General features: G+C 45.8%; 4 protein-coding genes, 1 long non-coding RNA gene and 1 pseudogene across 6 annotated transcripts; 4 read left to right on the forward strand and 2 right to left on the reverse strand.

The window, feature by feature from the left end:
* Positions 1–17,623: 17,623 nt before the first annotated feature.
* Positions 17,624–21,548, forward strand: LOC136475599 (metal transporter NRAT1-like). The gene is made up of 13 exons (XM_066473117.1): positions 17,624–17,735; positions 17,829–17,904; positions 18,028–18,068; positions 18,749–18,827; positions 18,933–19,037; positions 19,123–19,232; positions 19,624–19,805; positions 19,930–19,999; positions 20,135–20,308; positions 20,403–20,507; positions 20,652–20,783; positions 20,903–20,998; positions 21,085–21,548. The coding sequence occupies exons 1-13, from the start codon at positions 17,655–17,657 to the stop codon at positions 21,415–21,417; spliced, it is 1,584 nt and encodes a 527-aa protein (XP_066329214.1). The 5' UTR covers positions 17,624–17,654; the 3' UTR covers positions 21,418–21,548.
* Positions 21,549–22,762: 1,214 nt separating this feature from the next.
* On the reverse strand, positions 22,763–27,186 carry LOC136475600 (probable ATP synthase 24 kDa subunit, mitochondrial). The gene is made up of 7 exons (XM_066473119.1): positions 27,027–27,186; positions 26,191–26,293; positions 25,210–25,354; positions 24,648–24,758; positions 24,182–24,328; positions 23,347–23,469; positions 22,763–23,208 (listed from the first exon to the last, which is right to left on the reverse strand). Exons 1-7 carry the CDS (start codon positions 27,063–27,065, stop codon positions 23,145–23,147), a joined length of 732 nt encoding a protein of 243 aa, XP_066329216.1. The 5' UTR covers positions 27,066–27,186; the 3' UTR covers positions 22,763–23,144.
* Positions 27,168–32,125, forward strand: LOC136475598 (uncharacterized). The gene is made up of 10 exons (XM_066473116.1): positions 27,168–27,845; positions 28,172–28,648; positions 28,737–28,894; positions 29,035–29,118; positions 29,217–29,269; positions 29,492–29,573; positions 30,362–30,469; positions 30,706–30,829; positions 31,377–31,462; positions 31,592–32,125. The coding sequence occupies exons 1-10, from the start codon at positions 27,473–27,475 to the stop codon at positions 31,811–31,813; spliced, it is 1,767 nt and encodes a 588-aa protein (XP_066329213.1). The 5' UTR covers positions 27,168–27,472; the 3' UTR covers positions 31,814–32,125.
* Positions 32,126–33,592: 1,467 nt separating this feature from the next.
* On the reverse strand, positions 33,593–49,165 carry LOC136475601 (uncharacterized). Of its 2 annotated transcripts, XM_066473120.1 has the most exons (8): positions 48,975–49,165; positions 39,454–47,049; positions 38,159–38,785; positions 37,814–38,065; positions 37,235–37,309; positions 36,401–36,736; positions 36,024–36,284; positions 33,593–35,946 (listed from the first exon to the last, which is right to left on the reverse strand). In XM_066473120.1, exons 1-8 carry the CDS (start codon positions 49,014–49,016, stop codon positions 33,886–33,888), a joined length of 11,250 nt encoding a protein of 3,749 aa, XP_066329217.1. In that variant the 5' UTR covers positions 49,017–49,165; the 3' UTR covers positions 33,593–33,885. The 2 variants fall into 2 exon arrangements, with proteins under 2 accessions (XP_066329217.1, XP_066329218.1); XM_066473121.1 differs by lacking the exon at positions 37,235–37,309.
* A 576-nt stretch (positions 49,166–49,741) lies between these two features.
* LOC136475602 (uncharacterized) lies at positions 49,742–51,330 on the forward strand. Its single transcript, XR_010763223.1, has 3 exons — positions 49,742–49,842; positions 49,997–50,460; positions 50,792–51,330. It is a non-coding gene; the product is annotated as an uncharacterized lncRNA (long non-coding RNA).
* Positions 51,331–54,913: 3,583 nt separating this feature from the next.
* LOC136468495 (cyclin-dependent protein kinase inhibitor SMR6-like) lies at positions 54,914–56,034 on the forward strand (annotated as a pseudogene).
* The last annotated feature ends 14,214 nt before the right edge of the window (positions 56,035–70,248 follow it).

Consider the following 70,248-nt stretch of genomic DNA (forward strand, 5'->3'; position numbering starts at 1 on the left):
CTGGAACGAACTGCGAGCCCCTGATCCACAAGCTTGGCTGCCTGAAACCCTGTACCACTCGTGACATGCTCGACGTCACCACTAACCACGCCTCTAGTGAGGAGGTGGTCGGAGCGGTCTTCAACGGAGGCCGGGACAAAGGCAAGGCCAAGCGCGTGGACCAAGACGAGGGCCCCTCCACATAGAGGGGCAAGAAGAACAAAAAGGATCGGCGCCGATCGGACAACACCACGATGGTCGCCATGGTTGATCGCATAGGCAAGCAGCCCCAACAGGGGCTTCCTAACCACTTCAACAAACTCATGGACAGTCTATGCACCAACCACGCCTACCCCGTCAAACACCTCTACAAGGACTGCGAGCTCCTCAAATGTTTCCTCCGACAGGCCGGCGGGCCAAAGGAGGGAGACGACAAAGAGGCGGCAGCCAAGAAAGGAGGCACGGTAGGCAAGGACGGAGACGGTTTCCCCGATGCTGATGAATGCATCATGATCTTCGGTGGATCTAACGCCATCTGGTCCAAGCGATAGCACAAGGTTCGCTATAGAGACGGCCATCCCCTCCTTCCTCAGCTGGTTGGAATCTCTGATCACCTTCAATCAGAGGGACCATCCCTCCCATGTCATGAGACCAGGACGCTACCCGCTCGTCATCAACCCCATCGTCCACAAGAAGCGCCTTACCAAGGTGCTGATGGACGGAGGCAGCGGCCTCAACATCCTATACATCGACACCCTTGATGCCATGTGCATCCCCCTATCGCAGCTCTGCCTGGCGGGCTCCCCCTTCCACGAGGTAATCCTAGGAGCACAAGCATACCCGCTCGGACAGATTGATCTGCCCATCACGTTCGGCAGCCGGGCCAACTTCCGCTCGAAGGTCCTCACCTTCGAGGTGGTGGACTTTCTAGGGTCCTACCACATCATCTTGGGGCGGCCATGCTATGCAAGATTCATGGCAATCCCCAACTACACCTACCTCAAGCTGAAGATGTCGGGACCGAACGGCGTCATCACCGTGAGTAGCGCCTTTTTGCATGCCTTCGCGTGTGACCACGAGCACTACGAGCTCGCTACTGCGATCGTCAACTCGTTCGAGCTCCCGTGGCTCGGGGAATCCTTGGCCCCGGCAGTCCTAGACTGCAACAAACCAACCTCCTCGGTGGCCTTCCATCCGCTTGAGGAAACCAAGGAGGTGGGAATCGACCCCGCCAACCCAACCAAGATGGTTTGGATCGGGACACAGCTCCTGGCCAAATAGGAATACGAGCTCGTTGACTTCCTACGCGACAATCATGATGTCTTCGCATGGCAGCCTTCTAACATGTCGGGCATACCACGAGAGGTCACCGAGCACGCACTGCGCCTTATCCTGGGCTCAAAGCCCACCAAGCAGCGCCTGTGTTGCTTTGACGATGAGAGGCATAGGGCCATAGGCGAAGAGATCGCCAAACTCCTGGCAGCCGAATTCATCAGAGAGGTATTCCACTCTGACTGGCTTGCCAATCCCGTTCTTGTCAAAAAGAAGACCGAGAAGTGGAGAATGTGCGTTGATTATACTGGACTCAACAAAGCGTGTCCAAAGGATCACTTTCCTTTGCCGCACATAGACCAGATAGTCGACTCCACCTCGGGTTGTGAGATTCTCTCCTTTCTGGATGCCTACTCAGGCTATCACCAGATCACGATGAAAGAATCCGATCAGCTCGTAACCTCATTCATCACCCCATATGGTTCGTACTGCTACGTGACCATGCCTTTTGCCCTGAAGAACACTGGCGCCACCTACCAAAGGTGCATGCAGCAATGCTTCACCGACCAAATCAACCCGCTCGATCAGCCTGATCAAGCCGAGCGGCCGAAACCAACAATCGCCATCTATGTTGATGATATAGTGGTCAAAACAGCTCAAGCTTGCGACCTAATCGCAAACTTGGCCGCGACATTCGTGAACCTCCAAAGGTTCAACATCAAGCTGAATCCCAAAAAATGTGTTTTTGGGGTTCCGAAGGGGAAGCTGCTTGGATACATCATGTCCGAGCGCGGCATCGAGGCCAACCCCGAAAAGATCACGGCCATCTCCAATATGGGCCCCATACGCAACATCAAGGGCGTACAAAGGCTCACCAACTGTCTGGCTGCCCTAAGCCACTTCATCTCCTGGCTCGGCGAATGGGAGATGCCACTCTACAAGCTCCTCAAAAGGACGGACGCCTTCATCTAGACTAAGGAAGCCTAGTAGGCTCTAGAAAGCCTTAAAGCGTCCCTGATGTCAGCCCCAATCCTCGTCGCTCCCGAACGTGGAGAACCCCTCCTCCTTTACGTCGTGGCAAGCAACCATGTGGTGAGTGCCGCCCTGGTCGTCGAAAGGGAAGAGCCGAGACACCAGCTCAAGGTACAATGACCCATATACTTCGTCGGAGAGGTACTTACCGACCCCAAGGTCTGGTACCCCTAGGTGCAGAAACTCCTATATGCCATGCTAGTTGTGGTCGTCACTTCATACCCACTCAGAGACATCATCCGCAACTGCGACGCCGCAGGGTGAATCTCCAAGTGGGCACTCGAACTCATGGGCCATGACATTAGGTATACCCCTCGCACCGCTATTAAGTCTCAGGCTCTTGCGGATTTTGTCACCGAATGGATGGAGGTCCAGCTACCGACCCCAGATGTTACCCACGAGTACTGGACAATGTACTTCGATGGGTCCGTAATGGCGCCCGGCTCGGGGGCTGGAGTAGTTCTGATCTCCCTAGATGGAAGTAGGCTCCGCTACGCTATCCGCCTCCACTTTTTAGCTTCAAACAACACCGCGGAATACGAGGCCCTTATTAACGGACTACGCAACGCCATTTAGCTCAGTGCTACGTGACTCTACGTTCACGACGACTCAGAACTAGTCGTTGATCAGGTCATGAAAGAGTCCTCCTACAAAAGCCCCCTCATGATAGCATGCTGCCAAGAGGTGTGCAAGCTCAAGGACAAATTCTAGGGTATCGAGCTACATCACCTCCCTCAAAGGGACAACGATGCTGCCAATTTCCTTGCAAAATTGGCCGCCAGGCGGGATCCATCCCCGAGCGGGGTCTTCATCAACGACGTCCATGAGCCGTCCGCCCACATCCTGGAAAGTCTGATCCAAACACACCCCGACACCCAGCCGACGCTTGGGGGCTCCGGCCCCAACGCCAAGCCAGCGCTCGGGGGCTCCGATCCTAGTACCTCTATGACGATGTCACCCATGAACGTCGCCGTATTGGCACTCGATCAAACCGATTGGCGAGTACCGCTACTCGCCTACCTCCTCGAGGAGTATCTCCTACCCAAAAGGACCGAAGCCCGATAGATCGCTCGATGCGCCAAGACTTTCATCGTGCTCAGTGATGAGCTCTACAAATAGAGTCCATCAAGGGTACTCATGAAGTGTATCCCCACCAACCAGGGGAGGTAGCTCCTCCTCGAGGTCCACACTAGGATTTGCGGGCATCATGCGGCCCTAAGGTCGCTGGTCAGAAAAGCCTTTCGCCAAGGTTTTTACTGGCCCACCGCGCTACAAGATGCAGAGGATGTCATTCGTAGGTGTAAAGGATGCCAGTTCTACGCTCGGTAAACCCATTTGCCGGCATAAGAGCTCCAAACCATCCCCATCACTTGGCCATTCACGGTCTAGGGCCTCAACATGGTGGGACCCTCAAAAAGGGCCTAGGCGGTTTCACTCACCTACTCATAGCAGTCGACAAGTTCACCAAGTGGATAGAGGCCAAGCCCATCACCAACATCTGCTCGGAGGAGGCAGTCAAATTCTTCCTCGACATCATCTATCGGTTCAACATTCCTAACCATATCATCACTGACCATGGGTGTAACTTCACCAAAAAGAAATTCCTAGACTTCAGCAATGGATATGGCATCAGGAATGACTGGGCTTCGGTCGGACATCCACGAACTAACGGTCAGGTCGAACGTGCCAATGGCATGGTCCTCCAAGGACTTAAGTCACGCATCTTCGACCGACTCAACAAGTACGCCCGGCGATGGGTTGTAGAGGTCCCAGCGATCCTCTGGAGCCTAAGAACGACCCCAAACCGATCGACAGGGTTCACACCCTTCTTCTTGGCCTACGGAGCTAAGGCAGTATTGCCTTCTGACCTCGACCATGGCACCCCAAGAGTGAAGGCTTTCGACCGTGATCGAGCCACGGAGGCTCAACAAGACGCAGTCGACCTGCTCAAAGAGGCCCGCGAGACGACCATCATCCGCTCCGCTCACTACCAACAAACCCTCCGTAGGTACCACGAAAGGAAGATCAGAGGGAGGATACTCGAAGTCGGTGATCTCGCACTCCGGAGGACCCAATCGACGAAGGAAAAATACAAGCTCTCTCCACCATGGGAAGGGCCCTATACGGTGACCGAAGTAATCCAACCGGGTGCCTACCGACTGGAGGACAACAACGGCAATGTTCTCACCAACACTTGGAACATTGAACAGCTATGTCATTTTTCTTCCCCTAAGTTTCAGTCTTACCATTATTTACTTAGCGTATGCTCCTATAAAAGCACCCTGACCTGAACACTTTTCGGCCTGGGGTGCTCGGGGGGCTCCACTAGGGTACACTACTACCTCTCTGTTTTGTTTACCATCATATGGTGAAATTCCTTCCTACCCAACCAAAAGGGTAGTTTGTTCCTTTAAATTGCCTTACATAACTTTGCTTTAAAAACATTCAGGCCGATCGCACCCCGCCTTTCCCAATGGTTACGAGCAGCCGAGCCTCACGAGCCATGCCCCGGGCTCCTAAGGTCGCAACCTACAGGACAAACGGGCAGATACGAGAGGGAAGAAATAAAAAACAAAATTATGCTAAGGAAAAACTAAGGAACAAAAGGGGAACAAGCTTCCCCGAACGGAGTGACTCCATCATAGAAAATGAAACCAACCGTAGTCATTAAGCACACAGAATCGTTTACACAGGGGCTCCCCCATGAACTCAAACTATTACTTTTTCTACTACTACAAATACTACTGCAGCCGCTCAATGACATCGCCTGAACGCCAAAGGAGAAACCACGGCACACGACATCGGACATAACCACAACCGCTGGTGCCCCATCCGGTTCCGCTCCCTCGACTTCGGCGAGCGCAACAGGTACCTCAAGGGACCCGCTCGGTTTTGCTCCCTCGACTTTAGCAAGCGCAACGGGTACCTCAAGGGCGTCGCACCCTTAGATGCTCAGTAGAAGAGCATGGAGCTCCTGACCTTCTCATGCAGTCGTGGCAGCTCCTGGGTAGGGGCGCTGCTACCGAGGTATGGCTACCATGGCTGGAAGAAATCTCATCAAACTTTATGAACTGGCCAACCTGAGCAGCTGTAGGCACGGAACCCTCCACTGGCATGATCCGGAGCAACTTCCCCTCCGACAAAGCTCGCCCGATGAAGATCCACCGGAGAAAATCCACACACGGCTCCATCCCAAGAAGGCCTCACAGATTAATCTAGCATCGCCCGTGGCAGTCTCTAGTTCGACATCATGCTCCGGGTTCACGAAAGGATCTGTAAGTCCTCCCCCTAGCTCACCCTCTCTCTCACTTAGGAACCACCGTGGCATACAGGCACTCTCGGTGAGAAAGAAGAAGGAGGAGAGACAATAGTTGGAGAATAGGCAAAGGACTGCGACAAAGAGCCCTCTCCCTCCCCCTATTTAAGAAAGAAACGCGGTAGCCAAAGAAGGGCAAAAGATCAGAGTGCAAAACTCTCCCCCTTCCCCCATTCAATGTGGATGGGAAATGATGGGACACACCCTGACCGAAGGGACGCGCACTGATCGATGGAATGACGCCGGGTCAAACGAAATGCTGCCTGGCGAGACAAAACATGGCATGGGTATGATCCACCACTATTGCACGATCGGGCATGAAAACCAAAGCGTCACCACACGCACGTAGCTCACCGCATCCCCAGGCGGGACTTGGAAAAACCCAAAACAGGATCTCCGCTGGGAGAGACCATCGGGCTTCCTAAGTTGATCGAATGGCTCAAAGAGACACACCAAGACACAGGTAGGAAGCGAAGGGATGCCCCATGTAGGCCATGCTGACTCTGTCACGAACGACGAGCATGGGTCCCGATCGGACATTTCTGACTGAAGCTCTCCAAAACCCCATCACTCAAGACATCAAGGTGAACACTACCAACCCCCTCTATTTCTTTATAATCATTTCATACATCCATACGCGCATTCATTCCATACGCCTGTGCCTCCCGGAGGATTCAGGCCCTGAACCGCCCGGGGGCTCAGGAACTAAGCATAGCACATGCAGCGAAATGCACCACAACGCTCTGTTTTGCATCACGAAACGGTAGTTGCCTCATTCGACATGAGCAACAACATAGCCAGGGGAGAAAAACATAGATGAGCCCCGTGCGGCCCTCTCCCAGTCTAGCAGACTAGGTCATCTCAACCTTCTCGTTCGATCCTAAACCTCTCACCCAGCCCACAGAATCTCCATTGAGGGGAGGCCATTAGGCCACCCGGGTCGGTCTCTGAAACGACCCAGGCATCTACCAGGTTGTAGGTAAAGGAGCAGTGGAATGTCATAAGAGGGCTATGCCGACCCGGTCATGAACGACGGACCTAGATTCCGCTCGATCATACCCGTTAGCGAACTCACCGAGCGCGCCACTCGAGCCCGAGCGATCGGGACAAGCGACAAAACTCAGCCCCTCCGGTTGTGAGGAACCAAGGATGGGGTAACGCACACAACTCACACCGACCCCTACTAAGGCCTAGCAAGGCTCGGGGGCTCAAGACATAAAAAGCCTGGGTCTACGACCCCGATCTTGCCCCATCCGACTATGCTCCGACTGCACCTGGGTCTATGACCTCGATCTCGCCCCATCCGGCTACGCTCCGACTATGCTCCAAACACCTGGGTCTGTGACCCCGATCTCGCCCCATCCAGCTACGCTCCGACTGCGCTCCAAACACCTAGATCTGCGACCCTGATCTTGCCCCATCCGGCTACGCTCCGACTGCGCTCCAAACACCCGGGTCTGTGACCCCGATCTCGCCCCATCTGGCTACGCTCTAACTGCGCTCCAAAAAGTACCTGGGTCTATGACCCTAATCTTGCCCCATTAGGATCCACGAGCACCGCCCTGTCGCCTCGCCTGATCCCAAAACTAACAAACTAACTGCCTTGACTTCATGGGCTGCACCGAGGCCAGGGTCCACAAGCACTGCCTTGTCGCTTTGCCTAAAACTAATGAACTAACTGCCTCGCTAGATCCCACGGCGCACACCGACGCCAGGATCTATGAGCTTCGTCTCATCCGATCCCCAACCAACTAAATGCCTCGGCTGCACAACGATGCCTTGGTTAAACAAACTCTGTCCCAACTAAAAACGTGCACACACGCCCGCTATCGAACACCCCCCAGACGGTTCTGCCCGAACCGCCTGGGGGCTTGGGGGCTACACCCACGGGTGCGCTCGTGCGCACCCGTTGACAAAATAGAAACCTCCCCCACTGACAATACAGAAAACCCCCTAGACGGTTCTGCCCGAACCACCCGGGGGCTCGAGGGCTACACCCGCGGGTGCGCTCGCGTGCACCCGCCATCAAGATAAAAATCCCCCGGATGATTCTGCCTGAATCGCCCAGGGGCTCGGGGGCTCCTGTCGGGTTCATAAACCCGGGGTCCCTCGGGGACCGGCTTCCGTGCCAAGGCTCAGCCCAAACAAACAGCACGCAACTCATGGGCCGGCCTAAGAATCTAAAACAACAGGCCGAAAGGGCGGTCCAGTCACCGACCGGAAGGTCTGGCCGAAGAGGAACAGCGCCCGCTCGGCGACTACTTCGGCCCACCTCTCTGACCGGAGCGCTAACTTCGAACTCCAGACACCTCCGGACAGCCTCTCCGATCGGAAGGCCTGGCCCCAAGCACTGCTTCTGACTCTGACCTGCATCTCCGACCGGGGTTCACAAAAACCCTGCTCACCGCTCTTCTCTGACTGGCGCAACTAGAGCCGACTGGGGCCATCCGACCGGAGACGCCCGCTCAGAAAGGACCAGGGGACAGACGGAGAAAGTAAGCCAGGGCGCACAAGTCAAACCACGATACTAGGGACCATACCCTGTACGCCTATAGGAACAGTACTCTACAACCACCCTGACACATAGTATTGTAGGCGCCGACTTTTCCCACTACAGTATTGTGGGCGCCATTAACTCCCATACGGTAAGGCCCCCACATGCCTCTAGGCATCAATAGTGTTGTGGGCGCCTGGATTTACCATACTAGGTGAACGTGGTGAGACTCCTCACATGCCTCTAGGCATCAACAGTATTTGTAGGTGCCGACATCTGCCATTCCTGAAGAAGGCAACGCAACCTCCAACATGCATCTAACATTCTACAGTGACATCAACAGTGTTCTAGGCGCCTACCATTATCTTGTACCCGCTGGCATGGGCAACTGAAAGGTCCTAATATGGCTAGAGGGGGGGTGAATAGCCTATTTAAAATTCTACAAATCAACTAGAGCAATTTGATTAGTAAGACAAATAGCGAAATGCAAACTTGCTCTAGCTCTACGAGGGTTGCAAGCCACCTATCCAATAATTCTAGTTGCAATGATTACTAGACACACAACTTGCTATGATACTACTCACTAAGAGCTCTCAATCTTGCTACACTAAAGAGCTCCACTAGATGAACTTAAATAACAAATCAAGCTCTCAATTCTAATTACACTAAAGAGCTTGCCACAACTAGTTTGCAAGAATATAAAAGAGTGAGTAGGGTGATTATACCGCCGTATAGAGGGATGAACCAATCACAAGATGAAGATGAAATCAATCACCGAGAGAATACCAAAGGGCAAGAGACAACCAATTTTCTCCCGAGGTTCACGTGCTTGCCAACACGCTACGTCCCCATTGTGTCGACCAACACTTGGTGGTTCGGTGGCTAAGAGGTGTTGCACAAACCTTGTCCACACAATTGGACACCACAAGAACCTACCCTCAAGTGAGGTAACTCAATGACACGAGCAATTTACTAGAGTTACCTTTCGGCACTCCGCCGGGGAAGGTACAACTCCCCTCACAATCACCGGAGACAGCCACGAACAATCACCAACTCATGCCGATCCTCCACTGCTACACCGAGCCGTCTAGGTGGTGGCAACCACCAAGAGTAACAAGCGAAATCCGCAGCGCAACACGAATACCAAGTGCCTCTAGATGCAATCACTCAAGCAATGCACTTGGATTCTCTCCCAATCTCATAAAGATGATGAATCAATGATGGAGATGAGTGGGAGGACTTTGGCTAAGCTCACAAGGTTGCTATGTTAATGAAAATGTGCAAGAGAATGAGCTTGAGCCGGCCATGGGGCTTAAATAGAAGCCCCCACGAAATAGAGCCATTGGGCTCCTCACTGCACTGAACACGGGCTGACCGGACGCTCCGGTCATATTGACCGGACGCTGGACCTCAACGTCCGGTCGTGCGATGTGCGCCACGTGTCATCGGCTTCAAACGCCGATCGCCCGATTTCAACGGTCAAGTGATGACCGAACGCGTCAGTTAGAAAGTGACCAGACGCTAGAGCTCAGCGTCCGGTCGTTTCTAGTAAGGTTCCAAACGCGAATTTTCACGACCGGACGCGTCTGGTCATGCCCGACCGAACGCACCCAGCGTCCGGTCACTCAATGTCTCCTCAGTGCGCCTAACGTCAGCGTACGTTAGCACTGACCGGACGCACCCTGCCAGCGTCCGGTCGCAGAGCGACCCAGTGTCCGGTCGTTTGACCGACGCCAGCGTCTTCGCTGTAACACCTGACCGGATGCTCTGGTCCAACCGAGTCTAGCGTCCGGTCACTCTCACTAACCTTCGTCTTTTCTGTCTAGGGCGTCGGTGGCACCATCGGACTATCCGCACTCTACGGGCGGACACTCCACCGGTGGAGTTTCTTACCCTTGCACCCAAACTTCACCACCCTTGATTAAATGTGCCAACCACCAAGTGTATCACCTTGTGCACATGTGTTAGCATATTTTCACAAATATTTCCAAGGGTGTTAGCACTCCACTAGATCCTAAATGCATATGTAATGAGTTAGAGCATCTAGTGGCACTTTGATAACTGCATTCCGATACAAGTTTCACTCCTCTTAATAGTACGGCTATCGATCCTAAATGCGATCACACTCACTAAGTGTCTTGATCACCAAAACAAAATGGCTCCTACAATTTATACCTTTGCCTTGAGCCTTTTGTTTTTCTCTTTCTTCTTTTCCAAGTTTAAGCATTTGATCATCACCGTGCCATCACCATTATCATGATCTTTGCCATTGCTTCATCACTTGGAGTAGTGCTACCTATCTCATAATTACTTTGATAAACTAGGTTAGCACTTAGGGTTTCATCAATTAACCAAAACCAAACTAGAGCTTTCATCAACAAAGCTCAGTAGCGTGCGTACCCTCACCCTCTCACTTGTAAAGCCATCCCCTTTATCTATAAAAGGGGATGCGCTCCCTCCAACGTAAAAAAGAGGCCCCTTAGTTAATCAACATCGATCAAGTTCACTAGCTCACAACCATAGAACCACTGGGTCCAGACCTCAAGCACACGCTTGAACACTTAGCTCATATCATAGCTCCTATCGCTCTCGGCCCTTCCGACCAGAGCCGACCGGACCTCTTGTACACCCCATCTTTCTCCTTCTTGTTTGTAACCCCACTGCAAACTTCGAGCACCTGGGCTCAGGAATAAAGTCACTGACCAACTCAAACTGGACGTAGGGCACATTGCCTGAACCAGTATAAACCTTATGTCATTGAGTGCTAGGCCACCTCCGATCACAATGTACGGCAAAACTACAAATATTTACTAGTTGATCACTTTCTGTACCGACATTTATTCTCTATAGAAACTACTATAGGAAACTATGCATTGGGATGGTTGGGTCTAAGTTGCACCTATTGGGTTGTCCATCCACATGGAGAATGATTTTGAGCCCAACAAAGCAACCCAAATATAGGTCACATGCCCAGTTCTTGTGAGTCGTTGATTTCGGTTGGAATCTACGGTGGAGACACTACCAGAAACCTCCAATTTGCCGAGTGTTTTTATGTTTGCTGAGTGTATTCTCTCGGGAACTCGGCAAACAAATTCTTTGCCGAGTGCTATCCTAAAAACACTTGGCAAAAAAAACACTCGGCAAAGAGGGGAGTTTGCCGAGTGTCAAACAAAAAACACGCAGCAAATAGGGGGTTTACCAAGTGTCACAAAAAACACTCGGCAAAAAGGGAGGTTTGCCGAGTCTCCAAAAACAACACTCGGCAAAGCAAAAAAATTAGAAAAAAACCCATCGGCGAGATAAAATCCTGCCCCTCCCCTCCCCAGCCCCACTCCACCTGCACCCACCCCTCCCCTCCCCAGCCCCCCGCACACGCCCTCCTCCTCCCGCACCCTCCCCTCCCCTCCTCCCACACCCGGCCCCTCCATCCCTCCCCTTCTTCTTCCCCGCCGAATCTTTCTTCTTCCCCGCTGGCGGCCCCCTCCCCTCCCCTCCTCCCTTCTTCCCTATCGGATCCGGCCCCTCCCTTCTTCCCCGCAGTGGCGTGGTGCGGTGGAGCTGCCTCTCACCCTCGTGGCGCCTAGATCCATGGTGTGGCGTGGCGTGGCGTGGCCTCTCTCCCTCGCCGGTGCTTAGATCCATGGTGGCAGCGGACAGAGGCGGTGGCCGGTGAGCACGGATCCAGGGCGGGCCGGCCCCCACCAGCGTCGGCGGTGCGGATCCATGGCGGGGCGACCCCCACCCACGGAGGCGGCGGCCAACGCCGGTGCGAGCGGGGTGGCCGGATCCAGCTCCCTCCCTCGTTCTCTCAGCACGGCGACGTGGATCCAGGGCAGAGAAGGTGGCCACGGATCTAGGGCAGGGAAGATGGCCACGCCGTCGCTCAGCATGGTGGTGCGGGCCTAGACTCCCTCCCTCGCTCGGTGGCGGCGCGGATCTAGATCGGTGGCTTCGACAACGACGAACACGGCGGGATCCAGCACGGGAGCGGCAGATCTAGCATGGGAGGACGGCGGGGCCGTGGGGAGGTGGCGCGGCTGCGTCGGGCGTCGTGGGAAGGACGGCGCGGCTACGGGGAGGCGACATGGGTGGTGGTGGAGGTGGTGTCATGGATGGAGGCGGAGCAGGAGGTGGTTGGTGCTTGTTTTTTTTATTTTTTTCAAAAAATGTTTGTCGAGTGTTTTTTGGGCACTTGACAAAGTCTTTGTCGAGCGCCCGACAAAAAACACTCGGCAAAACAGCGTTTGCCGTTAAACCGTTTATCGAGTGTCGTTTGCCAAGTGTAACACTCGGCAAACGGTTTGCCGAGTGTTTTTGGGGCTTCGCCGAGTGCCCCTGGAACTCGGCCAAGCTCCTGTATCTGGTAATGAGATCCATCCTTGGATGGAATAAAAATCACAAAACCTAGCCTCCATTGCTTCAGCTGCTGCTGCTGAGAGGGGGAGGGAGGAGAGAGCAGAACACAAGAACACCACACCGTGAGAGAAGGGGTGGAGAAGAAGAAGCAAATATGTCTAGATTTGGTGGCGATGAACCATTTATCTTCAGCTATTGGAGGCTCAAATGTGGTTGGATTTGCACCAAACTTGGTGAGTTCTTTCCTCACTTATAGTACTTTGATCTATTCATCAGTTGGTTTGAGGATTGGTTGAGTAGAGCACCATATTGGAAAGTTTTTTTTTCAGTTCGGGTTACTACATTTTTAGGACAGAATAGTTTTGGTAGATTGTTTTGGGTGGTGAAATGGTGTCTGCTTGAGATAAACCTTGGTCGATGGTTACGGGCCGGATTCGTGGATCTACATGCCTACCATACTTCATGCACATTGGAGTTGTGGTTTATGAAATATGAATTGATAATCAAGAGGGATAGAATCTGTGAGTTCTGTTTGGTTGTTGTCATTTCTCTTGTTAAAAGGTTGTGGTTATAGTTGATGCCAAGTTTATAATTTGATGAATGTGTTGCTATTGATGTAATCCTGTAGATTCTCTAAAGAAGACTCGTTGTACCCATTGTTGATTATAATGGAAGCTTGGAGTATACCGGTTGGTCCTGTGGTTTTCACTCCTTACCTTGAGGATATTTTCCCCGTAAATTGTTGTGTCTATTATCATGTTATTGCTAATTCCACTATTGATCTGATGGTAGATGTTCTCCTCATGATTCATCACAATACGATGAATTAATTGTGCATTGTTCTTGCCTTTTTACTCCAACAGCACCATCTCTCCTCTAGAAACCACCCGCAGAAACTATGCATCGGGAGTTCCCTAAGCAAACTATACAAGGACATCTAGCCATTGACTTAATAATAAGGTGGTAACTTGGCTTTGCGGGAAACTATACAAGGACGTCTAGCCATTGACTTAGTACTAAGGCGGTAACTTGGCTTTGCTCTCCGTATAACTAGTGCAAACTCTTTTTCGAACAGATGCTTGCAACCATGTACAGAAGGTTGGATGTTGTTTTTCAAAATGTGACTCTTCCAAATAGGCCCAGATGGACTAGCACATAACTACTAGAGTAAAATGCATTGTTAGTTTATCAACTTATCTGTCTATGTCGACTAGGTTCATTAACTTTAATTTTTTATTTCTAGGTCTAAAAACTTTATGAGTAGTGCGGTGTAGGGTCCATACCAATTCACTTGCGATTATATCCTATGCGACATATGTACACCATCACTGCTGAGGTAGATATATGCGACCAAGTGTGGCACACATTGAGGGGCGTGTGGTTGGCTTTTTCACTCCAAACCTCCCTAGGCATCTCCCTCACTTTCATCCTCAACAACCACCCCTCCCCCCATACCGACGGTGGAGAGGGTGTTGGTCCACCCATCCCATTCCTATCCCTGTCATGCTAGCTGTTCGAGGTATCAAGGGTCACTTAACCCACACCATGTTCGCTGGATCGTATCAGCTATGTTTATCAGCCATGATATAGTGTTTTTCTCTCACAACAAAATAGCATCAGTCGGCTTATAAGCCATAGAAACGATCAAGCGAACAGGCCAATCAGTCACTTTTTTCTCGACCGTGCCATGAGGCACGTATTTTATTAAGGAGACCATTCAGTCACTTGATTGCTGCTTATAGTAGTATGCAGGTTTTCGTTTGCACCAAGACATCCAATAATCATATTGATAAGGTGAGCCGACGGGAAAAGAGTAACGTTGATAGGCACAACCCCTCTCCACTCTGCACTCTGCTTCGAGATATCAATGATCGCAACAATCGATCAGACATGGTCTACGGATAGATGAGCTAAATCGTCAAACGTCCGTGAAGCAGATAATATCTTATACACTCTCTTCTTCCTAAGCTAGTAGAGTAGTTAGCTCCAAGTTGGTGAATAGAGTGTAGATTCCAATGAAGAGGAAGGTTAATAAGGCCCATATAATCATAGAGTTTTAATTTCAATGCAGTGTGACAGTACGCTTCTTGTCCTTTCATCTGTTGCCGTGCATATTCTTAAGGATATCACCTGCATGGCTATAATATATATATAACAGAGATATTGGCTACACCAGGTCTGAGCTTCTTCCAGTTAGGTTGCCTTCACCAAAAGATGGCTGCCTGCAAGGCTCCAAAATATTTGGCAAGAAGCAGCCATGAGAGCCACATCAGTAGTAGCATCTAGGAGTAGGTGTTTACTGCTTTTCTTGACTTCATCTGTCTATTTTCTTTAGTTAAAGGAACACACTACTACACACGCTACATGAGACCTACACGTAATACATATACGGTGCTTAAACTTTCTAGCTGACAGATTATATATACGGTGCTTTAGTGTCGAGCTGGTACATATAGTCTGTCAACTAGAAAGTTTCAGTATATATACGCCCTACATGAGCCATTTGGAGGCAGTCTTTACATCCCCTGCTATTTTAATCCCCACATGGTATGTACCAGCTCGACACTAATAAGCGCCTCCAAGTGGCTTCGATTCCCTGCTACGGTTAGGAATGAAAACGGATCGGATACGAACGGATATCGCTGATATTATATTTGTTTTTATATTTCTATTCGGATTCAAATTCGGACACGGATAGCTACCGGATACATATACGAATACGGACTGTCCCGGTTACGGATATGAATAATGTGTATATATCAAATACGGTATGAATCGGATTCAGAGAATATCGGATACAAATATATATTCAGATAACGAGTAAAAGCAACCAAGTTAAATCATTTTATACTTTTACACACTTTATATTATATACAAAGGCAGTGGAACTACACTTTATATTTTTACACACTTTTATTATTTAAAAACCATTTACTAAGCCTAAACCAAGTTAAATCAAGAACTCGGTCATACATGCACCAATGAAGTTGAAATTGTTACCACAGAACAAGCATGACATTAATAGCCTACCACAAAATTTGTATAGCAATTGGAGCAATATAACTGCAGATATGAATTTCACACTAAAAAGCATAGCCAAGCATCTACAACAAAAACTTTTCTACTAAAACCTGTCATATTATGTGTTAACTGCATAGATCTACTTATGTGGAGCTCAACAAAACTGGATTTGCCATTTTTGGAGTTTTCTACGAATTACTCCGCATTTATCAAGTTTTAGCCGATTCAAAGAATAAAGAAAAAAAGGATAACCACTAAAGACATAGTTGCAACTGCAACCCTGAACTTCTATGGAATTAACCCTCAGCACATGAACACTATACAACACTATTCATCTGAGTCTAGATCTTTGCATTGGGAACCCTGGAGAACTTCCATAATCATTTTTCCTCCTTACCTCTCTTCTTCCTCACGAACGGAGCACCGGCGGCCTGTGTATGCGTTGGCTGGCCTGTGTTGTTCAGATAATATCCGACCGGATATATCCGATTTTATTATCTGTATTCGGTATTCGCATAAGGTATTCGTTTTATTATCTGTATTTAAAAAAATATCCAGATATCAGAGTAACTATCAAATAAGTGTTCATATCATTCGGTCCAACGGATGTTGGATAAATATCCGTACAATTTTTATCTCTAGCTACAGTTCACGAAGAAACCAGAGTTGGTGAAATTAAAAATAGAAGCTTCAACAACTTCTAATTCATTTTGAGAAGAGCGATAAAAAATAACTTATTGCTATAGTAGTTGGCGGAGCTAGAGCCCCAACCGGCTAGAGCTTATAAGGGCCAGTTTGACAAGGCACCGACTCCTCCTAAAGGACTTCAACTCTGGCTCCTTTTGTGGAGCAACTTCTCTAATAAAGGTAAAGTTATTTTAGAAAATATTTGGCAAAAATAACTATGCTGACAGTTTTGTTATAATTCGTGCCGTGTTTGTAAACCGGAGCCGGAAGAAGCTACGTTTCTTCGACTCTGCCCGCCCCATAGAAAAAGGGGAAATTCCTTGTGTGCCATTAAAAAATATCGCAATGCTCTGTGTGTCCCTAGAAAAGTTCAGCGGTCTTCAGCGCCATTGCTCCAACTTTTTTGTGCCCTCCATGCCACTGCCGTCAGTTTGGGCTCTAACGCCGTCAAACTGCAGGTGTGAAAAGACAAAAATACCCTTAATTCTAAATATATCATTAATTTTTTTGAGCATCTTAACGACTTCAAATGAAAAAACTCAAAACTAGAAAGTTGTAGATCTCGTCGAGATCTATAATTTTCATATAAAAATTATCTTCATTTAATTCCGCAAAAAAAGATATGATTTTTCTAAGATATATTAATCATATCAAATTGTATTTTTTTGCGGAATTAAATGAAGATAATTTTTATATGAAAATTATAGATCTCGACGAGATATACAACTTTCTAGTTTTGAGTTTTTTCATTTGAAGTCGTTAAGATGCTTAAAAAAATTAATGGCATATTTAGACTTAAGGGTATTTTCGTCTTTTTACACTTGCAGTTTGACGGCGTTAGAGCCTAAACTGACGGCAGTGGTATGGAGGGCATAAAAAAGTTGAAGCAGTGATGCTGAAGACCGCTGAACTTTTCCAAAAATACGCAGAGCATTACGATCTTTTTTTTAACGCCACGCGAGAGATTCCCCCGTAGAAAAACGGCTGTGGCTCCTCGAGGCTTATTCGCCAGAGCTGTTTTTTGAGTGGCCGTCTGACAGCGCTTTGATCAGAGCCGGAGCCACTCCAGAAGCCCTGTGAAAAGAGAGTTTTCACACGCAGTAAGGACTTAGGGTTCAGATCTCAAAAGCATACAATAAGTGAGGAATCAGGAGACGAACCATGATGACAGCTAGTCACCTGCTCTTGGACTGCACTTGACGTCTCAAAGAACGTGGCTTGTATGGGGCAGTCTTCAACGTCCCCCTGGCCTATGAGTGAGGAATCAGTGTCTGTATGGGGCAGTCTTCAATAAGTGAGGAATCAGTGTCTGTATGGGGCAGTCTTCAACGTCCCCCTGGCCTATAGTTTACAATAAGTGAGGAATCAGTGTCTGTATGGGGCAGTCTTCAACGTCCCCCTGGCCTATAAAATACATACACAAGAACGTGGCTTGTTGAAAAGAGCAAGACTCTGTCTGGCCAACTTCCAGTGATAGGCACATTACTAAAACAGAAAATGGAGCAGGCTGGTGAGATGGGGGAGATTGGACGAGAAGCTCGCCATGAAGGTGGAAAAGACGAGGAATTTCGGGTTCAGGTACATAATCACATTTGTCCACGTTTGCAGGTCTAAATCCAGCCCCCTTTTTGTAACTGTCCAGTGCTAATCTTTGCTGCTGGCCTGTAACAGCCAAAATGGAGGAAGTTCTTGGCCCATGTTGGACCTGGAGCTCTTGTGGCCATTGGCTTCCTGGATCCTAGCAACTGTAAGCTCTCTCATCTTTTTTTTCTCAGATTGGCATACTGTTTTCTGTTTAGATACTCTGTTGTTGGGAAGAAATAGAAAGTAATTACAGTGGTAATGCTTGGTTCTGAATATGGTTTGACAGTGGAAACTGACATGCAAGCTGGGGCCGACTTCAAGTACCAGGTAGGCTATGTAGTTCTTGGCTTCTTGTCATGACTGACCACAAGTCCACAACTATCAACTTTGTATTAGCCAATGCTTTATCAAGCTTTTATTTCCCTCCCAGAAACAGATATCAAAATTGCAAATGTGAGCTTTGTAAGCTCAACTGAGGTAAACTTAAGTGCTGAAGGGGGGACTCCGCCTCCCCCCGCCCGGTGATTTCATAAAAAAAAACAAATTTCAGCTGCAAAATCAATGCACAAAAGGGACTTATGACGAGTTGTAAACTAAGGGAAAGGAAAAGAAACATAGAAGACTATGTTATTGCCTGAAAATTTATATCTTTTTTCAGATTCCAATATTAGTCCATAGTAGAATTTCAATTTTGAAAGCTGGTAGATTATTCATGAAATACCTCGTGGACATTTTCAGGATTTTTTTTGTGTTGACTCAGTAGCTGAATTAGAACGATTATTCCTACTGAAAGTGCATGATCTGCATATAATATTTCAACTGTACTAAACATGTGTCTGCACCAACAAGGATCTGCCCTGTTTTTAGTTTTAGTGCTCTGCATTTCCAGACCTTACTTGACCAGCATTGAGCAGAGCAGCAAACTGCGTCATTTCCTCAATTTCTTTTCTCAAGTCTTCAACACCTTCTGATCATCTCGCTTTGTACTGCAATTTTATGATGAACAGCTTCTCTGGGTGATTTTAGTTGGAATGGTCTTTGCACTTTTGATCCAAACACTAGCTGCCAACCTTGGAGTGAAGACAGGTATCATTTTACATCCATGTTGATATCTGTACATCAAATCCTGCAAAGGCAATTAGGCACATAACCTCATCAAACCCGTGCATGACATTGGTCAATTTGGTGTAGGGAAGCATCTTGCTGAACTCTGCAGGGAAGAGTACCCGCGTTTCGTCAACATTTGCTTGTGGATCATCGCGGAGCTGTCAGTGATATCTGATGACATCCCTGAAGGTTGGTCAATTAGACAATTAGTTTTCCTCCTTGTGTGTGCTATGATGACATCCCTGAAGGTTGATCGATTGTTCCAATACTGCAGTGCTGGGCACAGCCTTTGCATTCAACATACTGCTCAAGATCCCAGTGTGGGCTGGAGTCATCCTCACGGTGTTCAGCACGCTCTTGCTTCTTGGAGTGCAGAGATTTGGGGTATGGTATTATATATAACATTCATTCACACTGAGGAAGTGAGGATACAGCACCTTGAAGATGGTTTGGCCTAGCCATCTAACTAAGACATACATATGTGCACCACGCCACACAGGCAGTGGCGGAACTAGGGGAGGCCAGAAGGGGCCACGCCCCGCCCACCCCTACCCCCCAATCCAGTGGAATTTCCTTTTAGTACCCCTATATAAATATCCCAATTTACAGCAAAATAAGGCATCAAATCACACATTTTTTATTATAATATATATAAGTAAAAACATTGAGATAGTTTTTAAGACATGCACTTATGTATATATTTATCATATTGAGAGATGTCATCGTATTTGTCCGGCCCGTTAATCAAATTTGTTGGTTCCGCCACTGCACACAGGCCCGCAAACTGGAGTTCATCATAGCGGCTTTCATGTTCACCATGGCGGCCTGCTTCTTCGGGGAGCTGAGCTACCTGAGGCCGTCCGCGGGAGAGGTTGTCAAGGGCATGTTCGTCCCCAGGCTCCAAGGGAAAGGCGCCGCGGCCAACGCGATCGCGCTCTTCGGCGCCATCATCACGCCGTAAGCAATCAATCTACTAGTACCTGCCACCAGCATGATGCTGTCATCAATTTCTGGATTTGATTGATGATCCATGACTTAGAAATCCATAGTTGGAAGTTTGAAACGTGATTTATCCGTACAGGTACAACTTGTTCCTGCACTCGGCTCTTGTGCTCTCGAGAAAGACCCCACGATCAGTGAAAAGCATCAGGGTAGGTCGTTGCACTGATACAAGATTAGTGTCAGGATCCTGCTGCAGCTATATTAGTACACACTGTGTATCCTTCCTTCCTGATGAATTAATAATGGCTAATGGTTTGGCTTTGTTCTGGCACTGGAATGGACAGGCTGCCTGCAGGTACTTCCTCATCGAGTGCAGCCTCGCGTTCGTGGTGGCGTTTCTCATCAACGTCGCGGTGGTCGTCGTCGCCGGATCCATCTGCAGCGCAGGCAACCTCTCCCCGGACGAAGCGAACACGTGCAGCGACCTCACCCTGCAGTCCACCCCTCTATTGCTCAGGGTACATACACTACTACTGAACTCGATCGTAGTCTTTCTGGATGCAAGTGAAATAGAGATGAACTCTCACGCACGCTGTTCGCTTCCACTTTCAGAATGTTTTGGGGAGATCAAGCTCCGTCGTGTACGCTGTTGCGCTGCTGGCTTCCGGGCAGAGCACCACCATTAGCTGCACATTTGCTGGGCAGGTTATCATGCAGGTATTGTCAGTAGAATAATACTGTACACTGATCGATCCAGGTGTCGTCATCATGCATGTCCATCCATCCAGACCAAGTGTTTAGTTGTTAATTAAGGCCCTGCCATTGCCATGGCAATCATTCTGTATACTTTTATATTTGCAGGGGTTCCTGGACATGAGGATGAAGAACTGGGTGCGGAACCTGATCACGCGAGTCATCGCCATCGCTCCCAGCCTCATCGTCTCCGTCGTCAGCGGGCCGTCAGGCGCCGGCAAGCTCATCATCTTCTCATCGGTGAGCAATTCAATCAGTTGGGTTGGATTGGATGGTGATCCATCCCTCGAGGTTCAGGAGCTAGCAGCAATCTGTTTCTGTTCTGTTCTGTTATAACGACAGGTGTTTGAATATTGCAGATGGTGCTGTCGTTTGAGCTGCCATTCGCGCTCATCCCGCTCCTCAAGTTCTGCAACAGCAGCAAGAAAGTCGGGCCCCTCAAGGAATCCATCTACGTACGTAAGCCGTCTTCCAATTCATTTCTGACAAGGAATACATATATCTGATGATCCAGTCTCAAAGTATATATGGATGGGTGCAGACGGTGGTGATCGCGTGGATGCTGAGCTTCGCGCTCATCGTGGTGAACACCTACTTCCTGGTGTGGACGTACGTGGACTGGCTGGTGCACAACCACCTCCCCAAGTACGCCAACGCGCTCGTCTCCATCGTCGTCTTCGCGCTCATGGCCGCCTACCTCGTCTTCGTCGTCTACCTCACGTTCAGGAGGGACGCGGTGGCCACGTACGTGCCGGTGTCGGAGCGCGCGCAGGCGCAGGCGGAGGACGGCACCGGGGTGCAGGCGGTGGCGGCCGCCGCCGACGCCGACCAGCCGGCGCCGTTCAGGAAGGACCTGGCTGATGCCTCCATGTAGATTGGTAGATGCGTAGATGCAGATGGTTCGTTCGGGCAGTGATGATGTCGATCGATCACTGTTCATGCGATTCTATCTGCTGCATACTCGCTCATTGTACTCTGGGCTATGGCTGATATGTGATTTGTCGATTGCCGTCGAGAGATGTGATGGTTCATTCATCTGTTCACGTGACGCGGTCCACGCGAGAGCTCATGCCGAAGTTCTGTGCCGTGCTCGGCCGCCGCCACTTCCACGAAGAAGAGGAGCACAGATAGTCACTCGACGCCGTGAAGGTGTGATGGGTGCATACTTCTGATACTAAGGGACGACTGGACGGGTTGCCCTGAATCTAGAGGGAATATTCCTATCTAAGTGTGACTTCGTCCCTCTCGTTCCTCACCCAAACACTAGTGAAATTAGAATCACTACAACCCGTCCACCCTCGCTCAACCAAACATCACCTAAGAGTTTGTTTGGAACTACTTCATCCACGAAGCTACCTCTGCTCCACCAATTTTATCATGGAGCAGCTCCACTTTGGGCAGCTCTACACCGGAGCAGGTTGACATGTTTAGCTTGCAACCTGGTTCTGGCTTTAGAAATGGGATGTTTTTTTGGAAATTGTCTAATATGCCCTTGAGATGTGTGTGAGAGAGATGGAGAGGACTCCACGGCGGTATACGAGCGGGTCGAAACCGCATAGACTAGTACTAAAGTTGGGGACAAATTTAGGGACCAGAAATAAAAAAAAAAAGATGGCATTGTCTCCTAAATTTAGGGACGGTTGGTATATTTTACTCCTCTTCCTTAATCGAAGATGTGACTTTGTAGGGAGGGTTTATACAAAAGATCATCTTCCTTAATCGAAGATGCGACCTTTTAGGGAGGGTGGATACAAAAAATAAACAAATTATGCCAGTCCTGGACTGGCCAAGATGGGCCTTCATCAGGTGGACCCAAATTTTGTTTCTGTGACCAATGGTCACAGGCTCAGAGACCACGCGTTCACCTCCTACAGCCCACCTGTCGATGGAAAATGTTACTGCCCATTTCACTCCTGCACCCACCTGTCACTAAAAAAATGTCATTTTTCGCATAGGTGACCTTTTTTCCTTGTGACGGTACATATTCATTTCTTCCTGTAAAATATTTTCTTCTCACGTAACATTTTTTATCACGAAAATAAATAAAATATATCCACAAAATAACACTCACGTCCGCATCTCTAAGTAAGCGTACGACAAAGTAAATTCCAATCGCTTATGCAAATGTATAACATACCATCTCCCGCGTCAGCAACTTTGCAGCCAAAACATGACTAGCAGAAAATCGCAAACAGTAGCTTTACAAGGTGCCAAAATAATAACAGAATAAAACTGGAATGGATCTTTACTCTCCAAACTGAGTATCAATCTCTTAAACGATATTAAAGAGATCAAAATAAAGGTTAAATACCAGGTATCATCATTGCCTGAATGCCTCGTATCATAATCTGGTTCATCTACTATAACACAAGGACATCTCGTTGTTGCTGTGGCCACCAGAGCAGCAGAAAGGCAAAGATGCAATCCAACTCAACGGTTGACTGTCCTTGTACTTCGGTGCAGTTTTTTATTACAAAAGGGAAGGAGCAGCATTCATAGGTGTAGCTTACAGCACCGATCAACTTGAAACCAAAACCAATGAAAAATCACGGGTGGGCTGGGCGATTTGCGATGCCACAAAGATTATCGTTGATCAGGCCTCTACAGGAAGTTTCTGATGTCCAATTTCCTGACATCAGGCATCTCCTCATCTTGAAACTCCTCCCTGGCAACAAAAGCACAAAAGGTGTTGTAATACAAACAACAAATATAACAATGTCAAAAGAACTACTTTAGGGTCTCCAGAAGCTTATAAATACTAGAGGCACTCAATCAAGTAGTGAACTCAAGTTAAGATGCACACCTCTTGAGTTGAGTCTCCATTGCTTCAACACATTCCTTCTTAAGTTCAGTCAGCTCACTTTTGGCAATTTCCAATTCAAGCTCTTCCTCGATCTTGGGAAGATCCTCCTTCCGAATGCCAAGCCTATATCAAGTTTAACAGTGCAGAAGAAAAACTTGAGAATGCAAGGACAAGCTAAATGAAAACAAGAAGGTTTTCTGTAAGGTCTTGTTATACACAGCCTTGGTCTAGGCTTAATCCTATGGACTTGTTTGACTGCACTCGTATTCACCTCAATCCAAATGTATTGGGGGTGGATTGGGGTGGAAAATTAACTGCTTCCTATCCCAATCCCTAGTGGATAGGAGTGCAGCCAAACAAGCCCTAGTGGATTTGCAGGGCCAAGGATTTCATTCTTTTCCAATCCAAGGAATAATATCTATGCAGACAAAATGGTTTCCTGCAAGGACTTGTTGTGCACAGGCTCGGTTTAGGCTTAATCCTAGTGGATTGACAGGGCCAAGGAATTTCATTCTTTTCCAATCCAAGGAATTACATCTAAAATATCCGAGCATCCAAAGAAACCCTACATCAGCAAATCTAAACAATTGAGCTAGATTGCCTAGCTGCATACAAGTAACAGTTGGCCATACCCATTCATTCTTTGCAAGAGATTAAAAGTCATGTGATGTATCGGTTAATATTTGTCAGAGAGCCATTCAGGTAAAAGAATGTTTTGTCATCAAGTATTCAACCATTACTAATCAAAATATGCATCCCTCAGGAGGGCTAGCAATCTAATAAATTTGCTACTGAAAATACATTATTGAGATAAAAGATGCATATATTGGCATACTTTTTGTTAATCTTGTCAAACTCTGCCAAGAGGGTGGCCATGTTCTTCTTGTCACTCCTCAAAAGTGGTTTCTTAATGTCCTTCTCAATTTTCTCAAGAGCTTCCATCATCAAAGGCTCAATTCCAAGATGATCTATAAGACCACTCCTGTATAATAAAACACAATAAGAAACAGCTAACATGGAATTTGTGACGGAATTTTGTAAGATGAACCAAAGCTGCAGCCAAATAAATATAAACTGCTGTTAAAAGTGTACAGATGATCACAGAAGAAAAGGCAGCACTTGCTTCAAAAGTGTATAGTCTAATAGATGCAAAAGTATACGGAAGGTGAAAAGAAAGATAACAAAAAATGCATTGTATCTAGGCTATTTGTATTGTGCCATTTAAATGGTGAACACACACAAAAAAAAGGTGGCATTCAGCATTTTTGAAAAAAAAAATGCAATAATGGCAATGGATGTACTTTATTCTGATCTGTTGAAGAGTATTCAAGTAATTCCGTGCATCAGGGATGCCCTTGGTGAAGGTCTCAATGGTATATTTAATCCTTTGAGAATCAGAAAGAAGATCCGCCCTGCATTTAGACAATAGTAGTATAATCAGATGAGCAGACCAATAACAATGGGCTTGAGTGAATATATACACAAAACAAAAAGTGAACAAGGAAAGTGAATGCTTACTCAGGACACTAGATTTATGCTAGAATTCCATTCACAAATGTGATTTCAAACTTATCAGACACAGAACAGAACAGTGGTGATACATGCATGAGCAAAAACCCATTAGGCACTAATCAATCCTGAAATCAAAACGTTTTTCTCACAAATATCATAGTCATGCTCTACAGTACTTATTTTGAATCACTTTTTATGGATTCTAGCACTACCAATTCTCACCACGTCTAGAAAATTCACAACAACAACAACAACAACATAAATTATAACAGGAAAACATATAAGCAAATATAATTTTGATGGAGATAATAAGCTAATGACCATGGAATACTAGTCACCCAGTTGTCTTACTTTTCCCTTACAGTCTTCATGACTTGGGCATAACGAGAAACTGCCGCTGGGTCATCTGGGTCAATAGTGATCTTTTCCTTTTTAAGGACACCAAGAGCTGTCTCAAACTTCTTCTTTACCTCAAAGAATATGCCCTTCAGGAGATCTTGATAACATCAACGAGTGAAGTTAGAAATAAAAATTAAACTCCAAAAGTTCTGTAACACAAAAGCAATATTCTGATCATTGTTTTGTATATATAACTAATATAAAGAAAAATTGTACATGACAGAATTTTAAAGTAAGGGCCTGTTTGGATCCAAATTGGATTATGGTAATGCGGATTACGGATGAACTTAATAATATGGATTATGGATTATAAAGGTGGATTATTGTTATTTGGAGTACAAATGACCTATAATCTAAAACAAACAGGCTGGAGACAGAAAATACAATTGTTATAAGCAAGTTGCAGGACTATTCTAATACAACATATAATCTGGAGTGTTTGGATCACCTTCAGGTTATTTTATCTGATTACTATACTCTAGATGGGATTCATAAACCCCGTAAGAAACTACAACAAAAAATCTAAGTTATCTAAGTTATAAAATGGACATCGTCTTAATGTCAAAGGACAGATTGACAATACATCATTAAACGCACAGCTTAGCCATATCAGAAATGTTCAATAAAAATGAACTAAACACCACAGTTATGTAGTTTGATGTTTCAGCTTCCTGTGCCAAGACTTCAGAGACAACAGAAATTCTGAGCTATGTAAATACAGTTGTAACACTGGAATGCTTCATGATAAACTATCATATCACAACAGGAGTTCAAGATGGAAGATTTTTGGTTTTTTAACTTTTTCCAGGATTGACAATTACACATGCAATAAGCAGTTACTGTTCAAGCACATATACATAACTGTAATAGATCCATGACCGAAGCAGTTTTTCGACCAATAGGATACCCAAAATAAAAGTATGAGAAGCTTACCATCCCCACTGACAGGAGGACGGTCAGCTGGAGCTGCATCCTTGGCAAAGGAGCGAACTTGAGTGCCACCTCCATTACCAAAAGCCACTTGAACTGAATATAGCTGCAGCAGCATCAACAAATGAACTGAGTAACGCTAACACTGGAGCCAGTATAGAAGGTGAAACGCCAATAACAGAACATATGCTGACACTAAATGCCCCCACACTAAAAATTAACGACGGGCACATACTGGAGAAATAATCTCCCTTTAGTCTCATACTAATAATTTCATAATGCACAACAATAATCAACTGTAACAACACGGCAACACCTAGGATCAATGATACCCTGTGCAACATCGTCTTCATGCCAATTCCAACATGCATCAGACTAAATCCAGAGCTCGATGAAAGATGGCCTTCATGGACAAGGAAATGGCGTCCATTGGTACTAACCATGGCATCGGATATGCGAAAATGTGTAAATGGAAAATTTCATTCGGGTTGAAAATGTCTACACAAGATACTGCATCGTCTCCACTGCCTGTCCCCTCCAATTCCCAATCCAGCGAATGAACTAAAGATTCTCCTTTCCTAATCGAGAAATTCCTTCCACACTCCGACAACGCTCAGTCAATGCTGACAAACTATGACGCCGGGAAAAAAATGCATCGGACTCGAACATCTACTACCATTTGCGACCGATCCTCCCTGAAAAACTCCACAGAGACAACCACAGATCCCACGCAGACTACGCGCCCGCGCCGAGGAAGACGCCACCGGATCAGATCTAGCAAGAGACTAGGGTTCCCCAGGGCGCGACGCAGAGGGAGGCGAAGTGGCGAGAGAACGAACCTGACGGGAGCGCGAGACGAGGCGAGCGGCCAGCGCCATGGCTGATGCGGCGGTGGGGGCGGCGCTAGGACTGGAGCCTCCTCCGCTTCTCTTCGATCTCCGCGAGAGCGAGAGATGGAGATGGGAGGAGAGGAGAGGAGAGGAGAAATGGGGGCGGCGCAGGAGCTCCGCTTTGTGCCTGCTCCCCCGCTGCTCTCCGCCGTCCGTTCCGCCAGGACCCCCCGGGCCCTTGCACGGATCTCAAAGCACGCGTCGATCCCGCAGTCCCCGCCCCGGGTGCGCTGGACCTCTCTGGGGCCCATCCCTCCTCTCGGTGCGCGGTGGGCCCGGCCCGGTCCAGCCCGCCTCGGTTCTTCCTCCCCGTCCCGTCGCTTGGCTGCTGCAGAGGTCGCCGTCTCCCCACCGTCTCTCGCTCCCTCCACGGCTTTGACGTCGGCTCTCTCGCAATGAACTCTCTCCTGAGGCCGGCGCTGCCGGGGCCGACGCCGATCCTGAGCGCGAGGCGCCGGGTCTCGCCGCCTCCAGCTCCGGTGCGGGTCGGCTCGGCGGCGCTGGTCGGCGGCGGGCGCAGATGCCGGCGGGGCCTGGCAGTGGCGGCGTCGGGGGCTCCGTCGTGGATGGAGGAGGCCGGGGTGGACGTGCTGGAGGAGGGCGGGCGTTGGAACCCGTCGGTGTCGGACTCGTACCGCCCGGCGGGGCTGCCGCGGCCCAACGCCACGGTGCTGGAGGCGCAGGCGCGGGTGTGCACGGGGCCTGCACAGACACGCCCGCTCGGGGAGGAGCAGGCCATGCGCGTCCTCGACACTATCCTCCGCTCCGGTGAGTACAGTCAGCTCGCCACCTTGGATAACTCTGAATAAATGGCACCGCGGGCTGCTTCGAAACGAGCTGATTTTTGCTAATAAAGCGCGCTGCCTGATTTTGGCGCTAGTCTAGTAAATCACTGGTGCCCATTATTAGAACTTGGAAGGTCGATGCAAGCTTGCTTTTCTTAGAAACTCTGCTTCATCATCATAAACAGCGATTCTACTGGTTGGTTGACATGCATGCAGACAAATAGCGCTGCTGTCAGTTTCTTTGTTTTTTTCCTTGCCTTCCACTTCCCTGAGAAGCTTACACCGCATTTTCTTCGCTACTCTGTGCAGCAATGGGAGAACTCAAAGAGGAGCCAGTCTCTAGTGCACAGTTAGGTGCGTTCTTTGCAGGCATGACAATAAGAGCTAACTCGTTTCCAGAGGCCACGCAGTGGAGCGAGGGCGAGCGACGCGCCATGAGCATATTTTGGCCACGCCTTGTGCAAGTCCTTCCTCCTGAGGTGAAGTTTATAGCAGACCCTGAAGGGACGATCATGGGTGCAAATGGTTTAACAGGGCCTCGGTATGTTGGCCAAGGAACTGGAGAGATGAGACTTGTAGGTGCTTTGAGGGAAGTGCTTGCTGGTGGCCATTTAGGTTATGAGGAGGTTCAATGTGTACTAAAGGATATTCTACCAATTGGATCAAGTTCAGATTTGACGGAGGTTAGTGAAGCACTGCTAGCGGCATTTTTTATTGGACAGCGGATGAATAGAGAAACTGATCGTGAGCTCAAAGCGTATTGCCTAGCCTTTGATGATGAACTAGGTAACTCCAGAAAAACTAGGTAACACCAAGTGGGTTCTTAGACTGAATTGATAAATAAATGGTGTCATTTATTATCACTTTTTATCAGGTCCTCCTCCGGTTGCTGATATCAAGTCCTTGACACACTATGGTGAACCATATGATGGTAACACGCGCTTTTTTAGGAGTACTCTATTTGTTGCAGCGGTTCGAGCCTGCTATGGTGAATCATGCCTCCTCCATGGTGTTGAATGGATGCCACCCAAGGTCAGTTATCTACTAAACATGTCCAACAACAATAGTCATCTGCATGCTTTCAGTAATGTTTATCTTGTGGTTCTGTTGTGTATTTATCTGTCAGTTGTTGTTTGAGAACCATTTGTGTTGTTAATGACCAAGGTTTTCAGGGTGGAATAACAGAAGGACAAATGCTCAAATTCATGGGCGCAAACATACACTTATCTCCAACACAAGCCAAGATACTGTTGGAGGTGCGGTAGCAGCTCTGCCTATTCTTGCTGCAACCCAGTATATTTGTTTCTTTTCACTGCCAAGTGATCCGATTATACAACTCTTTGGTTGCTTTCAGGATGAGACTACTGGTTTTGCATATTTGAATCTTCAAGAAGCTTGTCCACCATTGTAAGTTTGTCATTTCTTTTGCAACTTTATACTCTGGTTACCAAAGTCATTTCTTCATATTCCTGCAGGGATGGAATCATGAACTTTTCTTATTAAAACTGCAAGAAACATGTAGATTTTTCAACTTTAAGTTACCATTATTTATTTGGATGCATGCTGTATGATTTACTCAGTAAAGAAGTCATATTTTACGAGACAGTTTTTAACCTGTTATTCTCGCAGATATTCGATTATTGGCCTCAGGGAGCATATTAAGAAACGGCCACCATTGGCTACCTCTGAGAAAGTTCAACAATTTGTGAGGGTGAGTTACTCTTTCTCAACCAATCGTGATCTTTTATTGCAAGAATATGTAAATTGAGAGCATTTAAGTGATTAAATTTCTTTAATGTTTGGAATAGTATTTTTATTTTGTATCCTCAGTTGTGCCTATGAAGGGCGGGCCTGGTGCAAGCGGTAGAGTCTTACCGCCTGTGACCGGAAGGTCCCAGGTTCGAGTCGCGGTCTCCTCGCATTGCACATGCGAGGGTAAGGCTTGCCACTGACACCCTTCCCCAGACCCCGCATAGAGCGGGAGCTCTCTGCACTGGGTACGCCCCTTTTTATCCTCAGTTGTGCCTATAGATACCTTAAAAGATTGTACTAATAAGGTAAAGATCTTTGATCAACTAATAAGGTAAAAGATCTAGTAAATCTACTGTTACACTTTCTTAATAAATTGTCGGGTGGTTTACTAGCTTTGGCTTTCATCTTTCAAAGTATTTCTGCACTAGGATTTTTTAGGCAAAAGTTTCTCATGAGACTTTTAAGTTTTAAGGACTGTCAAGATAATTGGAGTTATTTCTTATGATGATACAAGTTGGTGTCATTGAAGTTGAAGATCTTTATCGCCTACGACTTTATAGGAGTGCTTGTTCATTGTTTATAAATTGAATGAGTAATGTTATATTGGTGGTTGACCTTTTTACGTGTGTACTCTGTTGCAAAAACTGCAAAATGCGGCTTGGTCATGTGTTGGTTCATGATTCACTCAAATCTATCAGTTCATTTAAAAAAAGGCTTATTGGACTTATTTGTGCTGCCACCTGCCAGGCACGGGGGAGAGAAGCAATGGTTGCAGGATTTTATCATGAAGGCTATGAAGATCCCTTGCTTATGCTGATGAGAAGGAGAATTGTTCACGCTGGACTAGTTGTAAAGGTAGTCAATGGTATTGTCTTGTTGCGTTTTTTAAGAACTCATTAATGTGTCCTTGAATAAAATGAAAATCATTTTGTGGATAGGAAGTTCTGTTTTTTTCAGTTAAATATCATTTCACTTCCCTTTGTCTTTTTGTCGTAATACAAATGCAATCAATAAAAACTATTGTGTTCTCAGCTTTATAGATGGTTTCCCTGCTAAGAGCATAATAAGACAATTATATGTTGCACGTGCAGGGTGAGGAAGGTGCACTTTCAATGACAACCAAGGAAAGATCAGCTCATGCATCAAAGGGACTTCCTGTTAACCACTGTTCAGGGTTTCGGACACCAAACAGGATAAATTCCTCTGAGACTGATGGTACAAAAATGAATACATGTCACTCCTTTTACTAGTTATATGTGGCCCTAATATTAGTGGTAATAATCAACTGAACAGCCAATTAGGGGCCATTAAGGCCCATTTGATGGAGGAAGGGTCAGCACTGAACCTCTCTAGTGCTATCACATGAATACTACCGCATGTTAGTGTTCGCTGTAGGACAGGGTGGGTTCATTAGATCAAACCAGATTGAGTGTTATCACTTCCCATAATTCTAGAGAATCCCCACCCTTGTGCAGCTGCCATTTGGCATGGTTGCACTGCTTGGGTTCTGGGTCATCTAAAGTATGTCCATGACAATAGGGCATCATCTGCTCTTTTCTGGTATGGATCGCCACTCATATGGCAAGGGATTGGGCTACTGCTACCTAAGTTAGGAATATGTCAATTGTTTTCTACTTCAGATTTGTCCTGTACCTTGGCTGCTCATTCATATAAACAGGATTTGTCCTGTACTTAAGTTAGGAATATGTCAATTTTTATGAAATGATTTCAGGCTTATGAGCTTATTTCTTTTATCTTTCAGGTATTTCTAGAGAAAGCTTCAGGGTCATTGTGAATGCCCAGGAACTTGGTTTTGAATCCACTGAAACTCCAAGAACTGATAGATCAGTAAGCCTTTTCTCCCCTGGCTCCTGGCACCTGGCAGTATACATTAATGTTTGCTAGTGATCATGTATGACCCATAATTCGTCGGCGTGGGATATATGTGCACTTACTTTATTTCCTAATCTGAATCAGATTCTAAAGAACTTGGAGCTTGGTCTGGCAGCACTAGGCGGCGAGAAAGGAGCAGCCTATGACCGAATAGTTCTTAATGCAGCTATGGCTGACCACTTGCTAGGCTGCAGCGGAGCAGAGGATATCAACACTGCACTTGACCGGGCGAGGGAAGCCATTGATAGCGGTGAAGCTCTGAGAAGGCTCATGAGTTACATAAAGATCTCGCACAGAGTGTCCTAGCGTTGATCCGTGACCAAGTACTGGTTGTACAATTTTGGCTTGAATCACGACCGGATATCTTCTTCCCCGAGTCTGATTGCCTTCACCACTCAATGTTACAAGCTAGCATGAAATATTCCTTCACCATCAAGGGCCTGTCAGGAAAAAAATACAGTTGAAGTGAAACAGTGCCTTGTTGAAAATGGTAGTGACAAGGAATGCTTTGTTATAAGATTTTTGTTTTGCCATGAGAAAAGTTGATGTTGTGTAACACGTGCAGATTCTCCTCTTGAGATGTATACGAATCAGATTATAGTGGCACTGTGAATACTCTGCATAACCTCATCAAGGCTAAAACCGTATCAGATTTGTTTATGAATCTGCCCTGTTCACTTTGCTGAAAAAAAAGTCGAAACACTGTTCCGGCTGATTTATTGTGAGAGAAAAATACTGTTCCGGCTGAAAAAACAAGTTGAAAAAGATGGATTATAAGAGAAGCGCACAGGGCTTATGTGCTCTTCTTTCTGGCTCCATTCGCTTCGCTGGAAAATAAGTTGAAACACTGTTTCAGCTGACTGAAAAAAAAAACAAGGTGAAAAAAGACAAGGATTCCGTTGTGATATCACACTGATTCGGTGATTCCGACATCACGTTTCAGAGGTCGTGATGCTGTCAGTCAGCCGACTGAAAAAAAAAATAGTTCGTTTCAGTTGAAGCCCATTCAACAGTTTACCTCTTCCTTTGTCAAAAAAGAAAAGAAAAGAGAGTTTCCCTCTTCTTCTAGGGCCCAGTTTAGATCCGAAAAATTTGGCAAAATGAGCACCGTAGCGTTTTTGTTGTTATTTGGCAATTAGTGTCCAATCATAGTCTAATTAGGCTTAAAAGATTCGTCTCGTGAATTTCGTCTCAACTATGTAATTAGTTTTATTTTTTATTTATATTTAATGATTCATGCATGCGTTTTCGTATTCGATGTGACGAGGAATCTTGAAAAATTTGGCCTAGGACGAAGATGCAAAGGTGCAGAGAGCCGTTACAACGAGAGCACCCGGCGGTTGATCAATTTGACTCGTCTTCCTCGCGTGCCTCGCCTCCACCATCCACCATTCGTTGCCGCCGCCAAGCTCGAGAGGTGAGAGGGGGATGGTAGGGCGACGGCCGTGCTGGTGGATGGCGGCGGCGCGCGGGACGCCGCTGTAATCGCCGCCTCGCGTGTACCGCGGTGCGCCCACCACCCGCTCGACGCTCGTCCTCCTTGGGCCCCGCGCCCATTCCGGTTCGCTACCTGCTCATCTCGACCTGGGGACGCAACATTGCATGGAGCACGCGCACGGGGACGTCGCAGAGGCGTGGCGGGCGGTTTCGTCCGCCAACGCGGTGCTGATTCCACACCAAATGCGGCTGCGCGGCAGAGAGCAGCTGCCCCGCATCCGGTCTTCATATCACGTCAGGTTATCTGGCCCGCCTCACTTCTCGCCCTAAATTTTGTCCACCGACATTTGGGGCTTGGTCCAACGGCATGGGTATATGCTGCTTGTTCTGTTCCTGGCGAGTCTGGACCCATGCTTTCGTATTGTTTCTCCACATTTCGGCCGGTTTATAGTCTGCTAAATGTAAAACTCAATAGCCATTACTTGCTTGCTTAGTTCTAGCTTCCACTTTCCATCATCATGATCTGATTGGAATTGCATTATCACATTTTACTTTCGAAGAGGGATTGGCCAGACCAGGAGCATGATACAGAGTGACAGAACATGGGTTTTCACCTTTGTTGAGTAAAGTGAAGAATATGCTGCATCATGACCACAAATTGCTTGTGCATATCAACAAATAATACAAGCAATTGACTAAGTCCATTGATCTACCTCAAAGTTTCATGGAAACTTGAATTTACACACTAGACATATTTACATACATCTTCAACATACTCTCGAGGGGGGGAAAACAAATGTCTGCAACATCACAGAATTTCAATGGGAGGGTTGCGAAGAGGACCTTCTCCTAGCCCATCGCGAACATTCTACCACCGAAATAAATGGCTCACAAGACTACAAACAATACAATAATGTACATGTTCTATGGCGAGTGAAGTTTTATGCCTTCGGAGATTCTAGTTTTGTGCGCCCAGGTTTGCCTACAATGGCTTTCTTCACTTTTGCAAGTTGGTGCTTTACCTTTGATCCCACACCAGACAATAGGCCATGTTTTTTAAGTGCCTTCTGGGCTGCTCCTGGTGCTTCAGTTTTCATTGCCGCTTCATCAGTGAAATTCTTAGTTCCCTCTATGTCCTTAATCTTCTCGTCATAAATCTTCTCTTCTGCATCAGCCTTTGGACTCTGTTCTGCATCAGCCTTTGAACTCTGCATCAGCCAAAGCTTGCTTACATCCACAAAATTTTCTTCAGCCTCAGAAGCTTCTCTGGGTGAAATTACATTGAGATCACGTTCCTGGACCTTTGGATCAAACAGCTCCCCGTCTTCATTGGATTTTATGCTCACTGTTTGCTGAGGGCTTTCGACTGTCTCATGCACATCCTGTTCTTGGGTCAGAATCTCTTTCTTGGCCAAAAGTTGCTGGTCTCCTTCATCAGTCTCTTCAGGAGACTTTTGCTCAGTACCAATTTCCTGGTGTTCCTGAAAATTAGATTCCCCTACTTTTTCTGGCTCCATTGTAGATTCGTTGTCAGCAGCTTCATCTTGCTTATCTTGGTTGATCTGCAAGTTTGGACCATCAGCCTGAATTTCGACTGCTGTTGGAAAGTTTTCTTCAGATATTTCCTTTTCACGAGCCAAAATTGTCTGAGTGTCACAAACTGGTTCGGTAATTTGAGTTGCTAGCTCATTAGATGTTACTTCGGAGCTTGTGATTTTCTGCAGATTTACATGTGAACTTTCTACATTCTCTTCAGAAACTTCATCTGTGGCTGTGTTTGCATGCTGCTCCTCTTCTTTCTTATCTACTTCTTCATTCTCCAGTTGAATATCAGTTGAACATGTGGCCTCAACGTTGGCAGATTCAGTGGGTTTGTCTTGTTTTGCAGACACAGGGTTCTGAACACTTGCAGTATCACTAGACAAGTCATTTGCATCAGTCATTCCTGATTCTGTCAACAAAGGTGCTTGCTCAGACACTGCATCAGCACTTTTGTCTTCAGGTAAAGATTCAAGCACGAGTCCTGTTTGTCCTTCTCCTAGAGTATCCTCTTTGGGAGCCTTTGTGTTTGTTGAGTCATTCAGGCTGCTCCTCAAACTTCCATTTTCATTTTTTGTTGATGCCTCCATGTTTTCCTGACACACAGTACCAACTGCTCTGTCATCCAGCTCAACACTCGAAATATCAATATCTCTAGTTTCCATTTTTGTAGAAACACCAGCTGCTTCTCCTGTCAGCAATTCACCAGAAATTTCATCCTGGGGATTGTCTTGGTATGCTGGTATTTCCAAATCATGAGTGTTCTTTTTGATATCCTCATCAGTTTTAATTGATCTTTCTGTGTCCAGCTTAAGATCATCACTTTGTTCTTTGACTATTTCCTGTGTTTCTTCAGGGCATTTAACTTCATGTTTTTCTTGTTCAACAAAGGTGAGATTGTCATCCACCTTATTTTCTGTAGGAAGTGATCCCAGATTTTCTTCTTGTTTAGAAATGAACACGCAGCTGCCATCTTCTGTCGCTTCACCTTGCTTCCTTGCAGCCTCAGATTCTGAATCTTCATTTGCATCACTGCTCTGTTTTCCCAATATTAGATTCATCAGAAAATGGGAGACAGGTAATTCTTGTTCAACTTCTTTCTTAGCCTCTCCAAATTCTGTATCTTGCACGTCCTCTTCATTCTTTTCTTTTGGAGTTTGATTCTCATCTTGTATGTCCTTTTCATCCTGTTCATTGGGAATTTGATTCTCTCCTGGTTCAGTTTGAAGGAGCTTCTCTGACGAAGGCATCTCTCTTTCTGTTTCTTCTAAGCTGAGCACCTTTTCAGGGGTGTTGTCATCCTGTGCCGGATGTCCAGGAAGGTCAAGATTGAGGTTTTCCATATTGTCGTTCACACTTTCTTCCTTTGATGTTGTAATTACCAATGAAACATCAAGATCCCTTCCAGTGTCAGTAAAGGTCTTGAGACTTTCGTCAGATGGTGCTCCATCAGCTTCGCTAACCTACACATAAAAATGATAATTACTTTATTAATACTATATATAACTCCAAAATAGTTAATAACTGCTGACTTACTGACCTTATCAGTAATATCATCATTGATCATTACTGCTTCAGTGGCTGCTGTACTGCTTGTCTCTGTTTCCTCATGTGAAGCAGTTTCTTCAATCTTGTCAAATGAATTTTCTTCTGTGTCAAGTTGCAGAACATCATCTACATTAATTTCTTCTTGACATTGTTCTGTTTGGTTTATATCTGCGGCAGATTCATCATTTTTTTCTTGCATAGCTTCAGTATCTACATCATTTTTCTCAGACATTGAAAGCTTTTTGTCTTCAACCTGATTGCACGAAAAATGGAATAGAATTTCACCAAGAACAGACTTGATAACAAAAACTAGTAACATGAATTTCAAGGCATATAAGAGTGATACTTATTGAAGGGTATTAGACTGACCTCGTGATGACTGCTTGAGTCCTCAACATTGTTCTGTATGGATGATTCTACAGAAGGTTCAAAAGTGGACTCGAGTCCCTTGTTTTCTCCTATCTCTTCAGCTTCTCTAGGCTTTATACTTGCATTGTCATGGATTATTTCTTCGCATAGAGGCGTTGTATCATCAATAGCATCCACATTGCATGGTTCATTGGAACGCAGTTGAGGTGACTCTTCCTTTTCAGAATTTGTCTGTAATTCATCATGACAAATAGCATTGTCTTCATGTATTTCTTTACATTCTTCTGTTTCATCTGCAATCTCTTTCTCTGATGCTTGAATGACGTGAACAGGATCCTGCACAACAAAAATAACAGTTATAGCTCATTGCTCAGATTATTATGGTGTCATTTTAACAGAGAATTACTGCTAGCTATGAATTGCTTCTGTCTAGAACTGCTGATGCATAGTGAGCTAATTTAAGAGTCAGACCATTGGAAACTTCAGAAATTTACTGAGTGATGATGCCCACTGAAATCGCATATGGTGGGGGAGCGAAGGAGAGAACATGTTTTGTATGGAATGCAAATCTAAACATCACTCTCTTCGTTTCTTGTTGTTTTGTTTTTACCTGTATACCACTATTGTTATTCCTATCACTTTACAGTTTTTCTTATGGAAGTCTCTTAATATTTCTTCAAGAGGAAAATAAATGAAAAGTGATCCAAAAAAATTACACCTTTTGGACTTCGGAACATTTATCATAAACATCCAATTTATTCATTACTTTTGAAACATCATGCACAATGTTCAGTCAGTTTTTTTTAGAGGAAAATTCAATCAATTAGACCTTACATTCTCTAGTATTTTGTCTTTTGAAGGAGCTGGGTCAGATGCTTCTTGAACAGATGATACCAAACCAGGTTCAATCTGCACAATCAGTAAAACATGGCAGTGTTTTTAGTATAAGCAATGAGAGGCTTTCACCAAATAATCACTACTTTGGTATAGGTTATTTTTAGTACTGATTTCTTAGTTTTACTTCTACTTAGTGATTTCACATAATAATTATTAGAGATATGTATAGTCTAACACATGTTTACCATGTTACTTGTATTTCAAGTTGTACTTGACTATATATATATGAAAGCGCCCCCCCCCCCCCCCCCCCCCCCCCTAATCGGGTGCGAGGTGTTCCCCTAATTCTCTACAATAATTCAATGCACTAAGAGTAGTTTTCACATCTAGTAATTTCTCAAGAAAAAATGGTGATGTGATATACCAATAATAAGGAAGCATTTTCAGTTTTTCCCCCTCTATATTTCTAATCTGGAAATTTATCACTTTGAACTTTGGTAATCCAACACTAATACAATTAACAAAAGAACATATATCTAATTTCTCACACATCACTGGTGAAAACTCTGAACTGACCTCTTCTTTTCTAATTTCATCAGTTGTTTCGGCTTGTTCATTAGTAGAAGTTTTTGCTACTACATCATTGTTTTCTGCATTCTCCTGCTCATCTTTGTTATCATTTTTGGCATCATCATCTTCTTCAGTTCCTTCACTTGTTTCTTTAATGTTTTCAACCTTCATATCCATAATGCTTGGGGTGGATTCCTTGGATATATGTAGGGCTTCATTCTTGAGAATCCCACTAATGGCTGCCTCTGTTTGATCAGCCTGCAGGGTTTCATTGGTAAAAACTTATTTTTCGCTGTTTCTGATTAAAGAAGTCCAGAAAAAGTAACACATGTAATGAGTCATCATATTTACCTTGAATGCATCATTGTCTTTTGTCTTGTTTGTAGCTCCATTTTCGAAATTCTGGTACTCCACTAGTGGTTCTGTGGTTAAATCATCCCTATTGTCTTCATGTTTCTGTTCATCTACCTGAAGTTCATCATTCTGACTTTTAATCTCCTCATCTTCTTTCTGCTTTTGAGCTGAGTGAATCTTCTGCAGAGCCTCATCTTGTTCCAAAATGGATAAGGCATCTGTCTCACAACTTTGTTGTTGAAGTGCTACATCACAATGTTGCCTGCTATCTTGATCAATGGTTTGCTCACTACCTTTTGTTGTATCATCTTTTTCTGTAGTATCTTGTGCTGCCTGAGGATCATTTTCAAATAAAGCCTGCGATGCTTCTGCAGTGCCACTTTCTGTGAGAATTTGCACGTCTACATCTCTATCTTGAACATGAGTTGCGTTCTCTCCATTACGCTCACTTGCCATTTGGCTTGAATTATGTTCAGTTCCAGCATTTGGCTCTTCTTTGACTTGATGGATATTGTTTGAAGTCTCTACTGTATCACTGACAGAAGTTTGAACAGCATCTTCATCAATCAAGTTCTCACTTCTCTGAGTTGTGAAAACAGTTTCGCCCAAATCACATGGATCGTCCTGTATAAGATACACTAGTGAGGTGTCTTGCAAGTTATGTCCAATCTCAAAGAACTAGAGTCATATATTTTTTCTCAAATACGCAGGAGAGTTGTGTATCATTGCATTAAGAAGAAAAAAGGGGAGTACAAATACAAACACCACCCACCACACCCTCACTCAAAGTAGAGTCATATTCAGACAGCACTACTGATGTTTTTCTTTCTTTCTTTCTTTGCAGTATGCAACTTAGATTTAGCTTAATAATTCTGCATCTTGGCTAGCAATAGTTATACCTTTACTGTTCAATTATACTTTACAATATATGTTTCAGCTTCCAACTTTGCATAGAGCCTGCTTATTTACTTTTTTATGTTGATCTAACTAAACAGTCTGGCATGCCAAAAGTGAAAAATAGTCTGACAGAAATAAGTTAAAAGCTTATCTTTGTTTGGTGGACTCCTTCATGTAATATAATGATTCTAGTCAATCTATGATCATATAGTGTTTATACTTATATAAGATGATGGACGTCACAGCTTGTTATCTGCCTCATACTGGATAAAATGCTGCGGTTATGTTAGGTGTTCCCAGTTATTTTAAATTCTAATTGAGCAGTATGCCAGTAGTACATCTTGTATTGGTCTAGCATTTATGCTAAGGGAGGTTAATGTACAGAATATAGATACCTTTAGTTCTGCTGACTTCTGTATTTCATCTTTGATTCCGTGTGCCAAAATGACATTGTCAGTTTCATTCCCCATCGTTCTTTTATTTGAGTCTACATGTTGATCTTCTGGTGTTGCTCCATTATCTGTTGGAGTTGGTTCCTCTGAAACAGCAATATTGGATTGTTCTCCATCATTAATGGCTTCAGCGTTCTGCTTTACCTCCGTTGCTTCCAAGTCATCCACTTGCTGAATATCATAAGTCGGTTCTATTGTTGCTATATTATTGTCTGAAGCTAGTTTCTCTATTGCATCAGCTTGGCTTGTATGAAAGCCTTCTTCAGCTTCAGTGGTATCGACACCCTTGATTTCTTCCAGTGGTTGCTCTTGTTTAATGTCTACAGGTGGGTCAATTTCGCTTGCAACAGAATCTTCTGTAGTTCTTTCTTCAAGGGCGACAGTGCGGCTTTGGTCTGAGGTTTCTTCTGCCTTTACAAGCTTGCTGTTCTCATTGTGTTTGGATAATTCTACCTGTTCTGCTGGCTGGGCATATGAATCTGGATCACTTTCCAGTTTATTCCTTTCTTCAGCTGCATTATCAGGAGTGGCAATATTACTTTGTTTGGGGGCTTCATCAGCTTCAATTGCTTTATTGTCTTCCACTTCTGGTAGTTTGTCCTCATGAACCTGCTGAGCATCAGCATTGGGCTCACCATCTACTGCTGGCTTCTCAAGGGTAGAAACTATGTGTTCTTGCTGATCTTCAGGTTCCACGGCTTCAATGTCTCTTGTTTCTTCTGTTAAACCCAGTTCTTGCACTTCTTGGACATCAGGAGTTGGTTCAATTCTTGGTACTTGATCTGCCTCTCCAGGAGTAGGAAAGCTACTGATATCTGAGAATTCATCAGTTTTGTCATCTTCAATGTCCTTGATTTCTTGAGATGTAAGATTCTGCACTTCTTGTGTGTTAAAAGATGGCTCTGTTACTGCTGTATTTTCTTCTGTTGGAGTATGATCATCAGAAGTAGAACCATGGGTCTCTCCTGGATGTTCCGTTGTGTCAGTGCTGTCTTCAACTGATTCTAGTTCACGAACAGGTTCAGTACCAGTATGTGGGGCATTTGGTGTTGAAGTATCGTCTTCAGTGTGCTCCTTTATATCTGCAACATTACTCTCATGAGGGACTGCTTCAGTCTCCATGGTTTCCAGGATCTTTTCTGACGTATAGTCACTTGATGTCATAACATCCTCTGTTTCAATTGTTCCTGTGTCCTTGGTCTCTTCTAGATCTGCCTCGTGGAAAGATGATGTATCAGCAGTTGCATCTGTTTCTGGAGCTGCTGCCTCGGCAAGAGCAGTATTGCTTTTCACATTTTCTGTGTCCTCAGTTTCTTCTGCTAACTGTGAATTGTCTGCTTGAGTGTCAGAACTTGGTTCTGTTGATTCTGACTGAGGAGCAGCATCACTTTGGTGGGGGTTTCCATGCACTTCTGTGGCTTCAATGTTGCTCACCTTTGATGATTCATGCAATTCGGTTGTGGCTGGATTTTCTTCTTGAGTTGGCATCTGAAAGACAGTAGCATTCATTTCAAGGGATTTTTCATTCACTTCGTCAATTTGAGTGTTGTTTATCTCCTCTGATCCCAGTTCCTGCACAGCCTGTATATCAGCAGGTGGCTCGCCTTCAGGGACATTGCTTTCTTCAGCTGAACCCCCAGCAGAAGCTGTGTTGCTTTGGTCAGAGATCCCTCCAGTTATGATATCTTTGTGACCATCAATTACTTCTGAAGATTCTGTGATGTTTACTTCTTGATTGTCACAACTTGTTTCACTTTCTTTTATATGATCTTCTTGAGAAGGCTCCTCTGAAACACAGGTGTTGCTTTCTCGGGGAACTGCTTCAACTTCAGTGGTTTCAATTTCCTTTATTTCTGTTGCTGACTCTGTCTGCTGCATCTCACTTTCCTGTATATTATCTTCTTGAGCTGAATAATCGAATTGTGCAGCATTCCTCTGATCAGAAGCTTCCTCTGATTCAACAGGTTCTGTGCTCTTCGTTTCTTCTGGTTCTAACTCCTGTTTATGCGTTTCAGTGATATCCTCAGTCTGTAGTACATTCTGTTCAATTGCCTCATCAACAATCACCACATCAGAGACTTCTGCAGTATTCTCAGCTATGTTTTGCTTAGTTTCTTCTGTTGATTCTGCATTATCTACTTCTTGACTACCACAACTTGGCTCATCTGCTGCTACATTATCTTCCACTGTGTCCTCTGAAGTAGATATAGTTTTTTCATGGTAAGTTTCAGTGTCCTTAACTTCAACCAAATCTCGTTCAAGGGTTTGATGGATTTCACCATTATCTGGTTCATCTGCTGTTGAATCATTTTCTACTGCAAGTTCCTTGGAAGGAGTGACATGGTCGAGTTTGGTGATTTCTTCAGCTTCAGTTGCTTCAATGTCCTTTAGTTCTTCTGTTTCAATCACTTGTGGCTCACTTGTTGCTGTAGCATCTTCCTGAGCTAGGTCATTGAAGACAACAGCATGATTCTGGTTAGAAGCTTCAGCCGTTTTATTTTGTTCCAACTCCTGAACTGGTTGTGTATCTATTGTTGGCCCACTCTGCAGAATATTATCTTGAACTAGATTTTCAGTATTGCTCATGTTGGTGATCTCATCATCTTTGCCATCTCCAGGGACATTGATTTCCTCTGGTTCCACAGGATGTGCATGTTGGATTTCAGAACATGGCTCTGTGGTTGCTACATGGTTTTCTGGAGTTGTCTCCTCAAAAGCAACACTGCTTTGTTGCATCTCTGCTTCAGTATCGACTGTTTCAGCATCTCCTACTGATTCCTGGCTTTGTTCTTGAATATTTACAGATGGCTCCCTCATTTGTGCATCATGTTCTGGCATTGTGTCCTCAGGGACCACCATGTTGCTCTTGTGCTCAGTTTCTTCAGTCTTTACATTCACCAGGCCGTCAGTTTCTTCAGTAGATTCTTGGTTCAGCACTTCTTGAGCATCGACCCCTGGCTCATCAGCGTGTTCAGATTTAGGCGCCTCTTCCTGCAACACATCTGCATCTATCGCATCAGCTTGCTGACCAAGTTGCTCTTCTACTTTTATCACCTCTTCTGTAGGTTCTGCAATACATGTGTCTTCTGAAAAGCTCTCTTTGTGGTCAGGATGGATAGCACCATCTGCTTTAACTAGTTCATCTGTTTCTGTGTTTCCATCAGTAGTATCTGGAATGGCATCAGAGATGTCCCGATTGATCTCCACAGGAGTTTGTACTCCAGAAGATGCTTCGGTTATAACCTCATCAGGAATGTTAGCCATGCTTGCAGGTTGTGTGTTCTCGGTTGCATTTTCTGGTCCTAGATCCTGGTATTGCTGATCATCTTTTGTTTGCCCAATAGCTTCCTGTGTGTATTCCTGCACTGTGTTATTTGTAGCACCTAAATTATGTTTATCTTCAGGAACTGACTCCTCTAAAGCAGCACTGCTTTGTTGCACTGTTGCTTCAGTATCAACTGCTTCAGCAACTTCTCTTTCTTCTACAGTAGCTTCTCTTTCTTCCAATGATTCCTGGTTCTGCACTTGAATAGTTACAGGTGGCTCCCTTGTCGCGTCATATTCTGGCGTTGTCTCCTCAGATGCTGGCATATTGCTCTGGTGGGCTGTTTCTTCAGTCTTTTGATTCACTGGGACATCAGTTTCTTCAGCAGATTCTTGATTCAGCACTTCAAGAGCATCAGTTGCTGGCTCATCAGTGTGTTCAGATTTAGGCACCACTTCCTGCACCACGTCTGCATCCATTGCATCAGCTTGCTGGCTCTGTTGATCTTCTAATCTGACAACCTCTTCTGTAGGTTCTGTGGTAGATGTATCTTCTGGAAAGCTCTCTTTCTTGTCCGGATGAACAAAATCTTGTGCTTTAGATAGCTCATCTGTTTCTGTGTTTCCATCGGTGGTATCTGGAATGGAATCAGAGATGTCCAGATTGATCTCCGCAGGAATTTGAATTCCAGAAGGTGCTTCGGTTATAACTTCAACATCAGGAATGTTTGCCGTGGTTGCAGGTTGTGTGTCCTCAGTCGCATTTTCTGGTCCTAGATCCTGGTATTGCTGACCATCTTTTGTTTGCCCAGTAGCTTCCAGTGTGTCTTCCTGCACTGTGTTATTTGTAACACCTAAATTATGTTGATCTTCTGGAACTGCCTCCTCAAAAGCAACACTGCTTTGTTGCACTGGTGCTTCAGTATCAACTGCTTCAGCAACTTCTCTTTCTTCTACTGTAGCTTCTCTTTCTTCTAATGATTCCTGGTTCTGCGCTTGAATATCTACAGGTGGCTCCCTTGTTGTCGCGTCAGATTGTGGCATTGTCTCCTCAGATGCTGGCATGTTGCTCTGGTGGGCTGTTTCTTCAGTCTTTTGATTCACTGGGACATCAGTTTCTTCAGCAGATTCTTGATTCAGCACTTCAAGAGCATCAGTTACTGGCTCATCAGTGTGTTCAGATTTAGGCACCACTTCCTTCACCACGTCTGCATCCATTGCATCAGCTTGCTGGCTCTGTTGATCTTCTAATCTGACAACCTCTTCTGTAGGTTCTTTGGTAGATGTATCTTCTGGAAAGCTCTCTTTCTTGTCCGGATGAACAAAATCTTGTGCTTTAGATAGCTCATCTGTTTCTGTGTTTCCATCAGTGGTATCTGGAATGGAATCAGAGATGTCCAGATTGATCTCCGCAGGAATTTGAATTCCAGAAGGTGCTTCGGTTATAACTTCAACATCAGGAATGTTTGCCGTGGTTGCAGGTTGTGTGTCCTCAGTCGCATTTTCTGGTCCTAGATCCTGGTATTGCTGACCATCTTTTGTTTGCCCAGTAGCTTCCAGTGTGTCTTCCTGCACTGTGTTATTTGTAACACCTAAATTATGTTGATCTTCTGGAACTGCCTCCTCAAAAGCAACACTGCTTTGTTGCACTGGTGCTTCAGTATCAACTGCTTCAGCAACTTCTCTTTCTTCTACTGTAGCTTCTCTTTCTTCTAATGATTCCTGGTTCTGCGCTTGAATATCTACAGGTGGTTCCCTTGTTGTCGCATCAGATTGTGGCATTGTCTCCTCAGATGCTGGCATGTTGCTCTGGTGGGCTGTTTCTTCAGTCTTTTGATTCACTGGGACATCAGTTTCTTCAGCAGATTCTTGATTCAGCACTTCAAGAGCATCAGTTGCTGGCTCATCAGTGTGTTCAGATTTAGGCACCACTTCCTGCACCACGTCTGCATCCATTGCATCAGCTTGCTGGCTCTGTTGATCTTCTAATCTGACAACCTCTTCTGTAGGTTCTTTGGTAGATGTATCTTCTGGAAAGCTCTCTTTCTTGTCCGGATGAACAAAATCTTGTGCTTTAGATAGCTCATCTGTTTCTGTGTTTCCATCGGTGGTATCTGGAATGGAATCAGAGATGTCCAGATTGATCTCCGCAGGAATTTGAATTCCAGAAGGTGCTTCGGTTATAACTTCAACATCAGGAATGTTTGCCGTGGTTGCAGGTTGTGTGTCCTCAGTCGCATTTTCTGGTCCTAGATCCTGGTATTGCTGACCATCTTTTGTTTGCCCAGTAGCTTCCAGTGTGTCTTCCTGCACTGTGTTATTTGTAACACCTAAATTATGTTGATCTTCTGGAACTGCCTCCTCAAAAGCAACACTGCTTTGTTGCACTGGTGCTTCAGTATCAACTGCTTCAGCAACTTCTCTTTCTTCTACTGTAGCTTCTCTTTCTTCTAATGATTCCTGGTTCTGCGCTTGAATATCTACAGGTGGCTCCCTTGTTGTAGTGTCATATTCTGGTGTTGTTTCCTGGTGGGCTGTTTCTTCAGTATTCACTGGGCCATCAATTTCTTCAGCAGATTCTTGATTCAGCACTTCAAGAGCATCCGTTGCTGGCTCCTCAGCGTGTTCAGATTTAGGCTTCTCTTCCTGCACCATGTTTGCATCCATCGTATCAGCTTGCTGGCTGTGTTGATCTTCTGCTTTGACCACCTCTTTTGTAGGTTCTGCAGTAGATGTATCTTCTGGAAAGCTCTCTTTCTGGTCAGGATGTACAACAGCGTGTGCTTTAGCTGGCTCATCTGTTTCTGTGTTTCCATCAATAGTATCTGGAACGGCATCAGAGTTGTCCAGATTCGGCTCCCCAGGAGTTTGGACTCCAGAAGGTGCTTCAGTTACAATCTCGGCATGGGGAATGTTTGTCATGCTTGCAGATTGTGTATGCTCTGTTGCCTTTTCTAGTTCTAGATCCTCATCTTGCTGACCATCATCCTGCTGCTCAATAGCTCTCATTGTGTCCTCATTCACAGTGTCATTGTCTATTGTAACACCTAAATTAGATTGATCTTCTGGAATTGCATCCCCAAAACCACTGCTTGGATGGATTTCTGCTTCAGTATCTTCTATTTCTTCTAATGATTCCTGGTTCTGCACTTGAGTTTTTACTGGTGGAGCACTCATTGTTGCTTCAGGTTCTAGTGTTGTCTCCTTTGGAGCTGCTACTTTCCTCTGGTGCACAGTTTCTTCAATCTTTTCATTCATCGGGTCATCAATTTCTTCAGCAGATTCTTGATTCAACACTCCTTGAGCATCAATTGTTGGCTCATGAGCTTCAGATTTAGGCCTCTCTTCCTGCTGATCAGTTTCTTCACATTTAATCTCTTCCAGGGCCACTTCTGCATCCATGGTATCAGCTTGCTGACTCTGTTGATCTTCTACTTTTGCCACCTCTTCAGGATGAACAACACCATCTGCCTTAGCCGGTTCATCTGTTTCTGTCTTTTCATCAATAGTCTCCGGAATGCCATCAGAATCATTCATACATTTCTCCACAGGAGCTTGGAGTCCAGTAGGTGCCTCAGTTACAATCTCAACATCAGCATTGTTTGCGATGCTTGCAGGTTCTGTGTTCTCGTTTGCCTTTTCTGGTTCTTGATTTTGATCTTGCTGACCATCATCTATTTGCTCAATAGCATTGTCAACATCGGCATTGTTTGTGATGCTTGCAGGTTCTGTGTTCTCATTTGCCTTTGCTGGTTCTTGATTTTGGTCTTGCTGACCATCATCTGTTTGCTCAATAGCATTGTCAGTTTTCAGCGTGTCTTCCTGCACCGAGTCATCATCCACTGTAACACCTAAATCTTGTTGGTCATCACCCTTGGGTTCTTCATCTTTCTTGTGCTTCAGAAGGGAGCTGTCTTCTGTTGTGCTCTCTCCATGGCTTAAACCATCAGTCACATCTTCTTTGTTGATTCTGTTGCTCTGATCTAGTTCTGCTTCTTCCTGGTCGTTGTCATGCGGCTGCTCATTTGAAATCTTCTCTTCTTTGTCTGTATGGCCATTCACAGAAGATGCTTCGCCATTTAGATTATGTTCTGGAGGAAGTTGGACATCAGAGGGTGCTTCTACAAAAACTTGATCCTCTGGAATCTTCAACGTTCCTTCAGTTGAATCGATGGTTTCTCCCATGCTCTTGATCTCCATCAGAGATGAAAGCTTGCCTTCTGGGTGTGCTTGCAAATGGACTGTTCCTAAATCCACAGCTTCCACTTGGACTTCCTGGGAAGTTATAGATAAATCTGGCATTAAAATAGTGGATTTCATGCAACATTGGACATTTATAATAATATTATTAATTTGTGATGTATTTTTAACTGACTAACATAGACAACAAATGTTAGTGTATTTTAGGCTTTATATTATCCATAATAGTCATGAACAAAGTAGGAATATAAAAGGAAATGTTAACCTGTACAATCTTATATTAACTATCCCTTGACTTTGTTCAATTACAGCCATAATATACTCAAAAGGACATCCAGTCATGAGTGTACTGCAGCACTGCAAAAGTGCAAGCAGACTGTCCTGCATGGCAGTCGGCCAGTCGCCATTTCTCGTTGGCCAACTGACTTAGGGGGTGTTTGGTTACCGGGACTAAATTTTAGTCCCTGTCCCATCGAATGTTTGGACACATGCATGAAGTATTAAATATAGATTAAAAAAATAATTAATTGCACAGATTGCGGCTAATTTGCGAGACGAATTTTTTAAGCCTAATTAGTCCATGATTTGACAATGTGGTGCTACAGTAAATATATGCTAATGACGGATTAGTTAGGCTTAATAAATTCGTCTCGTAAATTAGTCTCCATCTGTGTAATTAGTTTTATAATTAACTCATGTTTAGTCCTCCTAATTAGTATCCAAACGTCCGATGTGACATGGACTAAAATTTAGTCCATGGAACCAAACACCCCCTTACTGATAAATGGCACATGCAGTTTGAGTACATGTATGAGTTTCCATTTCATGGCTCTAGCCTCTAGAGGACTTCTAGTACTGCAGCAAGTGGTCAAAAAGAACATGCTGACTAGTCAGATAGTACACTGCCCGGCAGTACTGCAAGTGGGCATCCTAACTGGATGAGTTTGTGCCTCTCCAAAAACCTTGTTTAGTTCTTACATGAAGGGTTGTGATACTGAATGTTCCTATTAAGCGTGTTAGTGCTGCAACTATATGTTTTGGCATGCTTTAAGTAGACTTTTGCTCTCTTCATGCCTGTGTATCTAATCACCACACTGGATGGTTGACGCTCAGTGTAAATTAATGTTAGATGCTTATGCATGTTTACCTAAGCCTGTCATTCACGTCACAACAGTTGACCAAACTGTTAAACTTGTCTATCCTTATTGTTACCTTTTTTTTTTGGGGGGGGGGTGTTCTGGATGGGTTGAACCTAGGAGGAAAAAAATGTTATATAATCCTTTGACTAACATTATTTTCTCGAAGTTGGGTGAATTCACATCCATCTATCAAGTTCAGGAGAGCAATACTAGGTTGAGAAAAAGGAGTAATCAAAAGAGAAGAGCAAAGCATGTCACTCAGTGATACCTTACCATGGGTAATTACCCAATGAAACTGTAACTTCTATTTTTCCATCGTTATTTTTCTTGATCCCTGGATCCTTCAGACATATACTACAATACTAACCAATTTCACATGTACCTTTTCCCAATCAAATCAAGAACAGAACACAATTTCAAAATACATCTTAACTAAGCTTGTTATAAACAAGGACAATATGATAACTCTTCCTACTGTGTTCAATTCTTTCACTCTTTAAGGAAACTTGGTTGCTTTTGAAGATCATTTGTTTAACTGAAAGAAATGAGTGCAGCACCATTTCTATACAGTTTGCTGCATGAAGAAGAATCCTTCTTCCTTCATGTTACTGAAAGGAGATTCACAGTAAACACGTAGCAACTGTGGAACCAGAAAGAAGGTACCATAATGGTTTTCCTTGCAAAATGGTAAAAAACTATTGAATTGTTAGAAACATGCTTCTCATGACAGCTGATAAGATTCCTGTGACAATGAATCTCCTTACAGTAGCTCTACATCTTAAGAAAGTACGTATGCATGCAGGAAAACAGAAGCAAGCAAGTGATGCAGAAGTTCTGAGGCCAAGAGGAGACATTTCTTACCGTCCCATCTGCTGCTTCTCTCGCTTCATCTTCGGTTGCCATTGCTCCAGATCAGAATGAGAAAGAAGAAGAAGAAGAAGAAAGAAGAAAGGAAAAAGGAAAAAAGAAAGATGGAGTGGCTTCTCTCTGAAAAAGGCTTGTGAGCTCTTGAAAAGCTGGTGGTCTTTATACCGACCTTTCCCTGCCCCTCTGTCAATATGTTTTCTATTGCTGAGCAGCGGTTAGGAAGCAGTGACAGACTGACAGTGCTCTTGACAGGGAATTAGCACTTGCCTAAGTGTAATCTTGACTAAGCGGGAGAAGTTATCCCTGAAATGGCAGATCAATGAACATGGAGAGTCAGCATAAGGTGCCAAAATGCCAACTGGTACGTGAGGCACATGGTTGTGGTGGCTGGACCGTTGTGTGCGTTCTTGCTTTGATGGACCCACAGAACCTTTTCTATGTGACATTATTGGATCGATAATTGATTAGCGAGTACCATATTCTTGGATCCTTCATCTTTTGTTATCTTTTTTTTTTCTTTTCTAAGTGCGGCTCAAAAGAAAAGTTTAGTTTTTGGTGTGAAGATACTATTATATGCTAATCTTTTTGCTTGGCTTCACATATCAGATAACATGATTGGTCTTCAGAAATCCATTATGGTGCAAATTCTGGTTAGGCTTCCCATGTATGCTTTAGTCACTTTCAACTATTTATGAAATGGCTGCGTTCATCTTACCTCATATTGCACTTGAGGGCGCAAGGGAACAACGGGTTTGGCCAATGTTTCTGCAGCCTGGAGGAAGTTTACCTGGATCAAATCAAGTGAAAGGCAGGACAGCATGAAAGTAACCTGGCCAATGTTCCTGTTAAACATGCATTCAAGGTTGCTTTCACTTTAACAAACATGGTTTCTTTCAAATTCATCTACCAATATGTTATGTGCCATTCTTTCTACACCCTTAGTCCTGAATCTTAAATGAACTGACTGCTGCGGTTTATGACCAAGAGCTCCTAACCCAGTCTAACTTTTTGTTCAGCCCATTGTTTCAGAGCTATGGCGCTGAGGTTGCTCCCAGTGGACTGATCTCTGAAGTCACTGAAGCACAGGGATGGAGAAAGGGGGTAAGAATGCAAGCCCCAGAATACTGAATCGAGTCTAGTGGCTGCAGGGGACGGTGGCCCGCAGCAAAAGACCTCCACATGTTCAACCGCCCTGGACAAGGAAAATACCTAGTTGGCCAACCCAAGGGCCACGCTGGATCCACCTCACGCAGTCCAAGTTCTTGCGGCAGAAAAGAAGTCCAGCCGTCAGTGCTGATCCTCACCTGCTACTGATTATCAAAACTTGAGGCAGGTAATGTTATTGTTATCCTAGCATATAGCTGCACCGAAAGAAGGGATGTCATGGCGCCATTGGAGGATGACATGCCTGCTTTGCAAATCCTCATCAGCAAAGCTTCCAGCCGCCCCGGGGTGCCGCTGTCAAGCCTGACTCAGCATGGTACGTAGATTCTATCATCTCTTGGAAAACCTCCTGTCAGAGGTTGATGTTTTGGTTCGGGAACTGCTTGCTTTCGGTCCTATGTAAATCGTCAATTGTGGTCCCACAAGAGCAATAAGCACACACAGGGTCAATGATTTTATATTTGAATCAACACAAACCTTTTTCTCTAGACGCCGTAACCATTCAGTAATTCTGGTTTTCATGTCACCACAAATTCTGATCTGACACTCTGTCCACACACAGTTTCCATTTTTGTGAATGACATATTCGACATGCCAAAATCTCAAGATTCTTCACTCGTGAGTCATGACGTCATCTGATGCTGCAGGAAAGGATGAAAGTAATTCAGAAGGAAAAGAAAAGGCAGAGGAGGACATCTCACTTCTAAAAAGCAGAGGAGGGGTGCCTTCCTCAAAAAAAAAGCAGAGGAGGGGGTGCCCAGTTATCTGTGGATGAAGGCAACAGCAGCGGCGAACGGAAACGAACACCAGCATCGGCACTGGCCATGCTAAAGCCGTATTGTCATTTTATGCCGCCAAAGTCATAACCACCTACGGATTTCTGAATTGATTTCGTCATCCGATATATACATGGCCTGTCAATTCGAGCAATTTGTGCCAGCCCGGGAATATTTGAGGACGATGTGTGCCGGACAAACAAAAAGGAGAGATATACTAAAGTCATACGTCACATAAAGTGTAGTCTAGTATATTTGAGATGAGGAGATCGAGCATCTTCGACCATTGCCAGCTCCATCGTGGATGCTGGATGGATGCAAATGCAGCGACATTTTTGTATCCTGCGTGTCACCTCAGGTTGAGGCGTGCCTCAGAGGCCACACGTGAAATACGGAAATGAAATGTAGGAATTTCGTATGGATGAAATTCATTAGTGTACGGCTAGAACCTTTTCTGATTATTTCTACAAGGATCCATATGTGTAAACTTGTGGTTTGCAAGTAGTCTTGACAGTTGCTGCTACAGCTTTTGCACAATGTCAGGATGTGTTTGCTCCGTGGAGTGGATGTGGAGCAGGACTCAAACCAAAAGGCTGGTACTGCCGTGTACGCGTCTAACTCCTAGCCCCTACCCCCAGCTCGAGCAGCATGAAAATTGGATGGGCTGCCAGTGCGATGATGTTGATGCTAGCGTTTGGCTCATCTAGGGCATAGAAGAAACTGGCATGCAACGCAATTACTAATGAATAGTTCATTGATGCATTGGTTTGTCCTGCGTTCTTGTCTAGATCCGTGGAGTTGAAGCCTCAAATTGCATAAACTAGAGACCTTAAACAGGATGACCAGATAACCTGAGGACAGTACTCGGCAAGGTCGGCCTACGGCATCCATTTTGCTGTGTCACATCCTTTCTAATTTCCCTACACTTACCTGGAACGCCTGGGCACCGCCAAGGTGCAAATTCTTCTTGTGGTTCCTCCTTCAGGCCAGACTTTGGACAGCAACATGACTTGCAGGAGCGGGGATGGGAAAATAATTATTTCGGTGCTTTATGTGAAAGGAACTTGAAAACCTCTACCTAGCTATTCGTGAAGTGCCCATTCACCCGTCTGGTATGGAGCCAAGTGGCAGCATGGAGTGGCTACCGAAATCTGTGGCCAAACGAACAGGCTGTAGGTAACTGAATGTGAAGATTGGTTCTTGGCCTTGACCAAAGAAGGCACCAAAGCGGCACACACCTTGGCCATCCTCACTCTGTGGTGCATCTAGAAGCAACGATAGTGATCTTCAAATATTCCAGACGCACGGCCTAGGAAGCGTCCATGGAAATTAAGAATGTCTGCTCTCTTTGGTCCATGGGTGGAGGGGAATTTCTCGAGCCCCTTTTAGTTGATTATTTGTTCTATGAGTAATTAGCTTACAACTCTAAAACCACTACAACGGCCTGTTTTACGTGGTAGCGCCTCTCGCGGGGGTTCCCTAACCTCTGTAAACTCTTCCTTCTTATTAATGTTATGCCAGGCAACCGAATCTTTCAAAAAAAAAAAGAGCCCTTAAACTTGCTACATACTTCTACTTTGCTATGTTTCACCTTTTTCATTATTAATTAGAGGGTGTTTGGATCCGATGACTAAAATTTAGGAGGTGTCACGTGAGGGTGTCGCATGGGGTGTTTGGATACTAATAAAAAAACAAATTACAGAATCTGTAGCACTACGTTGTCAAATCATGGACTAATTAGGCTTAAAAGATTCGTCTAATAAATTAGTCACAAGTTGTGCAATTAGTTTCGTAATTAGTCTATATTTAATATTACATGCATGTGTCTAAACATCCTATGGGACAGCGACTAAAGTTTAGGAGGAGAAACCAAACACGCCTTTAAAAAGAAAAAAAAAATATGTGTGCCTTAACTGCCTGGACTTCTACTTTACTATTCTACCCCTTTTGTCTTCTTCCTTTTCTTTGAGTATGCAGTAGATATGAGTATATGATTTGGAACTTGTAATCATCACTATAGAAAAGGCTAAGCTGTTTTTGTTTTCGCAGTGAACAGTGCATGGAGGCGATACTGTATTTTCGCCACTTGCCAGATCATTAGTCCACTCATCAGACATGCTAGCTGATCTCGATTGCAGATCACTAGACGAGGCATGCATGCTAGCAACTGGGCCCCGCCCAAACAGGCATCTAGCTAGGGTGGAGAGAGGGGCAAAGAGGAAGCCTTTCCGGTGAAAAGCCTGTGCACTTGCAGGCTAGTGGTCAAGTTGTTGGTCCAGGGAGCAACCAGCCAACCTTTGGAGGTGTTTGGAACGCTAGAATTTTTCGTGTTTTTGTTGTGAAATTAAATTGGCCTTGTTTAGTTTATTTCTTTAAAGTTTAGTCCCTATCGGATGTTTGATACATACACAGAGTATTAAATATAGACTAAAAAATAACTAATTGCACATATTGCAACTACTTTGTGAGACGAATTTTTAAGCCTAATTAGTCTATGATTTGACAATGTGGTGTTATCGTAAACATGTGCTAATGGCGGATTAATTATGCTTAATAAATTCGTCTCGTGGATTTCTGAGGACTTCTGTAATTTGTTTTATTATTACTATCCGAACACTGTCATATGACATCTAATATGACACTCCTAAACTTTAGCCCTTAAATTTAAACACCACTTGATTCTTGTGAAATTCATACGTGGTTCCTATAAAATTTCTACATTCCAAACGGACCCTTACAGTTTTTTTACCAGGACGATGAGATGGGAAATCGCAAAGCAGATGAAAGAACCTGGTTTTCCAGAGTGGATCCGGTGGGCCCACACTTTTCCAGCATGTGTTTGACATGTGGGCCCTGAGAATGGCATGTCTGCTTAAAGTTGACACACACAGCATACATGCAGAGGCTTAGGACCTGTTTGGCGGGGCTCCTCTCCGGCTCCGGCTCCGGCTCCTCCAGAGGAGCCCTGCCAAACGTTTTCTTGGAGGAGTCGTTTTTCAGTAAAAAACAGAGGAGCCGGAGCCGTTTTGGAGGAGCCACAATTTATGGCTCCTCCAAAACGGCTCCGGCTCCTCCGGAGGAGCCCCTCAGGAGGAGCCGTGCCAAACAGGTCCTTATTCAGAAAGCCACACTGAACACAGTCACTACTCACTAGCTCACTGGTACTGCTCTTATATATATAGAGAGAGAGATAAATATAAATAAATATCTCCCGTAAACAAAAGCAGCTGGAATGCCTTGTTCGCTTTATTTATTATTTATATTTCCATTTCATTAACACAGTCATTTCTGACAGAATGATTGGTGGATCTATCATAGACCTGGATTTGCAGATCAGGCAGGAACCATCTTCTTCTCCTCCTGAAAGAAAGAATGGGGGTGGCCTCTCGTGGTTGAGCTGTCCCTGCGCATGGAGCCTATGCGGGCCTCACCACGACAGTTAGGTATACAAGTGTCATGTTTGTTTGAGTTTATTTGGCTTATAAGACATGACTGAAAGTATTGTTGACTGTTTTGGTATGAGAGAAAAATACTATTCATTGGCTGATAAACCATGGCTTATAAGCCAAATACGACTAAACGAACAGGCCGAAGATCTTCCCTCTTCCCTTAGCTTTTTTTTTTCTTCTCTTTACCTGAGACCAGATTGGGTGCCTAGATTAAGAGATGGGAGCTATATTATAATGCAAAATGACAGAGCCAGAAGGTAGGTAGGTGCTATGCAACGGTGACATTGTGCCATATGCAGTGCAGCAGGATCGAGCTGGCTCCCATGTCGGTCTCAGTCCCAACAACACCAACAACGACAACAAAAGGGTTTTGTTTCTTTGGCTTCAAATGACAGGAAGGAATCAGAATTCAGAACTGGAAAGGCACTCATCATCATGGTTGAGTCAGTGAGGTCAAATATGAGAGTTCCTAACTTCCTTTCAGTGTGCTGGTTTGGTTGCCCGGTTGGTGAAGTGGTCATGTGTGCAGGCCTGCAGGGCATTCATGCCTGGTAAGCTAGGGCTGGGATAATCTCTGATTGCAATCTCTTCTTGTGTGATGGACAGGATAGTTGTCATCGGACATCATGCATTCATGCATGTAGGTGTGTCACTGTCAGGCTGTCAGCAACCACAGTCACACATGTCTTCCTGTTTAGAAGCTGGTACAGTCTACAGTGTGTGTGAGTACTAGTACTGATCTGACTGTGCCAAAAAGGAAGGGAAAAAAAATAGTGGTAGCACAAGTGAGATTTGCATTGGGCCGTGCTATTAGCAGCATCGTGAGCCTGGAACTGGCAGCCCATGAATAACGGCCCGTTTGTCATCAGTAATGTAATGACTTGGAAAGAATGATTGCCTCTGCAACTTTGCAAGTGTGTCCAATCTCCCTGCTCTTTCTTCCTTGCTTCATCATGCCTGCCTGCCTGAAATAATTTCCCTTTTTATATATGTATATATATTATATATACACACACACCACACACAAGAGTAAGAGTAACCCCTTGAGCTTTGTCAAAAGAAGGCAGCACAGAAAGCCTGAAGCCTCACTTATATAGCCTCCAGTAGCACCCTCTTTCTTCTGTGCACAAAGCTCTCACTCTCAACCCTCCTACACTCCATTTCAATTGCTTGCATTCTTGGTTCCCAGCTGCTGCTTAGATTAATTATCATCAGTCGTCAGTAGAGACGGGGGGAGCTGAAGAAGAAGCAGCAGCTGGTGCACAGTACGCGAGTGGAAGATCGTCACGGGCACCAGCACCAGCAGCACCAAGACGGCAGCAAGGTCTGGGTCCTGGGCCTATCCGGCGCCGGGATCGCCGCCCTGCCGCTGCAGCAGCTCAAGCCCGTCAAGACCCGCCGCCGACGGCACGCCGCCACCGCCACCACCGAGGAGGAGGGAGAGGAAGAGCCCGTGACGCCGAGAGGGGAAGGGTGGAGGATACCGACGGAGGCGGCGACGTGCCCACCCGCGCCCAAGAAGCCCAGGACGGCGGTGTCCATCATCAGAGGCACTGCCGCCGCCGCCGGTGCAACTACGACGGCGGCGAGGTGCTCGACGAGTTCTTCCGCGTCCCGGCGGATTTGGAGGCCGTCTTCGTCGCCCGCGCAGCCAAGGCGAACTAGCTAGCTGGACTGGGTACGTAGGAAGTACTGCCAGTGTGGCAGTGTGTGTATGTGATGCTTGAGCTCAAGTGATCCAAGCAGCAGGCTGGGCTCAAGCAAGTGTATGTGATGCAGATTGTAATGCATTGGCTGCTGGTGGTGAGTGAGAGTGATGATAGAGTGAGTGAGTGCAGTTGTACAAATTCTCTTCTAGTACATGTTAATGCAAGTCCTAATTCCGTGAAATCAAATTGTGTTAAAATGGAAGAATTGGTTGTTTGTTCATTCATTCTGGAGCTGTTATCTTTTTTTTTTTCTTTTTTGGTTTCTACAGATTTATTGGATGGCATTTGTCATAGATTCATCTCTTCCCTGCAGTTCCATTTGGAGGAGGGGAAGGGAGTGTAATTTCCTCCAGTGGAAAGTGGTGACGAAATGCATGCATGATTAAGGTGGCATGCAGTTTTAAGAGAACTAGAATTAGCAAAATGTTTCTTCCATTGGTTGGAGGAGCTGCTAGTTTCTTCCATTGTAAATAAAATGTATATATACATGTCTCTAAAATGTATGATTACACACTAACAGAGATTCACTCACATATTGTAAATGTCACTTTCTATATATGAAAAATTGCAACATTCGTTTAACAATAAATAATGTATATATGTCTGTGCATGATATATATAACATACTCCATGTAGTTAATTGTCGCCATGTGGCAACCTCTCTCTCCCGCCAAAATTTGAAATCCTAACAGGGAAATCTGATTAAATCCCCGGAAACATGCGAATCGCTTTGGAGTTTGATATAATCATGTAATCGGCAGTTGCTCCTCGCCAAAAGCCGTTTGCTTTCTCGAGCTTCGAGCTAGAAGAGAGAAAAGGGCTGTTTAAGTTAGGATCCCAACCTAAAGTACTCAATACTCTAAACAAGAACTTTGGCGACTTGTCACTCTTTATGCTGCATTTCACAGAGTTATCCACTCATACGTGTACTAAATGTTTATTTAACAACTAAAGGAGCATATATATAATAATATCTCTTTGTGCTTTCCTACTCCCTGACTTTTCCTTTTACCGTATGAATAATGAACAAGGTCTTTAGAGACTTCAGGCACACTAACACAACAATCCAATGTGCATGAGGATGTGATACTCGTACATACTTCTCTCGGTTCTAAATTAAAAAGTTATTTTGACTTTTTTAGATATATTTTTTTCTATGTATCTACTGGATGATATAACGTATGAGTAGATATATAGAAAAAACTATATACTTATAAAGGCAAAACGATATATACTTTGGAACGAAGGGAGTAGTTGTCGTCGGGTGGCAAACATGATTTCTTTTGTCACTATCTTGAAGACCAACGCACTCTCATGTAACCTAACTACCTAGCTAGTTTTTTCAGTAGGCCGGCCGGTATTTAATCGAATGTTCTAGCACTTTAAATATTCAGGTTCAGATACTGCTGGCTGCATGCACCACAGTTTGATCTGACGAACTAGGCAGATATACATAAAGTTGGCGATATAAAATCTGGATACTAGTATAACGGCTCCACTAGGGCTCAGTGGCCCCTTTTTCTTCCCTTGGATCCGTCCATGTCTGGGCCCCTACATTGCTCAGCAAAGCCACCGGCCTGGTAGTTGTAATGAAGGTCTCACCCTATATCTGATTTGACCTGCACAGTCAAGTTTTTTTTTTCCAGTGAAAAAGGCACTGTCAACTTTACTACATACACTACCAGATAGGCACTGAGTGAGTATGTAAGAACCAATTGCTAACTGTATGTCTTTTCCTGCATGCATTAGACAACCTACCTAGCTAAACCAAGAAGTGTTATTGCAAGCCAAATATATATAGAACAATAAGGAAAAAATGATGACTTGAGGAAAGTGCTACTCAAAATGCCTTTGGGAGAAGGCACACTAAAACAATAGGCTGATCTCTTAACCATCATGAAATAAAGCTAGGGCTACTTGATCCATATGCATTATTATGACCTTGGGTTGGGCATGTCTCCAAATGATGAAGGCTCCAGTTAATGGTACGTACGTTTATAAACATGGTTAGAGGCACTAGTTCCACTGAACCATGTCTGCCATTATAGGGGCCTACCTGCATGCATATAATCAATTGACTCATTGTGTTTAATTTTTTTTCTTTCACTAGACACAGAAAGAGAAGTCCAATTATTCAGAGTAGTGTGTGTACCTTCATGTAATTAACTATACTTCAAATTTTGTCGTGATCCATCTACTAAGCTATATTATTAGATATATATGGTGATCCAATTATTGGATTGGATTGTGGCAAATGAAAGAAACAAGGAGCTAGATATGAGTTTTAGTTACTGGTGGTTTCCTAGATGAACACACCAGATTGAAATGTTTATCGTGCCTTGGCAGCCGTGTTAATGTTCAGTTAGTGTGGTGTTGAGTGAGAACGACAAAAACTAAAGCTAAGGTCTCGTTGAAATACATGCAGCAGGATTGGTGGCCAAATGCGGCGTGAATTAGAAAATTCAAGCTCAACCCATTATATGCTCCTAATCAATGGTACTCAAGTCTTTGTCTGTTTCTTCTGTATTTATCTGTAAAATCACTTTGATCATAAGACTTTTAACTTTATAGTGATTGAACACAAAAGTGAATTATAATACCTAGGAGGGAGAGAGCGGTCATCTACCACAGCAGAGGCAGGCGCAGGATTTGGACCATGGGTATTCAAAATTCCAAATGCACTACGGGAGAACGCAGATTTGCCGAGTGCCGCCAGCTTTGCCGAGTACCAAAAATCGGGCACTCGGCGAAGCCACTCTTTGCCGAGTGCCGGACCGGGTGGCACTCGGCAAAGTCTAGCACTCGGCAAAGAGTGGCTTTGCCGAGTGCCACAGAGTGCCCGGCACTCGGCAAAGGGCGGCACTCGGCAAAGAGTGGCACTCGGCAAAAAAAAATGGCACTTGACGGCCGAGCCCGCCCACGCCGTCAAATTTTTTTTAAAAAAAATCTTTGCCGAGTGCCGGCCCTGGCACTCGGCAAAGAGGGCCTTTGCCGAGTGCCAAGGCCCTGCACTCGGTAAAGATCCCTTCTTTGCCGAGTGCCACTTCCTAGCACTCGGCAAAGGACCTCTTTGCCGAGTGCCAGGGCCGGCACTCGGCAAAATATATTTTTTTTGGTTTTTTTTATCCATTTTTTTGTGAGGCCTTCCCACATTATTTAAAACTCCATGTTCAGATTTAGGACAATTTTGACTTTTTTTGCTATATTTTGTTAGTTTTTTTTGTTTCGTTGAATTTTATGGAATATTTCAAATTTGAACTGCAGGTGCATGGAATAATCGAATTTGGTCGTTCAAAAAATGATATTCATGATATTTGGTGTATGTTGAGGCCGTATCCAGGAACTCACATGAAATTTCGAGCATCTTGTTGACGTAACATGATGAGGTACTTGCGGAAAAAGTGTATTCAAATTATATAAAATCCGAACGAAGTTCGAAAATGACGAAACTTGTCGGGGCGTCGTGTTATCGCATGTAGAGTCTATGGTAAAAAAATTGAGAAGGTTTCGATGTCTGGGTTTTAGGTATCCGACGTCGCAACTTGCTCGAAACCTTCTCAATTTTTTACCATAGACTCTACATGCGATAACACGACACCCCGACAAGTTTCGTCATTTTCGGACTTCGTTCAGATTTTATATAATTTAAATACACTTTTCCCGTAGGTACCTCGTCATGTTACGTCAACAAGATGCTCAAAATTTCACGTGAGTTCCTGGATACGGCCTCAACATACACCAAATATTATGAATATCATTTTTTGAATGACCAAATTCGATTATTCCATGCACCTGCAGTTCAAATTTGAAATATTCCATAAAATTCAACGAAACAAAAAAAACTAACGAAATATAGCAAAAAAAGTCAAAATTGTCCCAAATTTGAACATGGAGTTTTAAATAATATATTAAGGCTGCAAAAAAATAATGGGGCAAAAAAAACAAAAAAAATTGTCGAGTGCTGGCCCTGGCACTCAGCAAAGAGGGCCTTTGCCGAGTGCCAGGAAGTGGCACTCGGCAAATTTTTTTTAAAAAAACAAAAGCCCGGCACAGCACTCGGCAAAGGGGGAAACCCTAACTAAATGTGTGGGTCGGCCCACACACTCATTCACTCCACACAACACACTCACGCACGCACACCCCCGCGCCCGCCCCGCTCCACCCCGGCCCCGACCGCCCCGTCCCCGACCCGCCCCGCGAACCCCGCGCCGGCGCGGCGCCGGCCCGGCAGCGCCCCGCCGCGGCGCCGCCCCTCCCCACCCCGGCCGGCCGTCGGCCACCGGATCCAGGGCACCCCGACCGTGCCCGGCGCTGGCGCCCCCTGCCCGCCCTCGCCCCGCCCCGCTCCGGCGGCGCCCCGCAGCGGCGCGCCCGGCCGCGCCCCGCCTGCTCGGCGTTAGCCCAAGGCAGCGGCCCCGGTGAGCCCGCCATGACCCTAGAGGAAGGAGGAAGAAGGTAGCAGGAAGAGGAAGGAGGAAGAAGAAGGAGGAGGAAAAAGGAGGAGGAAGGAAGAAGAAGAAGGAAGAAAAAGGAGGAAGAAGGAGAAGAAGGAAGAAAAAGGAGGAAGAAGGAGAAGAAAAGGGAAGAAGAAGGAGGAGGAAGAAGAAGAAGGAGGAGGAGAAGGGGAGAGGGGGAGGAAGCCAAGGTGGAGGGGACAAACGTTCGTCCATGTCGTCCACGCCGTTCGTCCACGTCATCCACGCCGTTCGTCCACGCCGTCATCCCCTCCCTCGCCGGAGGAGAAGGTAAAGCCGCAGGGATGTCGGCCATCGCGCCGTTTATGTCGTTGACGGCCTTCATGCCGGGTTTGTGGTTGTGTTGGCCATCGTGCCCCAAATGTGGACGTCGGCCATCGTGCCGACGGTTTTTCTTGCAGGTTTTGGAAACCTCCCCGTGCAGGGGATGTTCTGCCGAAATTTTCAACTTTTAGTGATGTTTTTCTTCTTTTGCAGAGCAGGACCTGTCGGAGGGGACCCGGAGCACCTTGACGACCCTGATCGTCTTCGTCGGCGTTGCGGTCCTGCCTGCACAGCGCCGACTCGCCACTGCACCGACTCGCCACTACGCCGCTAGCCTGTCTCCACCGCCACCCTAGGTAAAATTGAGCTCTCTTCCTTACCGTTGTAGTACGTAGATCGGTGTAGCCCAGTTAGGCGTCTCCCGTTCGAAATAGATATAGTTGGAGGTATGTGGATCTCTACATATCTATGACCGTATCTGTTTCGGATTGTCCATATTTTTGGACAGCCCGTGGATGCGTAGATGGGTTAGTTTCCATGTTCTGCTCGGATCCGAGATGGAGTTTCAGCACCACCTCACTGTTGTTCTCCGGATACACACTCTCCCTTCCAGGACGTGTATCGGGAGAACTGCGGGGAGGTGCTGCCGAAATTCTGTCTCGGATCGGAGTAAAGCATGGAAACTAACATCATCTACGCATTCACGGGTGGGATTAGGACCTATCCTCACCTATTAGACAGTAGGCACACCGTGCAGATGCAACTGATGGTTATATTACTTCGTTATGTGTATATGCTAGAGGATGGATAACCGTGAGTGGATGTACATGGGACGCCCAAGTCAGGCTCAAATCACCCGTGAATGGATGGATAAGACCGAGAAATTCTTGGACCATGCATTTAAGGCAGCTAAGGGAGAGAGAGACACGTTCTGTCCCTACAGCCAATGTGAAAACAAGAAAAGAAAAACAAGGGAAGTCATGGTGCAGCATCTTTGCAAGTATGGATTTATGCCAAACTATACCCGGTGGGTGTCCCATGGTGAAGCCTATCGTCCTAGAGAGGAGGCCATGAGACGACGCTTGGAGGCATTTGACGGTGATGGCGGGGTACCAGGATGGTTAGGTGATTATGAGGATGCGACGTTTGCTGAAAGGCCTACGGAGGACAAGCAGGAGGATGAGGAGGAGGAGCCAGAGCCAAGCGCTAAGGCGTTCTTGGCCATGTTGGATTCGGCATAGAAGGTCCTACATGAGAAGACAATGGTTTCTCAACTGGATGCCATTGGCCGCCTACTGGGGTTGAAGTCCCAGCACAACATGACTCGAGCCTGCTTTGATGCTATGATGGCAATTATTGGGGGGCTGCTTCCAGAGGGTCATCATCTGCCGAGCAACTTGTACGAGTCAATGAGACTCCTTCGGGCACTGAAGATGCCGTATGAGCAGATACATTGTTGTCCGAAGGGGTGCGTCCTATTTAGGGAAGAACACAAGGATGTAAAGTACTGTCCAAAGTGTAAATCCTCTAGGTATGTGGAGGTAGACAAAGGTGATGGAAAGAAGGAGCAGAATGAGGACATCCCCATGAAAGTCCTAAGACACCTTCTGATCATACCAAGGCTCCAACGGCTATTCATGTCTGAGGAGTCCGCGAAACAGATGACATGGCACAAGAATGGTGTTCGATACAATCTTGACAAGATGGTACATCCAGCAGATGGTGAAGCATGGAAAAGCTTTAATGGCAACCATCGTGGCAAAGATGAAGAGGCCCGTAATGTACGTGTTGCGCTGGCAACGGATGGGTTCAATCCTTATAGAATGATGTCAGCCCCATACACTTGTTGGCCCGTGTTCGCTATTCCCTCAATCTCTCCCCCGGGGCCCTACTTCAACGACAAAACATATTCTTGACGTTGATAATTCCTAGACACCCGGGAAACAAAATGGGTGTGTACATGTAGCCTGTTTATGATGAATTGATCAAGGCTTGGAATGAAGGCGTATAGACTTACGACCGAGCTACAAAGAAGAACTTCAGAATGTATGTTTGGTACCAGTACTCCATGCATAACTTCCTGGCGTATGGGATATTCGCCGGCTGGTGTGTCCACGGGAAGTTTCCATGCCCGGTATGCAAGGCAGCTCTATAGTTCATTTGGTTGAAGAAGGGTGGGAAGTTTTCGTCGTTCGACAAGCATCGATAGTTCCTCCCTCTTGACCATGCATTCAGAGGAGACACCAAGAACTTCACGAAAGGTGTCACGGTGACCGACCCTGCACCTTAGAAGATGACTAGTGCCTAGGTTCATGCTCAGATAGATGCTCTTGTGCTCCCGGCGTAGAAAGATAATCCAAAGAAGGGTAAAAGAAAGAAAGTTAATCCAAAGAAAGATAATCCAAACAAAGATCGCTTTGTGGGCTATGGTGTGGAACATATGTGGACTCATAAGTCGGGATTGGAGAGGCTTCCCTATTTTGATGACCTTCTCCTTCCACATAACATAGATGTAATGCACACTGAGAAGAATGTCGCCGAAGCACTTTGGGCAACACTCATGAACATTTCTGACAAGACAAAGGACAACCCTAAGGCCAGAGTAGACATGGCAACACTATGCGATAGACCAAAGCTGCAGATGCTGCCTCCAAGAGACGGCAAACCATGGAAAAGGCCTAAGGCCGATTACGTCTTGGAAAAGAAGCACAGGACGGAAGTGATACAATGGATGCAGACGTTAAGTTTCCCTGATGGGTTTGCAGCGAATCTGAGGAGGGGAGCGAACCCAGATACTAGCTGAGTCTTAGGGATGAAGAGTCATGACTTCCACATATGGATTGAGTGGCTTCTTCCGTCGATGGTTCGAAGCTACGTCCCTGAGCATGTCTGGAAGGTGCTGGCAGAGCTGAGCTTTTTCTTCCGCCAGCTTTGTGCTAAGGAGATATCTCTGAAAGTGGTTGAGGAGTTGAAAAAAACGGCACCCGAGTTGCTCTGTAAGTGGGAGAAGATCTTTCCACCTGCCTTTTTCTTGTCGATGCAGCATTTGATTTTGCACCTCCCGAACGAGGTACGAATGGGGGGGCCCGTGCAGAACCGTTGGTGCTATCCAATCAAGAGATGTCTAAAGACTGTTCGCCAGAAATGTGGAAACAAAGGTAGGATTGAGGCTTCCATAGCAGAGGCATTCATTCGTGAGGAGGTGTCAAACTTCACAACATTGTACTATAGTGAGAAGCTTCCTAGCATGCATAACCCATCCCCTCGTTACAACGAGGACGAAAATGAATCGACCCTCAGCCTATTCAAATGGCAACGCGGGAGATCAAGTGGAGCGGCCAAAAAGAGGCTGACCAATGAAGAGTGGCGCAAGATCATGCTCTATGTGTTGACTAACCTTGACGAAGTCGACAAGTATCAGGGGTAAGTTCTCAACGAACTTGTTACATACTCCGTAAATTTTCTGCATCCAACAACCTTGTTGCTTGTCGGTGCAGGGAATTTTTGATCAATACTGGCATCTTTCAAGGCCACCTTCTGACCATGAACGAGAGACCCTTCTTCAACATGGTTCGCCTGATTTCATTACATGGTTCCAAAGAAAGGTACCTTCTGACCAACTTTGGTCGTTTCAATTTTGGCGTTCCTAGTTGCCTAATTTCATTTCTCTCCTGCTTGAGCTTGCAGTGCCAAAGTGATTTGCCTAATTTCAACATGGATCGCACGCTGGGGCGCAGTCACCGTGAGCCGCTTGCGGAGTAGTTTCTATGTATCGAACTTGTGAACTTGTGGACTATGAACTTGTAGTTTGTAATAAATTGTGGATTTCGGATAAATTTGGTCGTTTGTAATATATAAATGTGGTTTGTAATTTATTGCTGTTGAATTGTGGTTTCTATTATATATATATGCATTGTTGTTTAAATGGAAAAGCAAAAAACACAAAAAAAGAAATTTAGAGGTGGCTTTGACAAGTGCAATGACCATTGCACTCGGCAAAGAAAATTTAAAAAAAATTAAAAAACACGCTTTCCGAGTGCAATGGTCATTGCACTCGGCAAAGAAAATTTAAAAAAAATAAAAAAACACCCTTTGCCGAGTGCCGGTGCTGTGGCACTCGGCAAAGAGGTTTAAAAAAACAGATTTCTTTGCCGAGTGCTGGAGCTATGACTCTCGGCAAAGAGTTTTTTTTTAAAAAAATTAGACGGCGTCAAATCTTTGCCGAGTGCCCGAAATTTGGCACTCGGCAAAGCAGTCTTTACCGGAAGGGGATTCGACGGAGGCTCTTTGCCGAGTGTTGCACTCGGCAAAGGCTTGGCTTTGCCAAGTGCAAAGCTATCTTTGCCGAGTGCAACAGGCACTCAGCAAAGAGCCCGCCTCCAGTAGTGATGGCAAGAAAAAAAATTTGATAGCCTAAATTATAGTTTTATAACACAGAATTAATAGGTAGCATCATTGATTAATAAAATTGATCACAACTTGAAATTGTCCGGCTACTAATGATCAACATATCAAAGTGGCAACATGTGAAATAAATAGAGGATAAAATAGCAAAATGGTAACAAAGCTTTCAACTTACAAGCTACAGGACAACTTTCCGATCCTTAATGCTTTAAAAATGAGTGATGATGTCCTCGTCCTTAGCTTGCATGAAGAATTCTCTTTCAATCAATGTGACCAAGCAACCATTCAAATATTTTTGCCCCATCTTACTTCTTCTCTTGTTCTTTATCAAATTCATTATAGAAAAGACCCTCTCAACACTAGCAGTTGCAACAGGGAGAACAAGCACCAATTTGAGAATTTTATAAACAATTTCATAAATTCACAAGCATTGACAAATTGCAATCCCAATTACCAATTTTCCAATTTTACAGACCATAAAAAATGCTCACGGCTCACCAATTTTACAGAGTGCTCCAGGCCTCCGGCTTGCTGTCCTGTCCCTGCTCGCATGCTGCCCTGCTCCCGTCCTCACTGCTCCACCACTGCCGCCGCCCCGCCTCGCCTGGCGCCGCCCCACTGTTGTGGCCTTGTGGTGCTGCCGGCTACGCGCGCGGGCCATCGTGCGTGGTGGTCGTGCGGCAAGGGCGGCGCCACGCCTCTGCCCTCGCCGGCTCGCTGACCGCCGCCGCCTGCCGTTAGGGTTGAGGTCTAGCGGATGAGGAACAACAGAGCATTAGGAGGACATAACGGATGAGGAACGAGCGCCTCATGAGGACATGAGATCAGGGGGACCGGGGGAGTCGGCCGACTGGGCTAATTGGGCCGTTTGGCCAGCGGCCCAGCGCGGGGATGGACACAGGGAGTTGGCCTTGGCTGACCTGGGCCAATTGGATTGAATTGCTTTTTATTTTTTGATGCATATACATAGATAAACTATATATACAAAAAAAAATTGCAAAAATAATGGGTATTCAGTTGCATACACTTAAATACAAGTGGCCCTGCCCCTGTACCACAGAATCAATTCAAAGCCTACATTCATGCTCTCGTCGACCTATTCTTGCAATGTACTACCTCCGTTCCTAAAAAAGGTACAATTTTAGATTTGCACTGGGTTAAAGTTTCTTAATTTTAACTAAGTTTAGAGAAAATGTTATTAATATTTATTAATCTAAGTAGGTATACCTTGAAAACATATTTATTCTATGGTTAATCTAGTAATACTTATTTGGTACGGTGTCATAAAATGTTAGAATTTTTTGATAGATTTGATATGATTTAAAAATGTTTGATCTCGAAAGCGAGAATTGTTTTTTTTTCGACAGGCGTAATACAAGAGAACGTGACATGCCTTTGGATCTATCAATGTGTAGACTGATGTTAGCTCACCAATGCATGACACCTAGTGTGCTTCACCATTTGTGAAACAACACCTGATACATCACGCAGGGGACCTATCTACATGGCACTTTCACGGTTTTGGCAAGGGTCTATTGCAATAATGCGGCTCATGTGCCGAAAACATAGCAAGGTGGACATAAGAACAGGCCATGGACAGAGCCCGGAACACCGGATAGACATAGACCCATCACCCATGCACGCATCTACAGTTCTATGACAGGTTACCGGGCACATGTTTCACAACAAACATATATATAATAATAATGAGCACCGTTACTTTGTCACATGCTAGCTGTCGGATATCAGTAATTGGGATATCCGAAGAGGGGATCTGAGGACTACGGACGACGACTCGCCTAAATAATCAAGGATGTATTTCAGTCTCGACCGACCCCGAAGGGACGGTCTCTATCTCGCCTAACCCTAAGGGCACGGGCTCTGTCTTGCCCGACCCTTAGGGCGCGGGCTCCGTCTCGCCCGACCCCTTGGGCACGGGCCCCGTGTCGCCCGACCCCAAGGGTACGGGAGCCGTCTCGCCCGACCCCAAGGGTACGGAAGCCGTCTCGCCCGACCCTGAGGGCACGGGCTCCGTCTCGCCCGACGGGGACTCATACCGCCTCCAACCACTATGGGTCTAAGGGTACGACCCCGGGTCAAACTTCTAACACCAGGAGGGAAGCGGGCACATCTCGACGTGACTCATGGCCACGTTAGGCCACGCCTGGGGGTTCACATCGCCAATAGTGATAGGTGTGTGGTCGCTGTGTTGCCTACTCCTCGTACAGACGCTGACAGGCATGTCGGTTCACCACGCCGTCCGCCGGGATGGGATGAGACGCCACGACCAGCTGATGATGTCGGGGCATGGCACCAATGGTGAACAGGAGCCCAACGTGGAGCCGTCCCTGTCACCATCCACAGCGTCGGCGGGACCCACATGAAGGAAAAGAAGGACCCGACGGTCCTGGAGGCCTTCTTCTCCCTTGCTTTTTCCCTTCTTTTTCTCTGTAACCTGCGCCTTCCCCTTCACCTATAAAAGATGAAGCAGGATGCCCCAAGAGAGGGAAAAAACGAGCACACAGCTGAACAAACTCTCAGCACTCTTCAATCCTTCCGCCAGAGACTTGGGACCTTCTCCCTCTCTCGCCCGTTTGTAACCCCTACTACAAACTAGTGTTGGTAACATGAGCAGCAACAGACTGGACGTAGGGACATTCCGCCCGATCCAGTATAAATCCTTGTGTCCTCTGAGCACACCATCCGGGTCAGACACGTAGATACAAATTTACTAGCCGGTGATCCAAAACACAGACAGTTGGTGGCCAGGTAGGGTCTTTTTGCACGTCTCGACGTCCATATCAGGCCTCGGATGGCTAGTCACGGTGTCAGTTGGGTCTCGGGCGCGCACGTGTGCTTCGGCAACCTGGACTTCATCGTCACGGCGAAGGGAGAGTTGGCACAGGCTCCCACCGCCGTCTAGTCTCTCCACTCTATCAGCCTCGATGCGATTGTCGAGGCGCTTGAGGAGCTGCAGCTGCGCGCGCTGGAGGCCCGTGCCCCTGGGAGCGACCAGCTCCTCGCCTTCGATTACGGGAGGCTAGAGTGCCAACTCGACGTCTTCCTGTGACCCCGACCGTCGTGGGAGAACTTACGCTGCCTCACCTTCTCGTTCACCAACGTCATGACGCAGCTTGCCGAAGGAGACTCACTCTCCCCGGAATACCTCATCCAGAGCGCCCCGACAGCGTTTACGTCCGGTCTGCGCAACGCCGTAAGGACCGTTGGCCACCTCGTGGCGCAGCGCATGCACCCCTTCCCTACGAACAACGAGTTTGTGGGGATGACCGAATGCATCGCGGAATCTTTCCACGACCTTCTCACGGAAGATTTAGAGTCGCTCTCCAACTTTGACTCAAGCAGAGGGAGCCATCACCCCTTGCGAGAATGTTTTATGGTAGGTACCCCCGAGGGACATGTCGAAAGCGTCCACGAGGGAGGGGCTTCTGTAACACCCTAAGAATTTATTATAATTTAGTAATTAAATTTGAGCATTTAATTAATTTTTATGCATTTTAAACTAGGTTAAATAATAATTTTTGGCTAATTAAAATTTACTATAAGATTTAGTAACATGATTGCTGCATTCATGCGGAGGAATTTTGGTTTTTGTCTGTGTGTAGGGTTAGAGTTGAGTGGCTTTGAATTTAAATCTAATTTGAATTTGGAGCAAGTTTGTAAAAACCAGAAAATGAAAAAGTTTTTTCTTTTCTTTTTCCCGCTCTCTCTTTATAGCCCAATAATTGAGCCAGCCCACCTCTCTTTTTCTTTTTCCCGCGCCTGGATCCGGCCTTGGGCCGTTGGCGGCCCAGCTCCCGTGCACCTTCCTTCGCTCCTCCTGTCTCGCACGTGCGGCCCAGCAGCACGGCCTACTCGGCAGCCCGCTCCTGCGCCTTCCTTCCCTCTGCACACGCGCACCGCGGCCCAGCTTGGCGCACCATTCGGCCTGGGCGAAGGCCTGCTCCACGCCCAACACCCGTGCACCCGTCATTCCCCCCTTTCCTCTCACTGCACAGCAGGACCCGCATGTCAGCCGCTCCCTTCCCCTTTCCTTCTTCATCGTTCTAGTGATGGTGCTTGCCATCAATGGCAGCTCACCCGTCGCGTCACCGAGCCAGCCATGGCAGGCGTTCAAAACCCATGGTGATGACGGGCGATTGACGCCGCGCCGATTTCCACTTCTGCCTAGCTCCCGTTCGCCTATAAACCCCGCTGCTAAGCCTTTCCCCCTCATATTTCCCGTTCACAGTCGAACTCGTGCCCCGCCATCGAAATTCGCCCGCTCTAGTGCTCAGTCGCCGTCGATGTCTCACCCAGGAGCTCCGCCGTGCCCACCGCATCTGTAGGTGCCTTCTTCTCCTCATTTTGGTCACCAACTTCATGGATTCACGCTCACCGATGGCTTTTCTCTTCACAGCCCACCACCGCACGTCGCCGATCATCTTGGAGCCAACTCGGACATCGACAAACTCCCATCAGAATCGCAGTGAGCCACTCGACCTCCCCGTACCCTCCTTTTTGTGAATGGTGCTCTAGAGCACCATACCGCATGAGCTCCAAACAACACCGTTCATGGCGCCGCCGCAGGGTCGTTGTCCAAACGTGTTTCCCCACCCCCTTTTTGTAGTCCATTGGATTCACAAGGCCGCTCGTTGCATTTTGGTGTGTCCGGTTGGGTCTGAGGCGGCCGGAATCGCCGTGCCGGTGATCCAAGCGAGCTCAGGCCATCGGCAAATATGGCACCGCCGCGCTGGCACTGCACACCGGCGAGGGGAGCCCCCCCTTCTTCTGCGCTGTTCGATCACGGGTGGATGGCTCTGATTAGATACCCCTTTCGGGATATGTAACCGATCCACCATGGACCGTGGACTCGGCACACCACGCCCACGTCAGCGCGCCCACCGCACACCTGGTGCACCGAGCCAATCCTCACGTGCCGCGCGGCGCCCAGTCAGTGGCAACATAGTCAAACCACGGTCAGTCGAGCGCACTTTGCGTTTTAGCCCCTGCATTTTCTGGAAATCAAC

Source organism: Miscanthus floridulus, chromosome 8 (assembly GCF_019320115.1).
Source record: "Miscanthus floridulus cultivar M001 chromosome 8, ASM1932011v1, whole genome shotgun sequence".
Lineage (NCBI taxonomy): Eukaryota > Viridiplantae > Streptophyta > Magnoliopsida > Poales > Poaceae > Miscanthus > Miscanthus floridulus.

What these genes read in the sequence shown, in the direction of transcription:
- LOC136475599 (XM_066473117.1), top strand. Translation starts at nt 17,655, where the DNA reads ATGGAGCAGGCTGGTGAGATGGGGGAGATTGGACGAGAAGCTCGCCAT. An exon ending in CAACCTTGGAGTGAAGACAG is followed by an intron (nt 18,828 to 18,932) that starts GTATCATTTTAC and finishes AATTTGGTGTAG; the next exon opens with GGAAGCATCTTGCTGAACTC. An exon ending in CCCTCAAGGAATCCATCTAC is followed by an intron (nt 20,999 to 21,084) that starts GTACGTAAGCCG and finishes GGATGGGTGCAG; the next exon opens with ACGGTGGTGATCGCGTGGAT.
- LOC136475600 (XM_066473119.1), bottom strand. Translation starts at nt 27,065, where the DNA reads ATGGCGCTGGCCGCTCGCCTCGTCTCGCGCTCCCGTCAG. An exon ending in TCCTCCTGTCAGTGGGGATG is followed by an intron (nt 25,355 to 26,190) that starts GTAAGCTTCTCA and finishes GATGTTATCAAG; the next exon opens with ATCTCCTGAAGGGCATATTC. An exon ending in ATGGAGACTCAACTCAAGAG is followed by an intron (nt 23,209 to 23,346) that starts GTGTGCATCTTA and finishes TTTTGTTGCCAG; the next exon opens with GGAGGAGTTTCAAGATGAGG.
- LOC136475598 (XM_066473116.1), top strand. Translation starts at nt 27,473, where the DNA reads ATGAACTCTCTCCTGAGGCCGGCGCTGCCGGGGCCGACGCCGATCCTG. An exon ending in AAGTTCAACAATTTGTGAGG is followed by an intron (nt 29,574 to 30,361) that starts GTGAGTTACTCT and finishes GCCACCTGCCAG; the next exon opens with GCACGGGGGAGAGAAGCAAT. An exon ending in AAATTCCTCTGAGACTGATG is followed by an intron (nt 30,830 to 31,376) that starts GTACAAAAATGA and finishes TTTATCTTTCAG; the next exon opens with GTATTTCTAGAGAAAGCTTC.
- LOC136475601 (XM_066473120.1), bottom strand. Translation starts at nt 49,016, where the DNA reads ATGGCAACCGAAGATGAAGCGAGAGAAGCAGCAGATGGGACG. An exon ending in AGAAGTCAGCAGAACTAAAG is followed by an intron (nt 38,786 to 39,453) that starts GTATCTATATTC and finishes TATCTTATACAG; the next exon opens with GACGATCCATGTGATTTGGG. An exon ending in ACTCAAGCAGTCATCACGAG is followed by an intron (nt 36,285 to 36,400) that starts GTCAGTCTAATA and finishes TCGTGCAATCAG; the next exon opens with GTTGAAGACAAAAAGCTTTC.